General features: G+C 42.1%; 3 protein-coding genes across 4 annotated transcripts in view; 1 reads left to right on the top strand and 2 right to left on the bottom strand.

Annotated features, from left to right (window-relative positions):
• LOC129710926 (cation channel sperm-associated auxiliary subunit delta-like) overlaps positions 1-5,683 on the bottom strand; it is a 19,833-nt gene extending 14,150 nt beyond the window's left edge. Inside the window, exons 1-3 of the mRNA XM_055658232.1 lie at positions 5,627-5,683; positions 3,714-3,803; positions 2,216-2,274 (exon numbers count right to left, since the gene is read on the bottom strand). Coding sequence (XP_055514207.1) covers positions 2,216-2,274; positions 3,714-3,803; positions 5,627-5,683 — 206 coding nt within the window. The remainder of the gene's footprint in view (positions 1-2,215; positions 2,275-3,713; positions 3,804-5,626) is intronic.
• A 9,251-nt stretch (positions 5,684-14,934) lies between these two features.
• Positions 14,935-45,230, bottom strand: LOC129711027 (cation channel sperm-associated auxiliary subunit delta-like). Of its 2 annotated transcripts, none has more exons than XM_055658379.1 (11): positions 45,184-45,230; positions 40,329-40,386; positions 36,386-36,462; positions 31,556-31,628; positions 25,155-25,269; positions 23,758-23,825; positions 18,951-19,070; positions 18,253-18,324; positions 17,664-17,820; positions 17,421-17,513; positions 14,935-15,075 (listed from the first exon to the last, which is right to left on the bottom strand). In XM_055658379.1, exons 1-11 carry the CDS (start codon positions 45,204-45,206, stop codon positions 14,972-14,974), a joined length of 960 nt encoding a protein of 319 aa, XP_055514354.1. In that variant the 5' UTR covers positions 45,207-45,230; the 3' UTR covers positions 14,935-14,971. The 2 variants fall into 2 exon arrangements, with proteins under 2 accessions (XP_055514354.1, XP_055514353.1); XM_055658378.1 differs by lacking the exon at positions 45,184-45,230 and adding an exon at positions 41,939-42,257.
• A 55-nt stretch (positions 45,231-45,285) lies between these two features.
• lonp1 (lon peptidase 1, mitochondrial) lies at positions 45,286-71,811 on the top strand. The gene is made up of 18 exons (XM_055658376.1): positions 45,286-45,826; positions 50,467-50,555; positions 51,577-51,696; positions 52,332-52,569; positions 52,938-52,999; positions 54,567-54,696; positions 56,131-56,214; positions 56,874-57,094; positions 58,888-59,026; positions 60,200-60,378; positions 61,665-61,752; positions 62,020-62,142; positions 62,734-62,850; positions 63,492-63,632; positions 65,136-65,301; positions 66,815-67,023; positions 70,524-70,688; positions 71,414-71,811. Exons 1-18 carry the CDS (start codon positions 45,323-45,325, stop codon positions 71,561-71,563), a joined length of 2,925 nt encoding a protein of 974 aa, XP_055514351.1. The 5' UTR covers positions 45,286-45,322; the 3' UTR covers positions 71,564-71,811.
• The last annotated feature ends 278 nt before the right edge of the window (positions 71,812-72,089 follow it).

Below are 72,089 nucleotides of genomic sequence, written 5' to 3'. Positions count from 1 at the left end.
TTCCATATACCCACCATACTTTGTGTAAAAAAAGTTACCCCTCAAGTCCCCATTAAATCTTTTGGCCTTCTCCTTAAACCAATGTTTTCTCATTTCCCTACTCAATTCCCCTCTTCTGGGCAAAATACTCTGTGTAATTTCCAGAGATATTCCCCTCACAATCTTGTATACCTCTAAGGTGTACCAGATGTGCCAAAGACGTGCATGTTTTGTAGGTTAATAGGCCTCTGTAAATAGAAACATAGAAATTAGGTGCAGGAGTAGGCCATTCGGCCCTTCGAGCCTGCACCGCCATTCAATATGATCATGGCTGATCATCCAACTCAGTATCCTGTACCTGCCTTCTCTCCATACCCTCTGATCCCCTTAGCCACAAGGGCCACATCTAACTCCCTCTTAAATATAGCCAATGAACTGGCCTCGACTACCCTCTGCGGCAGAGAGTTCCAGAGATTCACCACTCTCTGTGTGAAATCACCCCTCATGTGCAGGGAGTGGATGAGAAAATGGGATAACATGAGACTAGTGTGATCAGGTGATCAATGCGAACTCAGTGGGTTGAAGGGTCAGTTTCCATTCTGTATCTTTAAGTAAACTAAATTGTGCGAATTTTCCCGACTCTTTCAGATGCTTAATGTCATTTTTTTGTGTAGTAAAGCTCCTCTCGAGAGAATATGTTCTTATAAAATCAAAGAGCAAATTGTTATTAACAATATGAGATTCTGTGAGATGAGGATAGTTACAGAGTGAGATAATAGATAAGGAGAGTGCCAGAGTGCACTGTTGTGGGAAGAAAATCTGATCGAATATCGTGGTCGTCATCGTGACTATCCCTCGAGGTCGAGGATGATGGTCTACGTTCTGTTCTTTTTATGGACTTTCAGGTGGCTTATGAGTCCAATCCTGGCTTTGCAGCTCACAGAACAAAGACGCCTGTGCATGTGTTTGTTTAACGTGTACTTGATGTTGCACTCCAAGAAGCACACGGTCCTTCACAAATCAATCAACTAATTCCAATGACAATGAAGCCAAGACGATTGGAGCTGATAGATCTGTTGCAGCCTTCACAGCTGTTGAGTTCAAGATAACTTTGTCCGCCTGGTCCGCCATTGAGTTCTTGTAGGTTGGATCGTTCTTAGTCTGGATCCTCATCCCCAACATTACCGCCATGGGTGGCACTACCAGAAGCTGGTGCATCCAACGTCATCGCTCTAGGAATCATGGGGTCACGCAATATCATAGATGGATTAGAACAGTAATGGTCACTCTAATACCACTTGAGAAGCAATTTGCCTGAATTTGATATTGAATCCAGAAGAATCACACTGTAAATAAATGTATGTTCTGAAGTATAATGATATACAAACACCAGCTAATTTGCACATATAGAACCTGCAAACAGTATTCAAATGATTGGCAGAATTCTTTGCCCTACTTTAAATGGATTTTTTACATAAACCTTGGTATTTTTCTTCCGAGTTTAGTTTGATATGTCATAAGACTGAGCATCATTATGCACTGAAATGTCAAGCTAATTTCTAGGTTCATATTTTTTGTAGACCTTAACCTTCATCTTTCTAATTTAGTGATGATAGGCAATCAATGTCAGATATGTTGGCACTGTACATATATTTATGATCTTTCCCAATAGAAAGAGGTTTACAATCAAGGACACCATCAAGCATTCAGCATAAGATTAAAATGTCAATATAAAAACATGTCAATTAAAATGTTTATCTGCTATTAATTTAATAATGGAGGTTTTATGCTCGCAGGTCACAGGTTGGTGACCTGTTTTTCCGGAGCTCCCGCAACAACAGCTTCGTCTGCTGGACTGGAGGGCGGCAGCTTCGACCGCCCCGGGCCGCGGAGTTTGAACCGGCCCGTTCACGGAGCTCGGATTCAGTTGTGGGACTTGCTTACCATCACCCGGCGGGCCCCCCAGTGCAGAGGGAGAGCAAGGAGGGAAGAGACAAGGACTTTGGGACTTTTTGCCTTCCATCACAGTGAGGAGGTGCCTGGTGGACTCACTGTGGTGGATGTTAAACAGTGTTGAGTGTGTGGTTTGTTATTTATTCTATGTTATGACTGCAGGCTAAATCATTTTGTTGCACTGAAAAGTGCAATGACAATAAAATTGAATCTGAATCTGAATGTTGCTAATCCACAAGCCATGTAAGAGAAAACAAAATATTCAAGTAAAAATCTAAGATACCTTTCCATGAATTCATATTTTATCACTCGAGGAACTGGAAGCAGACCCACAGATACATTCTAATTAGGAATAAAAGAAACAATAATGAAGCAATCTATAACATGATAAAGTAATCGCTTTACATATTTTTAATCTGCTGAAACATTCTGTTTTAACATTGGCAATGCCATTGGTAATATTAAAATGATAGTGAACTGCCTGGATTGTTTTAAACTTTCAGGACTAGAAGCTCTTTAGCAGCATTTTTTCATTATGAAAAAGGTACAGACCCTGTTGCATTAAAAAATTCCTAAGATTGTGTGATATAAATAAAGTGTTAGACACAGCGGGTCAGGTAGCATCTCTGTAGAAAAAGGATGGATGACATTTCGGGTTGGGACCCTTCTTCAGTGGGAAGAAGGTTCCAACTTGAAACGTCACCCATCCTGTTTTTATCAGGAACTGGATTGTTTTTATTTATGTGTGAAATGTTTAAGTTTTTATGTGCGATGCTCCGGTATTCCCTGAGAAACGTTTTCTCATTTTGCACTGTACAATTTGTTGCTTTGCATGATGACAATAAAGAATTATGATGATGATGAGTTACTTTGCATTATGTATCTATCTTTGGTATAAAGCAGCATCTGTAGATCTTTGTTTCTACATTTCTTAAATAAAGTGTTGTTTGCCTCATTTGTATAAAACCATGCTGCTTCAATTTTAGCTGGCGTCAGTGAAAAACGTCAGTTGAATTAATTGCAGTGAATGATACTTAACCACAAGTCGAGATTTAATCAGTCAGTCCTTAAGGTGCATGCAGCTACACCCATCAGTACTTTTCCAGTCACTGAACACTACTGATTACATGGACATGGCTGCACCAGTTCACACAGGGAGCAAGGAAAGTGCTTCAAAGTTTCGTAAGATGGACATGGTGTGGCTGGTGATATGATATACCAGGGGATAAAGGGGAGGTCATTTAAGATTGAGGTGAGAAAAAACTTTTTCACCCAGAGAGTGGTGAATTTATGGAATACCCTGGCCCAGAGGGCAGTGGAGGCCAAGTCATTGGATGGATTTAAGAGAGAATTAGATAGAGCTCTAGGGCTAATGGAGTCAAGGGATATGGGGAGAAGGCAGGCACGGGTTATTGATAGGGGATGATCAGCCATGATCACAATGAATGGTGGTGCTGGCTCAAAGGGCCGAATGGCCTCCTCCTGCACCTATTTTCTATGTTTCTATGAGATACATCCTGTGTGTAAATGGATCATGCAGACCCTCCAGGGATAATGGCAAGTTGCAATAGTCTCTGTGACAGGCATTGTTACCCATGGTGCAGACCAGTGTCAAAAAATTCAAGATCCCACAAGATTTACTATAGTGAGCCCTCAGTATTTAAAGCTTCTTCATACTAACTACAGCCCTGCCTTCACCCTGTTCACACTTTGCTCATACCGTTTCTTACAATACATTCAATCTCTCACACACAAGAGAAAGTAAATACATTATCACTGACCATTGCGAGTAACCTGGAAAGATCAGATGTCTTTCCAAATTCATTAACAGTTGCTTTAAATGTCACTAAAAAAGGATCCGTTGCCATAATCTGAAAGTAAAACATTTTTTATGTAAGAGGAACAAATTTCAAAAAGACCAAATTTTTACATGTTAAAGGTTTTTGAAGTTTTTACATGAAATCACTATTGCTGTTTCGCTTTGTGGAACCATTGTATAGCAGCTCAAACAGCATCGTTGGATAAGTGGGAGTTTTGGGAGGTACATTCCTCTTAATAAACAGGATAATGGTTATGCTTTTTGAGGCTCCAGGACCTCGCTGTAGAAGTTGTTCAGAGCAATCTTTTAGGCCAAAACATTTTCAGCTTCCTCATCTTCTTCCCACCAGGAATTCCGGCGAGCCACACGCGGTGAAAGGAATCCCTGCATCCCAACGGCAGGCGTGGCTCGCACGTCCCTGGTGTGGGAAGCCTGGAGAAGCCGTGGCCGTATCCTAACGGCAGGCCTGGCCCGCCGGCCGTGGAATCAGGAACTGCCCAGAGGGAAGCTGTAGAGAGGAGGGTGAAGGGAGATGGCGGCGCACACTGGACAAAGGCAAGAAGAACCAGGGTGGGGCCGAAAGGTTGGTTATGGGAATATGGGAAGAACCAACCCCCCCCCACCACCGGGAACAAGGGCTGGAGAGTGCCATGCAAAGAGAGAGACATTGGTTTACCGATGACCGGAATGGATGCAACGGCTGCAACGGGCCTTTGCGGCCAGCTGCAGTTGGGACTGTAAAAGGGTGCCAAAATGGCACCTCATGCATATTGTGGGCCATTCTCTATATTCTGTATTAACTGGGGGATTATGCTTACGTATGGTGATATTCTTGCTAAGCTGTATACAAAAATGTATTTCACTGTACCTTGGTACATGTGACAATAAAAATAACATTAAACCACACAGCCATAGAGTGGATGTAGGGATGTTCCGTATGATTGAACTAAATGTCAGATTCAGATTAGCTTAATATCATTATCATTGCGATGCAATGAAATTCCTTATTCTGATGAAGTTTGAGTAAATCGTAATGATAAATATAACTGATGACATAATTAATGATAAATACATTTGAAAAAGTACAAAACTGCAACAATAGAATAACCAAATGAGGTAGAGGTAAGAGTAGCATCTTCATAAATGGGGTGTGAAAGAGGTGATTGATTCAGGAATATGACAGCAGTGGGGGAAAAGCTGTTCTTAGGTCCAGGCTTTCAAGCTTCTGTATCTTGTCCCAGAAGTTTGAAAGCAGAAAATGAAATGGCCAGCATGGCAGGCATCCTTCACAATACTACCAGCCTTCCTGATGCAAAGCATAATGAAGATGGAATGGATGCAAGGAAGTGACGAGCCTGTGATGAACTGGGCTGTGTTCACCACTCTCTGTAGGTTCAGGCGGTCAAGAGCAGAGCAGTTGCTGTACCAGGCTGAGATGCATCCCGTCAGGATACTTTCTGTAGTCCACGTGTAGAAGCTCGAGGGAATCATTGTGGACGTGCTGAATCTTCTCAGATGACTGAGGAAGTTTTCTTGATCACTGCAATAGTGTGGAGGAGCTAGATTACTAGTGATATAGATGCCTTGGAAATTGAAACGGTTGACAGCAGCTCCATTGATGGGGGCAGGTTTTGTTCATCCTCCCTTCTCCTTCAGTCAACCACCAACACTTTTGCCTTGCTGGCATCAAGGGCTAGGTTGCTCAATTGCACCTGCCAAACGTAAGCAAATGAAGACATTCATACCAACATGCAGAAAGACATAGACATGAACTGATAAGAGGCAAGGAACGTTCATGCCACAAATGTATGAGACAATGGCCATTGCCAACAAGATAAAGTTTAACCATCCACCCTTGACATCCCATGGCATTACCGTTACTGAACTATCAATATCCTGGGGGTCACCATTGACGACAAACTCACTGCACATAAACACTCCGTCACATAATTACTGCTTCAGCTCCACTTTCATGTTGTGCCTGTTGTTTATAAACTCTTGATTCTCCTGCAGTCCAAATGAGAACTGGGCTCAGCAGATACATTTTTATTCATTAACAGGATATGTATACCATTATAGTCAATGACCATTCCAATTGTCCATGAGACAATGGCATTCAGCTGCCTCCTTGACCTTTTGCAATCCTTTTGGTGAACGTATTCCCATGGTGATGTCAGTAGGGACCAATAGAATATTAATCTAATGATAATTTTGGAAAAGTGATCTGATTAAAAGTAAGGGAGTGCTTCTTGGAGCTCTACTTACGGATGGGGCTGTGTCCAGGCAATTCCTCCAACACGCTATTTTCAGGTATTTCTGAAGATGCACTGGTAAGTTAGCCATTTGTTTTGTAAATTGCATTGCAGCTGGAGTGCATAGGCCATGATCAACAGTGGCTTTTCAGGATGGTTAATGAAGGTTGCTGTTTGCTTCAAATTGAATGAAGTTAGACGTTTTAGCAAAGATTTTGGAGCAACCATCATTCAGGCGTGTGGGAGGCTTTATTGAGCATTGTTGGAACTGTACTCATCCAGACGAGTAGAAAGCATTCTTCAATACGGCCATTTCACCATTCATCTAATCAACAGGAAAACAATTTCATAGCCCTGATTCCTCAGATAAGGGGCCCAAATTTGTTCACAGTACTCTGTTTTTATATTCCAGTCCTCTTGATATAAATGCTAGCATTGAATTTGCCTTCCTGACCACCGATTCAACTTGCAAATTAACTTTTTGGGAGTCCTGCACCAGCACTCCCAAGTCCCTTTGCACCTCCGATTTCTGGATTCTCTCCCCATTCGCCTACCGCCTTTATTCCTTTGCACCTATTAGAAAGTAATCGACGCCTTTATTCTTATTACCAAAATGCATGAGTCCGCACTTTGCTATACCGAATTTCATCTGCCACTTCTCTGCCCACTCTCCTAACCTTTCCAAATCCTTCTGCAGAGTCCTTGCTTCCTCTGCACTGCCTGCACCTCCACCTATCTTAGCACCATCTGCAAACTTGGCCACAAAGCCTTCAATCCCCTTATCCAAATCCTTAATATACAACATGAAGAGAAGCGGCTCCAGCACTGACCCTTGCGGAACTCCACTAGTCACTGGCAGCCAACCTGAAAAAACGCCATGTATTACAAATCTTTGCCTTCTGCCATCCAGCCAACTCGCTATCCATTCTAGTATCTTCCCTTCAATACAATAGGCTCTCATCTTCCCTAGCAGCCTGACGTGCAGCACCTTATTGAAAATCTAGGTAAACATCTACAGCCTACCCTCTGTCTGTCCTCCTATTAACTTCCTCAAAGAATTCCAGCAGATTTGTTAGGCAAGACCTTCCCTTTGGATGTTGGCCAGCAACGATAATATCATTAAATGGCCGGGATAGTTTTCCTCTTGTTGGAGATATTGTTACGTTGTTATATTGGAAACCTGTCATTTATTAATGTTGAATGATGCCTTAATACAGCATGAACTGCCTAATGCTCTGAATTCTAATAATGAGGAATGGAATCATCAACTATAACAAAACGCGATTGACTACACTCTTGCAACCTGTTCATAAGGGTCCCATTTCTTTCCTGCTGTTCCTTTTCACAGTTTTTCTTCTCCTTGTGGTGCCATGGCAAAACATGTGTCCATTAAATGGCAAGATTATATAGAATGCAGCAGGCAACAACAAAGTAAGAGACCTTCTTGGGAGTGTACCCTCAGACTGGTCAGACATCTACAAGTAATTAAGGTTCCATTTCTGCATCCTACTCCAACTTTGACCTCTCTGCCTTCAGCCGCAAGAGAGTCAAGAGTTAAGATTGTTTTTTACAGAACGAAAAAATAAAAATCTTACTTGCAGCAGCAGCATAACACATTTGAAAACACAATACTCCATAGATAATATAATAAACATACAAAATATTCAATAAATAGAAAAAAACAAAAACAAAACAAAGGCCAAAGTGCAACCCAGGCAGTTCGTAGTTTAGTTTGAATTCTTAGTATTCAATGGTTGTTTGGAAGAAGCTGTTCCTGAACCTGGAGGCTTGTTTTCAGACACCTATATGTTCGTCCGATGGCAAGAGTATCCCGGGAGGTGTGGGTTATTGATGATGTTGACTGCATTTTGAAACAGTGCCTCGTATAGATTCCTTCGATGGTGGGGAAGTCAGTACCCTTGATGGACTGATCAGTGTTCACCATTTTTTGTAAACTCCCATTTTCCTGGGCGTTCGAGTTGCTGAACCAGGCCGCGATGCAACCAGTCAATATGCTTTCTGCTGTACTCCTGTAGAAATTCAAGAGAGTATTCAACAACATAGTGAATCTCTTCAATCTTCCAAGGAAATAGAGGCATTGAAAGGGAAATAGGGGCTTTCTTTATGATTGCATCAACGTGCTGGGTCCAGAACAGACCTTCAGAAATATACACGCCCAAGAACTTGAATCACCTGTTGATGATGATAGGTTTGTGAATCCTCGGTCTTTCTCCTTTAAAGTCAACAATCAGTTCCTTGGTTTACTGACATTGAGAACAGGTTTTTTTTTGTTTTGACGACATTTAATCAGAGGATTGATCTCCCACCGATACTCTGACTCATCATTATCCATAATTCGTCCAACATTGGTGGTGAAATCAGCAAATTTATAGATGAAGCTGAAATTGTGTCTGGCTACACGGTCATGGGTATAGAGCGAGTAGAGCAGGGGGCAGAGCACATAGCCTTGAGGTGCCCTATGCCGATGGCTATCGAGGAAGAAGTATTATTGCCAATTTATATCGATGTGTTCCTTGGATGATAAAGTCATTTAACATTTTTTTTTTTTTTTTTAAATATTGAAAACATGAAGGAGGGTGGGGGAAAGAAAATAATTTTACTACTTTTAGAGCAGGTTTACAAAATAGACACAAAAATGTTGGAGTAACTGGAGCAGGCCAAACAGCATCTCTGGGGAACATAGGCAACGTTTCAGGTTAGGACCCTTCTTCAGACAGTCAATTAACTGGATGACGTAGCCTAATATGGCAGGAAATGCTTCATCCAACGACAGTCAGGATTGATATTACCGACGACTATATCAAATAAATATTTGGTTTACTTTGACCGGTAATCTGACAGAAATTATAATTTTCTCATCACAAATACACTTGACCAGACTAAATTGCCAAAGTAGTGCTAGAAAACAAAGAGCACATCAAAATCCTCTTTCTAGATCAGTATTTTCACTGTATTACAGAATCTTGGATTTAATGCCTTTATAACCATGTTCACAAATTACAAACCTGTTCATCAAAGAGAAACTATTTGGAATTTTACCATATAATCCATTCACTATCATTTCAAACACATTGTAATAATATAATGACAACCAGAAACCTTTTCCCAGGATCAGTGCAGGTGGATCAAGATACAATAGTGACATTTAAGAGACTTTTGGATAGGCATGCAAGGAATGGCAGGATATGGATTATGTGCAGGTAGATAAAAGATGGTCTTGGCATCATGTTTGGCACAGATATTGTTGTAATGGTTAATGTAATGAAAGAATGGGTCGCCCCATTACAGGAAAGATTTGGAAAGTGTGCAGATTTGCCCAAATTATGCTTGGATTACGGGGTATTAGCTACAGGGAGAGGTTGAGCAGACATGGATTGTTTTCTCTTTTGGCCCTTCTAATCGCCTGCTGGAGTTCTTTCCTCTTGTCTTTATGTTCCTCAAAAGCCCTGATTCCATCCTCTTAAACCTTGTAAGTGCTTCCTTTTTCTTTTTGACCAAAATTACAACCTCTTCCGAGGTTGACTTACTTTGCCATCCTTCTCCATCCTCCTTGCTGGAAAATGCCGGTTTTGAACTTTGACCAAATGGCCTTTAAATGACTCCCACATGTCAGATGCAGAATCACTCAATAATAGCTCCAAGCATACGCTCCCGAGCTGCTGCCTAATAATGTTGTAGTTTGTGTTAGTCCAATTTACTACCTTCCTGTAAGGTCCAGCCTCCTCCCTGTTCAAAACAATCTTAACATTTATGGAGTTGTGATTACGATTGCCAAAATGCTCTTCCACTGAAACACCAGTCACTTGGGCTGGGCTCATTTACCAACAGAATATCCAGTATGTTCCTTACTTGGGTGGGACTATCCATACATTGTTCAATAAATCCTCTTGGAAACATCTCACAAATTCTGCCCATCTGAACTGTTGGCACGGAACAAGTCCCAATAAATATCGGGGAAGTTAAAATCACCCTCTGAGACAACCCTGTAATAACATTTAAGAGGCATTTTGACAGACAATGAATGGGCAGGGAATAGAGGGATATGGACCAAGTCCAGGCTGAAGCGATTAGATTGCCATTCCGGTTGGCACAGACATATTGGGCCAAATAATCTGTTCCTGTGCTATATTATTCTATGTTCAAGAGCACTTGCCGTGAAGAGTCCATCATTTCCCAACTTTGGCACATAATTAATCACGTAATAGGAACTTTCGTTCATGTCTATATACTGGGCTTTATTTTTATAATGACTATAGAACCTCTGAACCTGCAATAAAAAGAGAAAATGTTCTTTAGAAGTTCAATTAAAAATGCAAGTGGTTACACCCTATCAAATACCATAAAATGAAAAAGCGGAAATCTCCAATTTTCTAAAGACAGTCGTCGAATGATTACTATCATGAAACAATAAAACAATTTGCATCTTGGCAAAAGGCTAAAATGTTCAAGATTTAAATTTTACGATGGAATGACTACCTATTGGTATATTATAATTCCCATAAATTACTAAAACATGTTTACAACAACACAGCATGCCTCAAGCACCTGTCTAGTTCCTTTGCAGTACTGCAATGGCAGGGAAGATCTTACATATTTTGTCGGGTGGAGTTCTGTAAGGACCATGTATTGTACATGATCCTTACAAAACTCCACCCGACATTCTCGGAGGCTATACATACATTTTGTAATTTAAAAACAATCTTCATGGTTTTGTTTCTATCTCCAAGTCCAATACTTCTAAAGACCTGGAGAAACTCAGCGGGTGCAGCAGCATCTATGGAGCGAAGGAAATAGGCAACGTTTTGGGCCGAAACGTTGCCTATTTCCTTCGCTCCATAGATGCTGCTGCACCCGCTGAGTTTCTCCAGCTTTTTTGTGTAACCTTCGATTCTCCAGCATCTGCAGTTCCCTCTTAAACACTTCTAAAGACCTGTTGTTCCATGCATCACCTATTTTTTTTGTGTTTGTGCTGCCACTCAATGGTATTGTCTAAAACTCATCAGCCACAGAGACAACGCGGTTGTTATGTTATTGGATTAGTTGCCTCGTCAAGGCCACCAGCATAATCAAGGACAGGTTTCACACTCCCTCTTCTCCCCTTTCCTATCAAGCAAGAGGCACACAAGTGTGAAAACGTACACTTCCAGGTACAGGGACAGTTTCTTCCCAGTTGCTATCAGGCAACTGAACCATTCTATCAACTGCTAAAGAGCGATCCTGAGCTACCATCTTCCTCATTGGAGACCCTCGGACTATCTTTAATGGGAATATACTGGACTTAATCTTGCACTAAACATTATTCCCTTTAACCTATATCTGTACACTGTGGATGGCTTGATTGTAATCATGTAAAGTCTTTCTGCTGACTGGATAGCACGCAACAAAAATGTTTCACTGTACCTTCGTACACATGACAATAAATAAACTTTAAGTAAACTAATCAAGATGCATGGACTAACCATACAGACATCATAATACAAATTCCACTACAAAAGGTCTGGAGGAATCATCATTAATATCACCAGCAACGTTTTCTGGACTACCCATATTGAAGCAATGACCAAGAAAGCACACCACGTTTCTACTTCCTTAGATGGCTACGGAAGTTTGACATGTCCCCTACAACCCTCACCAACATCAACAGATGCACCATAGAAAGCATTTTATCAGGATGCATCAGAGCTTGGTTTAGGAACAGTCCATCCAAGACCGCAAAAATGTGGACCTCACACCAACCAACCTTCCTTCTATTGAGTCCATATCTCATGCTGCCTTTGCAAGGCCAGCAACATAATCAAGGACCAGTCGCACCCTGGCCACTCCCTCTTCTCCCCTCTCCCATCGGGCAAAGGTACAGAAGTGTGTAAACACACACCTCCAGATTAGGGACAGTTTCTTCCCAGTTGTTATCAGGCATCTGAATCATCCTACCACAACTAGAGAGCAATGCTGAACTACTATCTACCTCTTTGGTAAATCCTCGAACTATCCTTGATCATGCTTTGCTGGCTTTACCTTGCACTAAACGTTATTCCCTTATCATGTATCTGTACACTGTAAATCACTTGAATGTAATCATGTATTGTCTTTCTGCTGACTGGATAACACGCAACAAAATGCTTTTCATTGTACCTGTACACATGACAGTAAACTAAACGAAACAAAAAAAATTCTGACAAAAACAGTACATATTAGAAGGAGCAATAAAATCCTAAATTACTAATGATTTTTTTTCTGAAACACGTTATACATTTCTTTAAAGTTCAGGAACTAGAATACAAACCATGCATGGTTTCAGATGTCGCTCGAAATGCGTAATTTCCTGTTCGACCCCAACATGGCAGTGAAGAAAGTCATAAATCTCAGGGAAGAAACCAGGTTTGGGCTTGACTATGATCATATCTCCAGAATTGTCAAATAACAGCAACCCAAAAGGAATTGATTTTAAATCTTTAATCTGCATGAATCAAGATATTTAGAAGTATCAATTATATATTGTAAAAATTAGGCAGATGTATTCATTTTGAAATTTTGATTTAAACAAAGAAGAAACTAAAATCCTCAATAACCAGAATACGGAAAATTGATATTTGTAACAGTGATGGCGGAAAAGATTACATAACAGAATAAATGGCAACACTGAGGGGGAATGAATCAGATGGAGATTGTCATTCATGTGTAATCCATTTCAAATAATTCTCCATGTTATACTGGAGATTGAGAAATAGGACATCACATACAGCATCAAAGAATTACCAATGGTATAATATGCTACTTGGTGATGGACATGCTAAGAAGTTGCTTTTGAAGCTCAAGGTAAATGCAGATTTGACGTAGATGAGAAAGATTGAAAACTGCAGAAAAGGAGTAGTTTAGATAGAAGGGAAAGCCATATCCGAAGAGATGTTGCCACTTTTAGAACTGCAAGAGAGTGCAAATAATATACTGTCCCAGAGCATATCCTGTGTCATTACTACTTTCATTTCATCTTCAAAGTGCCATTCAACGTAAAAAGCACTGTTTCATTAGCTAACAGAGAAAGGTAGGCGGCAGTCAAAAAAGGTAATCTTGTCCATATTTGACATGATGCCTTGAGACTTCATGTGGTCTGGACTCATTGAGGATTTTCTCTTGCGTTGAAAAATCATTCAACTGCCTCATTATGTGGGTCTGAGCTGATACTGGGACAGAACATGCACAAAGATTGCGTTGGAGAATCCTGGCATGTTGTCTGTAAGGTACAATTTTGTGAGTAAAATTATGACAGAATGTTGCTTGACTCATCTGTGCGGTCCCTTGATGTATGTGGGGAGAAACTGGCAACGTAACTGATCTGGCAGTGACTTTACTATTTGAAAATTCATGCCAAGGTGCATGTCAGGTTGTCCAATTAGTTTTATTCTTACTACGTCTTCTGAAAGCAGCACCTCATATTCCGCTTGGGCAGTCTGCACCCTAGCGGCATAAACATTGAATTCTCCAATTTCCAGTAGCCCTTGCTGTCTCCTCCCCTTCTCAGCTCTCCCTCAGCCCTCGGGCTCCTCCTCTTTTTCCTTTTTTCCTTTCTTCTCCCCCCCACCCTCCATCAGTCTGAAGAAGGGTTTCGGCCTATTTCCTATTTCCTTCACTCCATAGATGCTGCTGCACCCGCTGAGTTTCTCCAGCACTTTTGTCAATCTTCGATTTTCCAGCATCAGTAGTTCCTTCTTAAAAAAAATGTAGGGTGTTTCTCTCCAAAGTTGACTTCAACTAGATACCGGAAAATACATACAATTCTTAAGAGATTGGACATGCTAGATGCAGGAACAATGTTCCCGATGTTGGGGGAGTCCAGAACCAGGGGTTACAGTTTAAGAATAAGGTGTAGGCCATTTAGGACTGAGATGAGGAAATACTTTTTCACCCAGAGAGTTGTGAATCTGCAAAATTCTCTGCCACAGAAGGCAGCGGAGGCCAATTCACTGGATGTATTCAAGAGAGAGTTGGATATAGCTCTTAGGGGTAACAGAATCAAGGAATATGGAGAAAGCAGGATCAGGGTACAGACTTTGGATGATCAGCCATAATTGTATTGAATGGCGGTGCTGGCTCGAAGGGCTGTATGGCCCACTCCTGCATCTATTTTTTATGTTTCTATACTTCTATGTTTCTAACAATTCTTAATAATTTATAGTTAATTCTTAAAAAATGCTGGGATATTAATTCAATATGTTATTTATAACAAATGAGCAATTGTGCATTGTACTCCTAAAATTCAGTTTCATTCATTTTATTGGGCAAAATTTCAGTTTTAAAAGACAACATTATTGCTTCCAGACATTAGAATAGTGGCCGAAGATAGACCTCTAAAATTACATGCCCTATTAACATCTATATTAATGGCTAATGTGAAAGTGTAGAAATATGGCATTGAAGACCTTTGAATACTACGCTACATGTGAAATAGACCTCTTATGTGGAATGTACAAATGGGAACTGTGCGGGTTAAAATCTTACAGCAAAGTCATACTGAAGGGTCAGGCGGTAGGTAGTTAGGTGCAATCATCGACTGCCAACATCACACTCGAGTCAAACGCTGGCACCAGGAAGCTATTGGAAAAAATGTTCCCAATGTTGGGCGAGTCCAGAACCAGGGGCCACAGTCTTAGAATACATTTTAAATTTAAAGACTGAGGTGAGAAAACAATTTTCACCCAGAGAGTTGTGAATTTGTGGAATTCCCTGCCACAGAGGGCAGTGGAGGCCAAGTCACTGGATGGATTTAAAGAGAGAGTTAGATTGAGCTCTAGGGGCTAGTGGAGTCAAGGGATATGGGAAGAAGGCAGGCACGGGTTATTGATAGGGGACGATCAGCCGTGATCACAATGAATGGCGGTGCTGGCTCAAAGAGCCGAATGGGCTCCTCCTGCACCTATTTTCTATGTTTCTATCTATGTTTCTATTGACTCTATTGATTTATTATACTTCCCCTCAATAATTTTGCACCTATGTTGAGCTTTCCAAAATAGATTTCTCCACCAATGGTCATCATAGCAATCTCATCATCAGTATCTAAAATAGAAGACAGGTAATAAAGTACTGCTTTTTTTTCCACTCTGACAAAAACAAAAAAGTTGAAAAACCCATATTAAGCGCCATGAGACTTGTTAATGCATTAAAAATATCTAAGTTTCAAAACAAAATTATAAATTCAAATGGATATATTTATATTTCAATTTTTTTTTAATTCACAGTATGGGAGATAGCCACATGGGTTCTCAAAGCTAACTCATCACACACTCCCTCCCTCACTTACTTCCCTGACAGCAATATTTAAACCTCGATAACAAGCAGTCGTCAACATACAGAGCTTCCAAAGCTGAGCCAAGAGGTCTGTAAATCATGGGCCAAAACATCTGACTCCATAGCACATCGATATTTTTGTGCTGTTATTCAGCTGCTATTATTGCAAGGCACCAGGTCAATGCCTGCAGGCACGGAAATCGCTATCAAAACATGGAGGGGACAAGGGGGACACAATTTCTTGGCGGTCGCGCGCGCATGCGCACACTCACACACACGCGAGGCTTCGGAGGCCCAATCCAGCAGCTCAACTCTGCCTGTCTCGCCGGGTTAACCTACAGTCCTACAGTTTAGCGCTGCTTCTCTGCACTGGCTCTGGCCCTTGGGGCACCTCGCCCGTCTGACTCCCGACTTCTCTGGCCACCCCCGGGCGTGGGTCACTCGGGTGGGACACGCCGGAGAGCCGGAATCGATCCTGGCTGCGGATGAGGCACAGGTCTGTGCCGAGAGTGTTTTTGGCACGTCTCCCTCCTCCAATCACCACGCTCTATCCTCAGTCCCACCCCTCCCCTACTTCGGCCTCTCACCAACACCTCCCCCCTCCAATGATCGCGCTGAATCATCATGTCCCGCCCCCATTGCCTGCTGACCGACGTCTCTCTCGTCCAATCGGCGCCCTCGATCAGCAGTCCCACCGCCACTGTCTCGCGGAAAGCGGAGATTTCACCGGGTTTTAAAATCCGGATTACAAAAAAATGGGGGGGTTTTGAGAGGTGGGGGACGATCCCCACCTCTCAAAACAGAGGGGAGACGTGTCCCCCCTGTGTCCTCCTGGGATTTCCGCCACTGGGTAAAAGTTCACAAACAGGAAAATGTTGCTGGGACATTGCAACTATGAGGGAATGAAGAAACCATGATTTCTTTCTTTGGAACAGTGGGAGCTGATGGGAGAATGATGTATATAAAATGGAAGGTGCGAGATAAAATAATGAGGAAAGACTATTTTCTACCTTAGCCGTGGAGTTGAAGGCGAGGGGCATAGACTTAAAGTAACTGGCGAAGAAAGGGAGGAGACAAGAAGAACATTTTCTCCCAGTGGGTGGTACAGGTCTGGAATGCATTTGCTGGTAGAAATATTCAATCCATTTAAATAATACATAGATGTGCACTTGAAGATATGTTACCTACAGAGCTGGGACCTCGTGTGGGAAGGTGGGATTAAGATAAAGTACACTTTTCACTGTGATAAATGGTTTCCTTCTGTGTTGTCATTTTTTTAATGATTATTTAATTCAGACAATGTGCAGGTTATTGAACAACAAATCTGAGCTTCAGAATTGGCTGAACCTCCAATCAAGCTGTTCCAATTAGTTACAATGCCAGCATCGACCTGAAAATGTGGGTTACTATGTCCTGGATATATATAGCTAATTGCACCTCAAGCCCCAGGCTTTTCCCCAAAGGGGAAAGTATTGTCAGCATTGCTATGAAATGGCACTTAAATCACCAATAACTTCCTCAATAAAGCCTGGATACTCTGCTTCAGATCTTAGCGCAGTCTTGTGATAAACATGAGCAAAGAACCAAATTCCAGAGATGAGAGGATTCATTAGAGAGACCTGGTGAAACTAAGGTTAAGGAGCGTCAAGTGGATACCACTGATAGACAATTGGAGTCATACCTCACATGAAGGAATATTATTGTGGTTGGTGTAGGTTAATTATCTTATCCCAGAATATTAATGCAGGCATACCTCAGGCCATTGTTCTTGACCCGTACATTTTCAGCTGCATCATCAATGATCATTCTTTCATCGTGTCAGAATGGAGATATCCACTGATGTTTAAACAATGTACAAAATCAGTCACTGTCAACTTGCATGGTTGCATGCTTTGAGCTAGCTGTCGAGATCACGACTGCAAGTTAAGTGCTGGCAGCTGCAAGAGCTTGCAATAAATCAATAGAAAATGCTGTGCTGAAATTAACACATTTTGAGATTTCATAGGATACCCAACAGAGGTGTACCGTAAAAATCTTCATGCTTCACATAATTTTAACTTAATCAGTGAAAAATGATACATGTTAAATTAATTTGTCAATTTTAAGATACATACTGCAGATAACTTGCTGAATAATACGCTTCTGAAACAGCACGTGGGTCACTTGACCAGGCAAGTCATAATAACGAATTGGATATACATTCTGGCCTGCAAGATAGAATGGTTTATATCCTAAATTCCAATATTGATCACTCATTGATTGGCACTTTAATCATTTCATTCCTTAACATGATTAGTTTCAATGAATTATTTTAACTTAATGAAAAAACAGCTCCCTCATGCCTATCAATGGCTTACCATGGTTCGGAGAGAAAAGCAGTGTATGAACACTCCAGATGACAAGGTGTCCCTGCATTCCCACTGGTTGTATAAAATAAGGGTTACGATCACGAGGGTGCAAATTAAAAGGAGTTGCAGTGAGGTTACTGTGTATTGCAATGTACCTAAAATAAAACTAATAACAATTATAAATCTTTTACCTTGTTGCATAGAAAATTCCATCCCAAGTCTAGTCAAATGTATTTCAACAACATTGGACTCTAATCAATTCCTCAACATTTACACATATCACAGGGAAGTGCGGGGCAGAGTGTACATTGTGGCAGATAATTACGATACTAAGTTTTGTTTTTTATAGGGTGGAAAACTAAAGATTAGATCACAATAAACAAATCAATTAATTGTACTTGTCTCAGTTTTCCACCCATTTTAGAGACATAAGTCCCCTGGGTGCGAGAAATGATCATCGATGCCATAAATCAGTTTAAAACACGACCCTAAAACAGTTTAAGCATTCCTGTCAAAATCGTGCCAATTACAAGTTACTGCACTTCAAGAGGCATTATTATAATTAAATAGTAACAGTATTGAAAGGATACAAACATACCTCCCGATATTCTCTTATTAATAATGCTAATGCTGATATTGTAGGGAAGATAAATGCTCCTTCAAAACTTCCCTGAGGATATAAAGCAGTTAATTATTACATTAGCGACTGCTAAGTTTTATGGTCACCGGTAACACAACTGAAGTACAAGATAAACAGAATGAAATAATATAAATTAAATGATACAATTGAATCCAGATATTTCCTCAGGTGCACTTGTACATTAAAATCCACTAGTTCATTTCCTCAGCATTTATACTTGAAGGGATATGTGTAGAGATAACACCAGTCACTTGATGGATGAAAAATTATATTTATATTGATGTCCCACTCCCCCAAAAAATCTGAAAGTAAAATAGTGCAGATGCTGGAAAAATGATATAAAACAAAACATGTTGCAGGTCAGCAGAGAGAAAAACAAAAGAGAATTCTTCAGATGGATGTCCTTCCTGGTTATCAATGTGAAACATTGATCTTGCTTCACTCTCTACTCCCAAGTAACCAGTGGTGAATAGCTACGTCAGAGAAAGCACTATTGTAAAATGGTAAAAAAACATTACATCAAATGTTTACATTAATGAATGAGGAGGAAGATATAATACAAATCAAAAAAGTAATCTTTTAAATTCGAATTTCATTCATTCTGAACATCTTTGACATTTGAAATCGAAAACTTATTTCTCTCAGGATTAACATACCTTGAGTGGCAGCTCTGGAGCTATTTTTGAAAACTCCAAACCACCGTCGGTAGACAACCATAGTGAAACTTGAGACATGTTGGCACTCTTATGATATGCAATGACTAAGGAACTTATTCTCTGTGAAGGGACCAAAAGATTACTATAAAATTCAGGTGTTGATATTGGTTTCAGCAACATGATAAATGCATATAAATCAAGCACATGGCGCCTTTTACTGTTAATTATACATTTGGTATTAAGGGATCGGGCGAGGACCGGGGGTCGGGTCAGGGCCGGGGATCGGGCGAGAACCGGGAGTCGAGCGAGGACCGGGGATCCGGTGAGGGCCGGGGATCCGGTGAGGGCCGGGCGTCGGGCGAGGGCCGGGAGTCGGGCGAGAACCGGGGGTCGAGCGTGGGCCGGGAGTCGGGCGAGAACCGGGGATCGGGTCAGGGCCGGGGATCGGGCGAGGACCGGGGATCGGGTCAGGGCCGGGGATCGGGTCAGCAACAGAATTGGTAACATCTGTGGTAAGAGCTTTAGAGTTAACGGCAAAAGATTTCAGATGAGCATAGTGAAGGCAGTTGTTATAAGATCATGTGATAGGAGCAGAATTAGGCCATTTGGCCCATCACGTCTACTCCACCATTCAATCATGGCTGATTTATCTCTCCCTCCTAACCCCATTCACCTGCCTTCACCCTATAACATCTGACTCCCGTACTAATCAAGAATCTATCTATCTCTTCCTTAAAAATATCCACTGACTTGGCCTCCGCAGACTTCTGTGGCAAAGAATTCCACAGATTCACCACCCTCTGACTAAATACATTTTTCCTCATCTCCTTCCTAAAAGAACGTCCTTTAATTCTGAGGCTATGACCTCTAGTCTTAGACTCTCCGACTAGTGGAAATATCTTCTCCACATCCACTCTATCCAAGCCTTTCACTATGCTGTACGTTTCAATGAGGTACCCCTTCATCCTTCTAAACTCCAGCGAGTAGAGCCCTAGTACCGTCAAACGCTCATCATATATGTTAACTTACTCATTCCTGGGATCTACTCGTCCTTTTCCAGAGTCTGCACATGCTTCCTCAGATATGGTGCCCAAACGTACTCACAATATTCCAAATGCGGCCTGACCAGCGCCTTATAGAGCAGAGCCTCAGCATTACATCCCTGTTTTTGTATACAAACCCTCTCGAAATAAATGCATTTGCTTTCTTTACTACTGATTCGACTTACAGATTAACTTTTTGGGAATCCTGCACCCGCACTCCCAAGTCCCTTTGTACCTCCGATTTCCGGATTCACTCTCCATTTAGAAAATAGTCTGCTCCTTTATTCCTACTAACAAAATGACCAACTCCACACTTTGCTGCACGATATTTCATCTGCCACTTCTCTGCCCACTCTCCCAACCTGTCCAAGTCCTTCTGCAGAGTCCCAGCTTTCTCTTCACTACCTGCCCCTCCACCTATTTTCATATCATCTGCAAACTTGGCCACAAAGCCTTCAATCCCCCTCATCCAAATCATTAATATTCAACGTGAAGAGCAATGGCTCCAGCATCGAGTCCTGCGGAACTCTGCTAGTCATTGGCAGCCAACCAGAAAAAAATACCTTTCTTGCCACTCTTTGCTTTCTGCCATCCAGCCAATCTGCTATCCATGTTAGTACCTGCCTTTAATACCATGGACTCTCATCTTCTTTAGCAGCCTCTTAGGTGGTAACATCAAAGGCTTCTGAAAATCTAGGTAAACAACATCTAATGACTCTCCTTTGTCTGACTCTAATGACTCTCGCTATTTACTTCATCAAAGAATTCCAGCAAATTTGTCAGGCAACACCTGCCCTTCACAAAGCCATGCTGACTTCGGCCTATTTTGTCGTGAACTTTTGAGTACTCGGTAATCTCATCCTTTATGATGGACTCTAAAATCTTACCAACCACTGAAGTCAAGACTAACCACCCTATAGTTCCCACTATTCTGCTTTGCTGTGTTCTTGTGCAGCAGAGTAAAATTGGCAGTTTTCCAATCATCTGGAACCACTCCTGACTCTAATGATTCTTGAAATATCTCTATCAATGCCTCCACAATCGATAACGCCACTTCTTTCTGAACCCTAGGATGCAGTTCATTCGGTCCAGCTGACATACCCACCTTCAGCCCTTTCAGCTTCCCAAGCACCTTCCCCTTAGTAATAGCCGCTCCACTAACTTCCACCGCTTTACTCTCTTGAATTTCAGGCACATTGCTAGTGTCTTCCACTGTGAAGACTGATAAAAACTCCTCTGCCATTTCTTTATTCCCCATTATCACTTCTCTTGCACTATTTTCCATCGATCCAATGTCCACTCTTGCCTCTTTCTTACTCTTTATATAACTGAAGAACCTCTTACTATTCTCTTTTATATTATTAGCATGCTTGCCTTCGTATTTCTTCTTTTCTCCCCGTATTCTTTAAAAGCTTCCCAATCCTCTGGCTTCCCACTAATCTTTGCAATGTTATATGCCTTCGCTTTTCGTTTTTCCTGTCCTTGGCTTCCCTTGTCAACCATGGCCACTCTTCCCTCCCCCAAGAATCTTTCATCCTCTTTGAAATGAAAAGATCCTGCATCTTCTGAATTATTCCCAGAAATTTCTGTCATTGCTGTTCCACCGTCATCCCTGCTAGGGTCCCTTTCCTGTCAACTTTGGCCAGCTCCTCCCTCATTCCTCTACAGTCCCAATTGCTCAACTGCAACACCGACCCAAATTATTTCACCTTCTCCCTCTCAAATTGCAGATTATAACATATCACGTTGTGGTCACTACCTCCAAGTGGTTCCTTTACCTTGAGTTCCCTTATCAAATCCAGCTCATTGCACAACACTAAATCCAGAACTGCCTTTACCCTGGTAGGCTCCACTACAAGCTGCTCTAGGAATCCATCTCGGAGGCACTCTGCAAATTCCCTTTCTTGGGAACCAGTACCAACCTGATTTTCCCAGTCTACCTGCATATTGAAATCTATATCCTGGCTACTTTTGGGGGGCCTGTAAATAACTACCCTTACAATTTCTCAACTCTATCCACAATGACTCTACAATTTCTGAGCCTATGTCACCCCTCGCTACAGACTGAATTTCATTCCTCACCAACAGGGCTACTCCACCCACCTGTCTGTCTTTCCGATAGAATATATAATCTTAAATATTCAGCTCCCAGCTCCGATCCTCTTCCTGTTTGTTGATCTCCCCCCACTATTTAGTTTACAGCTCTTTCTACGGCCCTGGTTATAGTTTGCCAGGATTCTGGTCCCAGTCGGGTTCAAGTGGAGTCCGTCCCATCGGAACAGTTCCCTCCTTCCCCAATACTGGTGCCAATGTTCCACAAATTCAAACCCACTTCTTCCACACCAGTCCATGCATTCAATGCTCTATGTGTTCCCTCAGTTGTGGAGGGAAGTGGTTTGGGAAGTATGCCAATATGCCACATATTGGAAATGGAATCTCTGATGAGGTTTAATGTTCTTACAAACATAGCCATAGTGAGTAAATTTGAGTAGTCAATTACAGGCAGTTTTACCTGAAATAATAACACATGACTTGCCTAGAAACCCATAGTGGAGAGATGAATGTGTAGATAAATACATGCCATATCAATCTAATATCCTCATCGCTTCCTCAATTCTACATCAACTATCATGGAAACTGCTTTCTGCTTCAGTTGACAAACCTCACTCTGAGTCAGAGATTGTGTGCCCAATCCCCAATATAATTTAGATCATAAATAACAGATAAATGAGCAGGAGATGAAATGTTGTTGGAGATGCCATTTTTGCTGAGATGTTATACTTAAGCTTCTAATTGTAAGTAGGATGATTCATTTATTAATCTATTTTTGAGGCCATACTATGTATAAATTCACTTTCTTCCAGTGGCTATTCATCCAAAGCACAATGTAAATGAGTGCCATTCTTGTTTTGCTTTGAGATGTTTTCTCTCTGCGACAAAGTGGCGCAGCGGTAGAGTTGCTGCCCTACAACGCCAGAAACCCAGGTTCGATCCTGACTGTGGGTGCTGTCTGTCTGGAGTTTGTACGTTCTCCCTGTGACCGTGTGGGTTTTCTCTGGGTGCTCCAGTTTCCTCCCACATTCCAAAGATGTGCAGCTTTGTAGGTTAATTGGCTTCTGTAAATTGTCCTTAGTGTCGAGTGCACAGGTGATCATGGTCGGCACAGACTCGGTGGGCCGAAGGGCGTGTTTCCACGTTGTATATTTAAACTAAACGAAAGTTATATGATGACATGAAACAGTCAAAAATGTGATTAAATAGTACAGTAAGAAGATTCATGTAGGTGTGGAAGGAGTCTCCCTTTGGGAATGAGCATGCATGGATAGGAGCAGAAAAGTATGATTTTCTTATGGAACTGTGATAGAAGGACAACTGTATAGTAGTTAAATTGTCATCGCACATTTTTTGGTCAGCATTTCGTTTTTCTGGGAACCTGGGCCTTTGGTGCTGTGAGGCAGTGGCTCTACCAACTACAGAATTGTGTTGTCCTTTATACAGTTATCTGGTCCCTCAGCCTTGGAATTCCCTCCCTAAGCATCTGTGTCTCTCTACTTGAATCTCGATTGAACCATGACTTGGTCTTGAATCTCTTTGACAATGACTTGGGTCATCATATCGACATTTCCTTATCTGCTTAACATTTCCCATTGTCTTTTATAAATTTCAGTGACCTGAGGATGTTTTACATGTTGTATGTAATATATGTCCAAATTACTATGTTTAGCAAAGCATCAAATAAACCAATCAAATAGTCCAACATGTACCTTACAAAAGGGGTCTTTATTGATACAGCACTGATTGCTTGTAATCCCATTTATGCTCGTGTTTATACCTTAAAGAGATGAAGTATAAATTACTTAAAGTTTCCAGTCATAAAGTGATACAGTGTGGAGAGAGGCCCTTCGGCCCAACTTGCCCGCACCGGCCAACAATGTCCCAGCTACACTAGCCCCACCTGCCCGTGCTTGGTCCATAACCATCCAAACCTGTCGTATCCATGTACCTGTCCAACTGTTTCTTAAACAATCGAATAGTCCCAGCCTCAACTACCTTCTCTGGCAGCTTGTTACATACACCCACCATCCTCTGCGTGAAAAAGTTACCCCTTGGATTCCTATTAAATCTTTTCCCCTTCACCTTGAACCTATGTCCTCTGGTCCTCGATTCCCCTACTCTGGGTAAAAGACTCTGTGCATCTACCCGACCTATTCCTCTCATGATTTTGTATATCTCTATAAGATCTCCCCTCATCCTCCTACGCTCCATGGAATAGAGTCCCAGCCTACTCAACTTCTCCCGATAGCTCACACCCTCTAGTCCTGGCAACATCCTCGTAAATCTTTTCTGAACCCTTTGACAATATCTTTCCTATAACATGGTGCCCAGAACTGAATACAATATTCTAAATGCGGTCTCACAACTTATGTCTTATACAACTGCAACATGACCTCCCAACTTCTATACTCAATACTCTGACTGATGAAGGCCAAAGTGCCAAAAGCCTTTTTGACCACCTTATCTACCTGCAACTTGACCTTCAAGGAACCATGCACTTGTACTCCTAGATCCCTCTGCTCTACACTACCCAGAGGCCTACCATTTACTGTGTAGGTCCTGCCCCTGTTTGACGTCCCAAAATGCAGCACCTCACACTTTTCTGTATTAAATTCCATCAACCATTCCTCTGCCCACCTGGCCAATCGATCCAGATCCTGCTGCAATCGTTCATAACCATCTTCACTATCTGCAAAACAACTAACTTTTGTATCATCAGCAAACTTGCTAATCTTACCCTGTATGTTCTCATCCACATCATTGATGCAGATGACAAACAGTAACGGGCCCAGCACCGAACCCTGTGGCAAACCACTAGTCACAGGTCTCTTGTAAAGATAATGAGCAGATTTTTTACAAATATGCGATAAAATAATTTTAAAACAAGGATTCTAAAGTATAGGTGAAATTAGATATTGGAGGAAGCAAAACAAACAAGTTTTCCCTATCGAATTTCAGTTCTATTCATTTCTGTGTCACTGACCATTAATATATTGTAGAACAAAACATAAACGATTCTACCAATTGTTACCAGTCATGATCAAGCTCGCCCACAGGGTATAAAATATTAATACTTTGTCAAAGTAACACACTTAACACTGTCTACCTCTTGAAGGAATCCATGATTTATTGTGTGGATGGAAGAGATAGACATTTCCTCCGATAAGCATTGCTAAATGGTCTTCCACAAATATTGCAGCTGTTAATCGAGTGTCTGGCTGCTGTGTAATAGAAAAATAACTATTAAACAATGAGTTTTGCTACACATTCTTGGAACTAACAAAAAGTCAAAGATGTGCCACCACAATGGACATTAACCAACTGGGGTTTAAAGTTAAGAATGTCACCTTTTGGGATAAAAATTGGTTCCATAACATTGCTAGATTAGAAAATTTGAAAAATATGTACAAGCATACATGATGTGCTTTTTTTCTTTTGATTTTTTAAATGTAGAAATTTTGATAGAGCAATAACGAAAGGACTTCCAATACATATGACATATTAGTTTGTCTTCTGAATCACTGTGTGTGGCAATATCTGACAAAACTGTTCCAAGAGTTATGAAAATAGTCTTTTAAGGTTCAATTTAAACAAAGGTTTGGTGACTGACTTCTGAATGCTATAACATGCTGTATAATCACTAATATCAATCAGAATTGGGGTGGAAGATTGCAACCTTCACGTGGTCCGCCCTGTTTCGACTATTGCAATCAACTAGACGTGCACAAACAGAAGATCAAATAGAACAAGTTGTCCTACAACTTTAAGCTGTGCATGCCACACGAAAGAAGAAGAAGAATCAGAATTGAAGTTAACATTATGCATTTGATTAGATTAGTTTAATATTACTCTCACATGTACCAAGGTACAATGAAAAGGATTCTATCCAGTCAGTAAAAAGACTACACATGATGGCAATCAAGCCGTCCACAGTGTACAGATGCAGGATAAAGGGAATAAAGCTTAGTGCAAGATAAAGTCCAGTAAAGGCCAATTGAAGAAAGTCTGAGGGTCTCCAGTGAGGCAGATAATATGTCAGGGCCTCTATATAGTTGGTGATAGGATGGTTCAGTTGCCCGATAACATCTGGGAAGAAACTGTACCTGAATCTGGAGGCATGCATTTCCACACTTCTGTACCTCTTCCTGATTGAAGAGGGGGGAAGAGGGAGTGACTGTGGTGAGACTCGTCCTTAATTATGCTGGAGGCCTTGCCGAGGCAGCCTGAAGTGTAGATCAATCCAGGTGAAGGGAGGGTGGTTTGCATGATTGTCTGTGCTAACTCCACAACTCTCCAACTGTAATTTAAAGAGCTTGCCACTACCTTCTCAAAGGAACTATAGGAGGGCCTTCAGCACTAGGACAATAGTATGTTAAGGAGGTGGCTGACTATATTGTTGGATAAGACATGAAGGAATGTGTGGAGAACAACTGTGATCCTTCACAATAACATCAGCAAAAATGTCTGCAACTTGAAGAGCGGCAAATTAGAGTTGATAAATTAAAGTTTATTCTTCATATAAAGACATGAAATTCTGAAGTAACCCAGCAGGTCAAGCAGCATCTCTAAAAAAGATGGATAGGTGGCGTATGGGGTTTGGGACCTTTCTCCAGAGATAATGCCTGACCTGCTGAGATGCTGCCTGACCCGTTCGTGGTCATCAAAGTGTGGAGCTGCAGGAAATGGGCAATGTCCCCGATTAATATTTCTTCTTTGTTTTTATCACGGAGAAACATAGAAATTAGGTGCAGGAGGAGGCCATTCGGCCCTTCGAGCCTGCACCGCCATTCAATATGATCATGGCTGATTATCCAACTCAGTATCCCGTACCTGCCTTCTCTCCATACCCCCTAATCCCCTTAGCCACAAGGGCCACATCTAACTCCCTCTTAAATATAGCCAATGAACTAGCCTCAACTACCCTCTGTGGCAGACAGTTCCAGAGATTCACCACTCTCTGTGTGAAAAAAGTTCTTCTCATCTCGGTTTTAAAGGATTTCCCCCTTATCCTTAAGCTGTGACCCCTTGTCCTGGACTTCCCTAACATCGGGAACAATCTTCCTGCATCTAGCCTGTCCAACCCCTTAAGAATTTTGTAAGTTTCTATAAGATCCCCTCTCAATCTCCTAAATTCTAGAGAGTATAAACCAAGTCTATCCAGTCTTTCTTCATAAGACAGTCCTGACATCCCAGGAATCAGTCTGGTGAACACTCCCTCTATGGCAATAATGTCCTTCCTCAGATTTGGAGACAAAAACTGTACGTAATACTCCAGGTGTGGTCTCACCAAGACCCTGTACAACTGTAAAGACATAGAGAAAGACATGAAGGCCAGGGACGTTAGGACTGTTAATGGAGATGTCAGTATTAAAGTTGTGGAGGTACTGGACTTCCTAAGACATATGAATGTAGATAAGTCTCCGGGCCTTGATAAAGATGTATCCAAGGACACAGAGGGAAGCTAGAGAAGCAAATGCAGGAGTCCTGGCTGACATATGCGAATCATCGTTAGACACGGGCGAGGGACTGGTGAATGTCTAATATTGTGCACCTAATTAAGAAGGGCTCAAAGTAAAACGTGGGAATTATAGACCATTAAACTTAACATCTGTGGTAATAAAGCTACCGGAGAGAATTCTGAGTAATAAAATATTCATATATTTGGATTAGGGATATTTGTTCACATTTATTGTCATCATGGTTTTCTAGGTAGATGCTCGAGTGTCACAAATTTGATTATGTTTTTGATGAAGTAACTAAGAAGGTTGACAAGGATAGGGCCATAGCCATAGTCTATATGGTTTGCAAAAAGGGCTTTTTAAAAGTTTTGCACAGTAGGCTGCTCTGGGAAGTTAGATTGCATGGGATCGAGGGAGAGTTCACTAACTGGATACAGAATTGTTTTCACGGTTGGAAGCAGAGGGTAGTTATGGACAGTTGTATTTTGGACAGGAGGACTGTGACTAGTGGTGTGGTTTAGAGATTGGTGCTGGGCCCATTGCTGTTTGTTGTCTATATCAATAATTTAGATGAGAATATAATAAGTGGTACCTTAGATAGCGAAGATCGTTATCAGGAATAACAAAGGGATTTTGATCAGCTGGTAAATGGGCTGAGGAATGGTTAAGTGAGTTTAATTTAGTTGTGTAAGGTGTTACATTTTGTGAAGTTAAACCAGGGCAGGTAGGGCCCTGGAGAGTGTTGTAGCACAGAAGAATATAGGAGCACAAGTACATATTTTGCTGAAAATTGCATGCAAGATAGATAGGATGGTGAAGAAAGCTTTTGGCATATTGATCTTCATTAGGCAAGGTATTGAGTATTGAAATTGGGGCGACACAGTGGCGCAGCAGCTGAGTTGCTGCCTTACAATACCAGAGACCCGGGTTCGAAGCTGATTACAGGTGCTATCTGAATGGGGTTTTGTGTGTTCTCCCTGTGGCCGTGTGGGGTTTTTCCACTTTCCTACCACATTTCAAAGTTATTTGGCTTCTGTTAATTGTCCCTAGTGTGTAGGATAGAATTAATGTACGGATGATCATTGGTCGGCACAGACTCAGTGGGCCAAAGGGCCTGTTTCCACGCTATATCTCTAAACTAAACATCAGTTTTGCAGCGCTTTGTGTTAACTTTTTGTCAACCTGCTAGAGGAATGATGCCTTTACACTGGAAAAGAAGCAGAGGAGACTTACAAGGATGTTGCCAGGACCTGAGGGCTTGAGCTGCAGAGAAAGGTTGGACATGCTAGGTCTTTATTCCTTGGAGCACAGGAGGCGAGGCTGACGGATAATCTTATCTATATTACTAAATGTCTGATCTTGACCGCTTTTGGCCCACTGTGCTGCGATTTCCGAGAGAACACCACCACCAACGGCCGTCATTTTTGGCCACCTTGCTCAGAGCCCCCCTCCGCCTTCCGGGACCAGAGGATTTTTCCCATCGATGAAAAATCAGAGAGATATTAATGTTTTTACAAAATTCCCCATTCTCATTGCTTCCCCCTGCTGGCGGCAGGGGAGGACTATAAAACCCGGAAGTGTAGTGCATCACTCAGTCTCTGCCAGACCCAGGAAGCGAGAGGGTCATGGATCTCTGAGCTGCGAATAACAATGAATGCACGTCTATTCCACGGTGAGTCCCCTCGATGCGGCTCTAAAGTGGCTGCAGCCCAATTGTTTGCCTCGCCTTTTTAAAAAAGTTTGTGTTCACAAAATGAATTTTGGTTGTCAGGTGGCTGCAGCCCAATTGTTTGCCTTGGCTTGGCTTTTAAAATTGTTGCAACAGTTGGATGCCAGCCCAAGAATCCATTCGGCCCACAATATCTATACTAGCCCTCTGGAAACCAGTACCTTCGGCCCGCAACACCCATACTAGCGCAACAGACAGCCCCCCCCCCCCCCCCACACTCCGACTGGCGATCAATATTGGAATTGGTGGAGATGTGGAATATTGCGTTGGTAACCTCGAGGTCGGTCGCAGGTTGGAGACTGCCAGCTCCGCCATTAGGCCTCAGCGCAGACGGAGGCAGAGAAGGGGGATACGACAAGAAAAAGTCGCATTCCCCCGAAGGGAGAGACAAAAAAAGATGATTCACCCCCCCCATAACACAACCCAACAAACTAAAACTTAGCCAAAACAAGACAAAAAAACCCAACAAAAAAGTAAAGACAGACGGACTGCAGGCGAGCCACAGCTGTTAACAGCGCCATCACTTCCGGAACTTGAATTTGAAAGACATGTTGACAAATATGTGGATAGGAAAGGTTTAGAGGGATATGTGCCACATGTGGGCAAATGGGATTAGCTTGGATGGGGTATCTTTGTTGGCATGAATGAGGTAGGGCCTGTTTTCATGCTGTCGTGTTTTACTAAAAATAAGGTTTAACAAGTATTTGTATTCTTGTTATTCGTGTTATTACAAAAGAGTAGCATTCCTTAGATAAATAAATGTTCTTTAGTGTATTAATTCAGAAGTACATCATGAATAATATTTACTTTTTGATGCTGGGACCCAACGGGTCCCACTTAATCTAGTAGAGTATAAAATCATGAGGGGAATAGGGTGTCAGCATGGAGTATTTTTTCCCAGGGTTGGGGAATCAAGAACTAAAGAACATGAGGGCAACCTTTTCATAACGAGGATGGTGGGTAAATGGAATGAGTTGCCAAAGGAAGTAGCTGAGGCAGATACAATAACAACATTTGAATTTGAATTTGATTTGATTCCTTTATTGTCATTCAGATCTTTCGGTCTGAACGAAATTACGTTGCCTGCAGTCATACACAGTAACAATAAATAACAAAACATACAATAAACATAAATGAACATCCACCACAGTGAGTTCACCAAGCACCTCCTCACTGTAATGAAGGTAAAAGTCTTAGTCTCCTTCTCTTCCCTCCTTGTTCTCCCTCTGCGCTGAGTCAGGCTGATCCAGGCCGAAGATGCCGCTCTCCAGTCCAGCGGACCTCCGTGGTGATGTCGCCACTGCCGAAAGCCGGAACGCCGTCTCCGCTCCAAGTCAGCCCGCCACAACCTCAGCATCGAGTCCCGCTGCATCAGCTCCGAGTCACGCTGCATCAGCTCCGAGTCCCGCTGCATCAGCTCCGAGTCCTGCTGCAAGAGCTCCGAGTCCCATAGCCTCAGCTCTGAGTCCCGCTGCCCCAGCTCCGAGTCCCGCAGCCTCAGCTCCGGGCCGCTACATCAGCTCCGAGTCCTGCTGCAACAGCTCAGAGTCCCGCTGCCCCAGCTCCGAGTCCCGCTGCCCTAGTCCCGGGCCACTGCATCAGCTCCAAGTCCTGCAGTCTCAGCTCCGGGTCGCTGCCGAAAGCTGGAACGCCGCATCAGCAAGTCGAGCCACCGCTGCCTCGGCCCCGAAGACAGCCAGCCTCGCGTTGGTGAGTCCTGGCTGGCTCTGCCTCCGGAGCCTCGAGGTCGGTCGCAGGTTGGAGACTGCCAGCTCCGCCATTAGGCCTCAGCGCAGACGGAGGCAGAGAAGGGGGATACGACAAGAAAAAGTCGCATTCCCCCGAAGGGAGAGACAAAAAAAGATGATTCACCCCCCCCATAACACAACCCAACAAACTAAAACTTAGCCAAAACAAGACAAAAAAAAACAACAAAAAAGTAAAGACAGACGGACTGCAGGCGAGCCACAGCTGTTAACAGCGCCATCACTTCCGGAACTTGAATTTGAAAGACATGTTGACAAATATGTGGATAGGAAAGGTTTAGAGGGATATGTGCCACATGTGGGCAAATGGGATTAGCTTGGATGGGGTATCTTTGTTGGCATGAATGAGGTAGGGCCTGTTTTCATGCTGTCGTGTTTTACTAAAAATAAGGTTTAACAAGTATTTGTATTCTTGTTATTCGTGTTATTACAAAAGAGTAGCATTCCTTAGATAAATAAATGTTCTTTAGTGTATTAATTCAGAAGTACATCATGAATAATATTTACTTTTTTGATCATACAATACTTTTCCATTAATCAGCTTCTAACATACCAACCATGCTTTGGGAAATTCAAGTGGATAGAGAGAACTTTGGAAACCATCTCTGGTGAAGAACACCAGTACCCTAGACATTAAACAAAAAAAATGTTATGTATTTTTTTCAGTCATACATCTGTATTTGCACACTCAGGAAATGCACTGAAGATGATTTTTTAATATAAACATTCAATCTTAAATGTAAAAATGCATTGATTTGTCGAAAGTCTGGAGTTCACTTACACAGATGGAAATTCCTCATTCACATGGGAAAAATTACTAAAATTGATTTTCTGGTTGGTAACAGTTGATTATGATAATAAGCTCCCACCCCAGCACCATCACTGTCACCATGAGCCACAAGAGCCAAAAGCTCTTCCAACCCTTTACGTCTGCAGTTATGAAAACTTAATGGAAGATGGAGGATGGGTGATAGATACAAAGTGCTGGAGTAACTCAGTGGGTCAGGCAACATCTCTAGAAAAAAAATGGATGGGTGACGTTTCGGGTTGGGACCCTTCTTCAGAAATCTGAAGAAGGGTCCTAACCTAAAACGTCGCCTATCCTTTTTCTCCAGAGATGTTGCCTGGCCTGATGAGTTACCCCAGCACGTTGTGTCTATCTTTGTTATAAACCAGCATCAGCAGTTCTTTGTTTCTACTTGTAGGATGGGTACACAGACAAAAACTTGTAGTTATAAAGTGGTGGCTACATTTGGCGGGTATTTGGAACAAGCTGCCAAAGGAAATAGTTGAAGCAGGTTGAACAACAAGTTTAATAGACATTTCGACAGGTACATGGATGGGAAAGGTTTAGAGGGATTAATGTGGAAGACGCAAGAAGCATCACAAAAAATTCACCTATGTGGATCTCAAACAGAGCAGCTTAAATTAACATGTTCTCGTGCAACTTTCAAAGTCATCAGTCCATAAGGATGGCACAGTGACATAGATGGTAGAGCAGTTGCCTCACAGCCCGAGAGGGTTGGATCCTTGTGACTTTGTAGGTTTTCTCTGGGTGCTCTGATTTTTCCCCGTCCCAAAGACATGTGGATTGCAGGTTATTTTGGCGCTGTAAGTTTCTCCCAATGTTTAGGGAGCATTTGAGAAGTGAGATAATATAGAATTAGTGTGGCTGATCGATGGTTGGCGTGGACTAGGCGACCTGTTTCCATGCTGTATCTCTAAAGTAAGCTAAGCTTAAAGTGCACGGAAGTCAGACAGCAACAATGCACATTATGTCTATCATGAAGAAGAGGGAGATTGTCGCACAATTTAGTGAGACAGATATAGTTATTCTAATTCCTATGAAACATGTCAGGAGGTATGTGCTGTGTGTCTGTGAGGCCAAAAGACATGCCAAGGCCATCATCGCCAAACTCAGACCCTCTCTCACACCGCCCGCTGCTGAAAGACTCATCCATGCCTTCATCTCCTCACGACTGGACTATTGCAACTCACTTCTCCTTGGCATCAGCTCCACCTACATCAACCGACTCCAACTGGTCCAGAATGCAGCTGCCCGACTCATCACCCATACCAAATCCTGGCATCACATCACTCCAGTCCTCAAACAACTTCACTGGCTTCCCATCTCCCCCCGGATCACCTACAAAATCCTGATCCTCACCTACAAAGCCCTCCACCATCTGCCCCCCCCCCCAATATCTCACTGACCTCCTCTCCCTCTACCAACCCTCACGGTCCCTCAGATCCACATCAGCTGGTCTCCTCTCCATCCACAAGTCCAACCTCAGCAGTTTTGGGGACAGAGCCTTCTACAGGGCAGCTCCCAGGCTCTGGAACTCCCTCCCCCAACTGATCCGCAATTCCGTGTCCCTCACCATCTTCCAGTCCCGCCTCAAGACCCATCTCTTCACCTCTGCCTATCCTTAGCCCCACGTGCCGTCCCTTTTTCATCTGTGGATTAATTGCCTCATACTGTGTTTTGTATTGAATTCTGTATTTACTTTGTGTACTAGTCATGTCTCTACTATTTATTTCATTCCCCTTACATGTTTTTTCCTCTACCTGCTAAATTTTTGTAAGGTGTCCTTGAGACTTGAAAGGCGCCCATAAATAAAATTTATTATTATTATTATTATTATTATTATTATTATTATTATTATTATTATCAGGGAAAGACTTAGTAGGAAGCGACTTGGATCATATCAACAGAGAATATGAATTATTGAGCAACAGAGCAATGCAGTAGAGATTTGCAAAGGTTATAGCAATGCTCTTCAATATTAGTACCCCTTCAAACATGACAATGGCAATTGCACACGATAATTTTCCTTACAGATCAAATATATACATTTTGGATTAAAAAAAAACAATATTTAGTCAATCTTTCATCTCCCCCATTTAGGCTGAAACTTCTATACATAGGATGGTTATAATTGCTACAAGTTAAAAATGTAATGTTTCCATTGATGGTTTGTATTATTTATATTAGGAAGAAATCAAGAATATTCACAATAAGTAATATTTCTGCTCCTTTTCTTATCAGACCCATAAGTTCTTACATTGTGTACAGCAAAATTATTCTAGCCTCATGGCTGTTGACATTGCTCCAATATGGTGACCCACCAGGTACTAACAATAGACAATAGACAATAGGTGCAGGAGTAGGCCATTCAGCCCTTCAAGCCAGCACCGCCTTTCAATGTGATCATGGCTGATCATCCACAATCAGTATCCTGTTCCTGCCTTCTCCCCATATCCCATGACTCCGCTATCTTCAAGAGCACCATCTAGCTCTCTCTTGAAAGTTTCCAGAGAACCGGCCTCCACCGCCCTCTGAGGCAGAGAATCTCACAGACTCACAACTCTCTGTGTGAAAACGTGTTTCCTCATCTCCTTTCTAAATGGCTCACCCCTTATTCTTAAACTGTGGCTCCTGGTTCTGGACTCACCCAACATCGGGAACATGTTTCCTGCCTCTAGCGTGTCCAAACCCTTAATAATCTTATATGTTTCAATAAGATGCCCTCTCATCCTTCTAAATTCCAGAGTATACAAGCCCAACCGCTCCATTCTCTCAGCATATGATAGTCCCGCCATCCCGGGAATTAACTTTGTGAACCTACGCTGTATTCCCTCAATAGCAATTCTGTCCTTCGTCAAATTTGGAGACCAAAACTGCACACAATACTCCAGGTGTGGTCTCACTAGGGCCCTGTACAACTGCAGAACGATGTTAATGGCAAGCATATTTGTTCAAATGCCACTAGATCATAGTGGATCACATGTAGCTACATAAGAATGCTTTCCAAATAATGAGTATATCATTAACCTTCAGCAATAAATGTGAAATAGGACTGTTCCAAAATTTGTGCTTTAGTGCAGTCAATTAACATCCAATGCCTAGTATATTCTTCTCACAAAATTCTTCTCGTATGATGATACCCCATATGTGGTTCGATGAAATGTTGAAGGATATGAACAAGGTAACATAATTAGATGCAGTATCCATTCAACAATACCCCAACTTTGAGGCTTTATTTTTATGCAGACTTAAAAGTTGCATGAGCACATCCAATGTGCAATTAGCAGTGATTCCTTGTGTTAAAAGAGCATAATAAGATTACTATATTATGGATAAAGAGTTCAATTCCATCATTGTTAGGAGCCTTTATCATGAATAACCCATTACATATCGTGGGCTATTTGTCATTGTAGAGACACTCACGGAGGTGCCAAGAGAACGGCAGGTATAAAAATATCCGGTGGTCACTATCTCCCAAATGCACTCCTTCAGGGTTAGAGCTGTCCATGAAGACATCTGGCAGGAACACCTCTACCACTGAGAGATAGAATTCAAGGACAGCTTTACTCCTGAGGGATAGAACTTGGGAGTTGTCCAAATGGAGTTGTACGAGCTCTCAGGAAATATGACATTGACCCAAAGTAAGCCCTTGACATAAACATATTTATAAGACTCTGAAGGATGTCATCAGCCCACTGGTATGCCTGTTACCAGTGGTGTAATCCCAATTGCCCAATACTCCATCTCCTTCGTGTCCCATGTCCCGGCAATTTATTTACTGTCACATATGACCATCAAATCCACTTTAATTATTTTGCTGCTGGCCTACACTAAGGAATAATTTATAGTAGCTGGTTAATTTAGCAGCATATCTTTGAGAATTGGGAGAAAACCGGGGCATGCAAAGAAAACCCACACAGTCGCAAAGGGAACAAGCAAATGCCATACCCGGAGCACAAGAAGCCAGAATAGGACTGAGGACAGTGGAGCTAAGAGGCAGCAACATTAATTGAAGCGCTGCCATATTATGAATACTTTGGCAAGGTATGAAGAGCTTAGGGAATTGTGAGGTGAGCCTTTAGAGATGCACGGATATTAGGAGCAGGAAATTGTCATAGAGCACTGAGCACTTCCTGGGAATGACCCTGAATATCAAGTGAATTTTACAGGTGTGAAAAAGATCCAATATTAGGCAAACCATATCTAGTACTACCCAAAGCTTATGTTTTGGTCTATAGACTCTAGGATATAAATACAGATGCTGACTGCCTCAAGAGGAATACAATAAGATCAGAAACAAAACAATTGTTGTTAAAAGGGGTGAGAGAGACAGGAGTGTTAAAAAATGAATCCAATGTCCTGAAGGTAAAGAGAGTTAGAAATAAGAGGGCAAGCATTTATAAAAAGGGAGTAAGAAAGATGAACTCATTTAAGAATATCTATGTAAACGATTCAATTTATCTCGTCTTGTTAAGATAGCAAACTAATAAGTTTATGAAAATGAATATTTGCTTTAACTGAATGCCGTAACATAAAATCAAATTCTGACTTTGATACTTCAAAATTTGTTCTTACCTTATATATAATGCAACATTTCGGTCACAAGGATGAGCAACTAACTGTTGAAATTTATGTGGAACTCGTAACAAATCCTGTTCATAAGTAAAATACACTCAATGTATAACAACACCGATATTAGGCAAACTACCAAAACATCATCAGTAATAATATGTCATAAATGTAATTTGGATATTTTAGATCATAAAAATGTTTAATTTTAGGTATATCTTTATGGCTTAGTAATCCATACATGCTCAGTCTATAGCACAGAGACAAAGAATGTTAGGCTGCAGATCCAGCTAAATATGCAAGCAGTGTACTAGGTAAGTGTAAGGAAAATATATATTTGAATGCAAAATTAGAAATGAGTCTTCAATTTAATGCTCGGAAGCAAAGCAGCGAACAGTGACCGAAATTAATCCAGCATTTACTACTCTGCGTCATCAGGATGCATTCTTTAAAACCGAGAAAGCCTACAGACCTCTTAAACATAGCTCAAAAGCAGAGTTGCAATGATATTTCATAACATTAACCACATAGAAATTGTTAACAAAGTAAGATGCGAACATCTCGTCTCCAATAAAATTTAAGTCCATTCTAGATGAATAGTTTAAAGTCACCTTAACAATAGCTTTAAAGGATATTATAAAAATATATATTTAGAACATAGGATGTGGGTCAGCATTTATGCACTAAACGTGAAAGGATGGTGTTTTATTTACTTAAATGTAAAAAAATTATTTACATTTTCAAAAGGATTGAAATTTATTGAATCTGAATGCCCAACCTTGATAGGTATTATCTGGTTGCTCCAAATGAGATGCTGGTCATTAATGGTGGGAGAGCTGGCAACGGTAACGGAGATATTCATTACCTGGTACTTATGAGGCACAATTGTTTCTTGCCATTTATCATGTCGCGTCTGTCTTTTGTCCAAGTATCAATGCACAGATCCACAGATTATAGGCTTTATGCATTGATGGAGCTTCATTATCTTAAACATTGCACAATCAGCAGTAAAATCAAGTTGAGTTTATTGTCATATGCACTAGTACAGTTAGGTGCCGTCTGGCGATGCAGAGATCTATAAGAAGTCCAGATATGACCTTGGTAAGGCCATCATCTGCTCTAAGCTGGAGGATGAGACGCATGTTCGGCAACTGTGGCAGTTGAATGCCATCACCTCGTACAAGGCGAAATCAAGAGGCAGCTCTAACGACAGCAAAACAACACTCCCTGACGAGTTCAACGCGTTCTACGCATGCTTTGATAGGGAGAACACTGATGTGCCTTCCCAAGCCCCCATTCGCCATGATGGTATTTCAGTCACAGTCACAGAGGCCGACTCAGAAGATCCTTCAGAGGGGTGAACCCTCGGAAAGCGCCTGGACCTGATGGTATACCCGGTCGTGTTCTCAAAACCTGTGCAGACCAACTGGCTGGAGTTTTTGTGGACTTTTTTAACCTCTCACTTCTGAGGTCTGAGGTTCCCACCTGCTTTAAAAGGGCATCAATAATACTGGTGCCCAAGAAGAGCAAGGTGACGTGCCTCAATGACTATCGACCAGTGGCACTAACGTCTGTGGTAATGAGAGATTTGAGAGATTGATCATGGCGCATATCAACTCCTACCTCAACAAGAACCTCGACCCACTGCAGTTCGCATACCGTTACAACAGGTCAACGATGGATGTAATCTCACTGGCTCTCAATTCAGCTATGGACCACTTGGACAACAAACACTCATACGTCAGGCTGTTGTTCATAGACTACAGATCGGCATTTAATACCATCATCCCCTCCAAACAGGTTACCAAGATCATGGATCTTGGTATCTGCTCATCCCTCTGTAATTGGATTCTCGACTTCCTCAATCACAGACCACAGTCTGTTCGTATTGGTGGAAATATGTCAGCCTCTATAATAATCAGCATGGGAGCCCTCAAGGCTGCGTGCTCAGCGATGCTGTACTCACTCTATACTCATGACTGCGTAGCCGGACATAGTGCGAACTCCATCATCAAGTTCGCCGATGACACCACTATTGTGGGACGAATCACAGATGGTGATGAGTCAGAGTATAGAAGTGAGAGGAGTCGGTATGTCAAGGAGGATTCTCTCAAACGTCTACAGGTGCACAGTAAAGAGCATACTGACTGGTTGCCTCGTGGTTTGGTTCAGCAACTTGAACGGACAAGAGCGGAAAAGACAGCAGAAAGTTGTGACCACTGCCAAGTCCATCACCGGCTCTTGACCTCCCCACCATTGAAGGGATCTATCGCAGTCACTGCCTCAATAGGGTTGCCAACATCATCCAAGACCCACACCATCCTGGTTACACACTCATTTCACCGTTGCCATCGGGAAGAAGGTACAGGAGCCTGAAATCTGTAACATCCAGGTTCAGGAACAGCTTCTTCCCCACAGCCATCAGGCTATTAGACACAACATAAAATAGGCTCAGAACAGTAACAGTCTATTATTATTATTGCACTATATCTGTTTATTTATTGTGTTTATATGGTCTATGGTCTATTGACACATAGTTATGTTTACATATTCTGTTGCGCTGCAGCAAGTAAGAATTTCATTGTACTATCTGGGACACATGACAATAAAACTCTCTTGACTCTTACAGGTGCAACGAAAAATCTTGCTTGTAGCAGCATCATCGATCATATTGTGGTGGAATATAATTCTCGTGCTGCTGATGTTATTTAAAAAAACACTCCACAACCAAGGAATTGCGTGCACAGGTATCTAAAAGCTATAGGTATTGGAAATCTAAAATTAAAACAGAAATTGCAAGAAATTCACAGCAGACGTCTTCACAGTTGACAGATTATTCTCATGAATCCACTTTGTTGGTTTCCTCACTTCCTGCAACAGACACAGATGTAAGTTGTGTCCTTCAGGATTAAGCCAGCTTTGTTAAGAGCTGGTGCTATCGAGACACTCTTGGTAATGCAAGTAAAATATATCCTTTGGAGGTAAGTTTAGTCCTTCTTGTTCTCCATACTCATTTCTGGTGATGCTCAACATTGAAGAGTATGGACACAAAAAGCTGGAGTAACTCAGCGGGTCAGGCAGCATCTCTGGAGAAACGGAATAGGTGATGTTTTGTGACAAGACCCTTCTTCAGTCTGAAGAAACATCACCTCTTCCTAGTCTCCAGAGATGCTGTCTGACCCGCTGAGTTACTCCGGCTTTTTGTGTGTATCTTCGGTTTAAACCAGCATCTGCAGTTCCTTCCTACACATTGACGAGTGTTGATTCATTAGCTGAGGAGGGACTGTCAGCGGTAATCAGTTGGATTACAGTTAAGAGTCAGCCACAATATGATGGGTCAGATTAAATGAGGGAGGACTTCCTTCCTTCAAGGTCGCAAGCAAACCAAATATGTTTATACAACAGTCTGTAGTTGCAAATTCAATATTATTTTGGTGTTGTTACAGGTTTATTAAATATCCCAAGTCCTCATCATATGATTCAAAGTCATGTTTTGGGATCATTAGTTCCGGTCTTGGATTACTAATCCATTCATAGCAAATATTTTAAATAAATAGTGATGTTTAGAATAAGACTATTCTCTTCTTCCTTTCAATGTCTGTGGCCTATAAATTGTGATGGTATATACATTCTGTATGTCATTGTATGGCTGCATAACTAAATGATAGGACTGTTGCTGCAAGTATTTGTGGTGCCTTTATAGGAATCCCAAAGTGATATCAGCACCAAAGCATCTTCATCTATTCTATTATTGTGCCATTCCTCCCCCCAATTGACCTTTCATTCCCTTATTCTTGGTACCTTTCATGAGGTGTTATCGTTAATTAAGCCATTTAGATCTCCCTACCCGCTGCCCTACCACAGGCACTCAATCTTGTTCTCTCTTCCCCTTCCTCTTTCACTGCATCTTAAAACTTGCTTAGTAACAAATCTTAGTAAATTTACTTACATAATCATCTGGGAATGGCCGTTTTTCAATGTTTAGAGAATAAATGAGATTCAAGTCACTATTAAGAAAGCACATAAATCAATAACAATTGAACAACTATGGATTTGACAATCCAAAGCAAGATAGTTTATCACCTTTGGAGATTTAATTAATTAATTAATTTGATGTCCTATACAACCAGTGAAATAGCACTTCCTATTTGGCATTTCTGTCAATGATACACAAAACAAAATTATATATATTTTGTGAATATTCCAGCAGTTGAAAATTTGCTGTTAATTGGTAACCATGTGTCTTGCTTTAGTGGATAATTGAATTGAAATAATTGTCAGCTCATTTTAAAATGGGTTAATTTTGAATCATTGAATAAATGTGGGGAAATGGAAAAGGACAGCAGGAGATTGAGAAGGGAAACACAATGAAGATGAGGGGTTAGCAACTGGACCATTAGGGTTTGAGTGTGGAAGCAGTGAAAAGGATGACTGGGTAAGGAGAGAGGGGGAGATAGAGAGAGAAAGGAGAGAGAAAAAGGGTTGGGTGCGTAAACAATGGGAAAGAACTTGAAGGATTCAAGATCGAAGGAGAGTGGCAAATAAGTGTTGGGTGTGATGCAGAAGTGGAGGTTGAGTTGATTTCCTGAGTTGTAACAACACCATGCCCACTAATACCAAAGGAACTTTCAGTGAGTCAAACAGATGGTATACTAATCTATTGTCATCCAAAGTGCATTTCACATTTCTGTCAGGTAGACCTGACATTGTAGATAGATGCAGAATGCTGGAGTAACTTCAGCAGGAGAGAAGGAATGGGTGACGTTTCGGGTCAAGACCATTCTTCAAACACTCGTTATATATCCACCCCCTTCATCCCCTGGGAATGGGAATTGGAACAAAGCACAATTAGCATCCATGTTCGGGGTGGGGGAGTGAATGAACAGGTGTATGTAGGGCTATCAACGGTTATATCGCATAGTACGTCCTCCATCCTAAAGGATAGTTACTTGTCTCATATAACATTGATATAACACGCCCAATTTCCCAAAAGATCAGAGCAGAGGGATAGAATGGCAGGAAGCAGCGGGGATACCAACAGTATCTTAAAAGGAATGATGAGTGAGAGAAAGACCTAATTGGCACTGATGTCCAGTGGTACATAGAGCAACCTTATTGAAAACAAAATAAATAAGCTCAAAGGTTTTGGTCTTAATCTATAATTAAATAAAGTCAGATATCGATATGAAATCAGTGGCCAGAAGGGCACCGATCCAGATACCCCAGTGTAAATCAGCTTTCGATCTGAAATCGATCAATCTTTAATCTGACTTTTTTGGACTTTATCTTGCACCCTTATATCCTTTATCTGTACACTGTGGATGGCTTAATTGGAATCATGTATAGTCTTTCCACTGACTGGTTAGCACGCAACAAAAAGGCTTTTCACTGTACCGCGGTACATGTGACAAAAAAATAAAATGAAACTGTGTTTTCATTTGAAGCAAGTATGTAAGGGGTTCATTGTAAATCCAGGCTGGTTATAAACCAAGTGAAATACACTATATAACTAAATCTCGTAAACATTACATAGGGGGAAGAAATAGGACTTTTCCCTACCTACACGCGCTGTTCAGGGAGGGAATGCTTAAATGCAGCATCTGAGCTAAAATTAGAAGCGTTATTAAGGCCATACTCGTGTCACAAAATAGTTTTCGAACGGTAAACTATTGATCGGACACCCTGCGCCTCCCGTTACTTGTCAGAACTCTGCATTAACCGCACACGCTGGCCCGTTTAGAAGAGTAACCGCCACGGGGATTGAGAAACCGTCAGCGATTACTTCACTCATCTAAATTAGAGAGTGTTTGTTGGTCGCCCGCTGCCCCCAACCGCCATAACCGCTCTGGCCTGGCGCGCAACCGGGGCGCCCGCGCCCGCGTGAGGGAGGAGGGGTATGGAGGGGGGAGGGGGAGGGAGGGGGAGAGGGGTATGGAGAGGTGGAGGGGAGAGGGGTATGGAGGTGTGGAGGTGTGGAGGGGAGAGGGTATGGATGGAGAGGTGGAGGGGTATGGAGGGTGGAGGGGATAGGGGTATGGAGGGGGGAGGGGTATGGAGGGGGAGGTGGAGGGAATGGAGGGGGGGGGGGGTGTGGAGGGGAGAGGGGTATGGAGAGGTGTAGGGGTATGGAGGTGGAGGGGAGAGGGGTATGGAGGGGGGAGGGGGAGGGGTGGAGGGGGGAGGGGAGGGAGGGGAGGGGGGAGAGGGTGAGGGGAGAGGGGAGGGGAGGGGGGAGAGGTATGGGATGGGGGAGAGGGGAGATAGGGCAGGGAGGGGAGGGGGGAGGTAGGAGGGGAGAGGTATGGAGGGGAGGTGTGGAGGGGAGAGAGGGGGTATGGAGGGAAGAGGGAGATATGCAGGGTAGTGATGCAGGTAGGGTACCCTCTATATATGCAGAGTAGAGGGAGACTAGGGGGTGAGATGGGAGGGGAGGGGAGGGAGGATAGGGTTAGGGAGTGAGGTTAGACAGAAGATATGAGTTAAGGGGTGATGTCGGGGAGGGTAGGGGTATGGAGTGATCTTATAGGGAGGTAGGATTAGGGAATGAGGTTAGAAGGAAGATAAGGGATGAGGTTAAAGGGAAAGTGTGGATAGTGAGTGAGGTTAGAGGGAGAGTAGGGAGTGAGATTAGAGGGAGAATAGTGTTAAGGGTGAGGTAAGAGGGTAGGGTGAAGGAGTGAGATTAGAGGGAGGATATGGTTAAGCGGTGAGGTCAAATGAAGGGTAAGTTTGGAGTGAGATGATAGGGAGGGTGAGGTCGTAGGGATAATGTCAGATGGAGGGTAGGGACTGGGGTGGTAGGGTTGGAGGGAGGGTAGGAGTGATGGGGCTGAGGTGATGGTAGAGGAAATGTAGATAGTGGAGGGGGAAGAGGAGGGGGCACAGCTGGGGTGGAGTGAGATTTGGGGTAGAGGGAGGATAGAGGAGCTGAGTAGTTTTACAAGTGCAGTCTAGGTCGACTGAGAAGAAGGCATGGAAGATGGAGATGACGAAGTCTAGAAGGCGGCTAGAGGTGAATGGAGGGAGAAATTGGGGCACGGTGTGGGCAGAGGAGAAGACCAATGGAGTGAGAGTTGACAGTGGAGGTGGAGTGAGAAGGAGGAAGTGTGGATAAAGGATGGTTGAATTTGTGGGAGATGAGGGAATGGGGCAGAGGGAATGGAGGAAGTGGGAAGAAGGAAGGTAGGATGGAATTGAATAAGTGGAGCAAGTAAGTAGTAACACGATGGTGGGGGAGAAGAGGGGAGTTTGAGGAAGGGAATATATGTAGGAAGTGGGATGAGAGCATGAGATGGGGAAGGAGATGGACCAATAGGGGAAGGGGTTCTGTTGAAGGAGTTGGTCATCTCAGAACTCACAAATACAGAAGCAAATCATCCTAAATCTCAAGGCTCTGCATAAAAGAGGTGCAAGGATTTATTGGTTTATTATTGTCATGTGTACTGAGATACTTGGAAAAACTATTTTGCGTGTTATTCAAGCAAATCATTCCACATCAGAAAAAATCAGGAAGTACAAAAAAAAACAAAGACCTGAATATAGAGTTACAACTACAGAGAAAGTGCAGATTTAAAAAAAAAAAAGATTCAAGGGCAGAACAAGGTGGTTTGGGAGATCAGGAATCCATCCTTGGTATCTGGGAGGTCCATTCAAGAGTCTGATGACATAGTGTTTTTGAACCTGGTGGTACCTGACTTCAAGTCGATGGGAGAAGGGAGAGAATAACAGGATGTGAGCAGTGATTATATTGGCTGCTTTGCAATGGTGTTCACAACCCACTGCAATTTCTTACGGTCTTGAGCAGAGCACTGCTATACAAAGGTGTGATAAAATCCTGGCTAGGGCTTAACAGTCGGCCGTGAACACTGTCAGCTCACCCTGGTCTTAAAAATTAATCAATACTTCCTTCACAATTAATGTACTCAGTGGATACCTCTGAGAACCAATGGACAAAATCTACCTACTGAGGCCAATTAAGTTCCACCTACAACATATTTTCCAACACAGCATGTCTTTTTTGAAATATAACATAGTTTCTCCTTGTACCCTCCAGTTACCATGGACCATAACTCTGGAATTATTTCATGAAAACTTCCCTCTTCTGCTCACACATGGTATGACTTGAATGCATAACACGCAAAACAAAGTTTTTCACAGTGTCTTTGTGTTTGTGACAATTATAAACCTGGAGAAGTCTGAGGAAGGGTCACGACCCAAAACGTCATCCATTCCTTCCAGAGATGCTGCCTGTCCCGCTGAGTTATTCCAGCTTTTTAAACCTGGAAAATAATAAACCTGGAACCTTTCATTCTCCCAAGATACTACCTGATCTGCAGAACATGTCTAGGAAGGAACAGTAGACTCTGGGTTACACCATAGACATAAAATGCAGTTGTAACTCAGCGGAACAGGCAGTATCTCTGGAGAAGGAATGGGTGACGTTTCGGGTCGAGACACTTCTTCTGAATATAGTGTTACGATACGACAGAACTTTATTTATCCCCGGAGGGAAATTGGTTACAACTACAGAGAAAGTGCAGATTTTTTTTAAAGGTTCAAGAGCAATGTAGATTGGAAGATCAGGAATTCATCCTTAGCATATGAGAGGTCCATTCAAGAGTCTGAAGAAGGGTCTTGACCCGAAACGTCACCCATTCCTTCTCCAGAGATGCTGCCTTTCCCTGTTGTTACTCCAGCATTGTGTGCCCATCTGCTGTCGAATATGTCTGTATTTTCCAGTATTTATAGTCCTATTTATAAAATGGTGTGCCAATGTGCCAGAAACCCTCACCCATCCTTCTCACCAGATCAGTATCCATTCATTCATTCAGTATTCATTCAAGAAGACTACACTGGTCAACCCTGATTGGTTAGTGGCGCTTGCCGGAAGTGCCGCTGGTTATGTTGCCGCAACGCATTGTGGGGGTTGAATGGGCTTCCAAGATGGCAGCGTACATGCGGCTCGGCTCCTTCAGTCGCTTGTGCGGTCGAGCCGTTAGGTCTCGGTATCGCCCTTTCGTGGCAGTCCCCAACCATGCTCCAGTTGGGAACAAGCCCGGGGAGGCGGCGGCGGCTGCTGCTACTTGTTTAACCAGGCGGTTGCATTCAGCTGCGGCCGAGCGGTTACTGGGCTGCACTGGGTGCTGGACGGTAACCAGGGCGACCAGCGCGGCCCGCGGCAAGGGCAACCCCAACCCCCCTGCTGCCTCTCGGTTCCAACAGACAAGAACCTTCCAGGACTTCAGTGAGAGGAACGGCGGTGATTCGGTTAACTCTGGGGACGATGGTGTGGAAGGCGGAGCTGGAGATGGTGGGGAAGGGGCCACGGGCATGGCCCCTACCATGACAGCGCTCTCTCCTATGATCGTGCCCGATGTTTTCCCCAACGTCCCCTTGATCGCAGTCAGCAGGAATCCCGTGTTTCCCAGATTCATTAAAATTATTGAGGTAAGAAACCGGTGGCAGGCTAATCAGAATAAAGTAGCACGCGTTTACGAAATACAAGCAGGTAGACACAAAATGTTGGTGTATCTCAAGGGTCAAGAGTGTTTTATTGTCACATGTCCCATAGAACAATGACATTCTTACTTGCTGCAACACAACAGAATATGCAAATATAGTATGATATGACAAACGAGAGAGAGAAAAGAAAAACTCAGTGTTTATATACTCACAACATATCCATATACACATAGACACATATTCAAAAAACACTCAGTGGGACAGGCAGTATATCTAGAGAGAAGGAATGGGTGACGTTTCGTGTCAAGACCCATCATACTCCAGAAATACAAGCATTCTGTTTAGAACGTTTATAGCAGAATCCAGACCTATTGAGGTGGATGGGCGGTATCTGACATTACACCTGAGACGTTCCTTGGTTCGATCTAACTGGAATCACGTAGACGTATGCAAACTCATTTCAGTTGCACTTTATGTGCAATGTGACTAGTATTGTATTGTATGGGTTATTTTGAAACATCTTATGTTCCGTGGTGTTATTGGAGATAGGTGTGAGGATTTTTATTGTGTGAATACAAGACTTAAACTTAAGACCATGTGTAATTTCATATCAATATTATAAGTTCTTGGTGTACGGTCGGTCAATTGTAATCGGTTTTGTAGCTAACAGGCAAATGTAATTGCTGCCAGAAGCCTGTAGATTTATTTGGTAAGGTGAGCATTTTGTTGTTTACCTGTCATTCCCCATGAGCCGTTAGTGCAACTCTCTTATACCTCAGGTGATGGTATCTAGCTGTTCAATTAAATAGTAATTTCCAGGATTTGGACTTGGTACAAATGAAGTAATCACAGTACACCATTTGTTTCAATATAGTTCATCTCAGTTTAGTTTATAGTCATGTGTACCGAGGTACAGTGAAAATCTTTTGTTGCGTGCTATCGAGTTAGAAAGACTATAAATGATTACATTCAAGCCACGATGCTATGCCTTAGAGCAGAACTTGGAAGTGATGGTAAAACTTGACATGAGCGTGTTGTTCTTAGATAGACTCAACTCAGCGGGGCAGGCAATATCTCTGGAGATAAGGAATGGGTGACGTTTCAGGTCGAGACCCTTCTTCAACCACTCCTTATATATCGATCCCCTGGGAGTTGGAATTAGAACCAAGCACAATTGGCATGCATATTGCTTTGGGGGGAAATGAACAGACACACAACTTTGGGAGATTCTGATTATGGGTCTAGACCCTTTTTCAGACTCTTCAGTTCTTATGCTTCTGAGAGAGGATTTTGGTTTAGAAGAAACTGTTGACGGAGACTTGGGAGAGTGTTGTAAAGCAAGTTGTGGATGGTAAACATCACAGACAGTCGTAGATGGAATTGGCTTCTTGGGCAATACCTTAAACTTAATCCGCTCTGGTTTGGTGGGTGCTGTGTTGACTATGAAAGTAAGCATGCAGGTACAGCAGGCAGTGAAGAAAGCGAATGGCATGTTGGCCTTTACAACAAGAGGAGTCAAGTATAGGAGCAAAGAGGTCCTTCTGCAGTTGTACGGGGCCCTAGTGAGACCACACCTGGAGCATTGTGTGCCATTTTGGTCCCCTAATTTGAGGAAGGACATTCTTACTATTGAGGGAGTGCAGTGTAGGTTTACAAGGTTAATTCCCGGGATGGCGGGACGGGCATATGCTGAGAGAATGGAGCGGCTGGGCTTGCACACTCTGGAGTTTAGAAAGATGAGGGAGGATCTTATTGAAACGTATAAGATTGTTAAGGGTTTGGACACATGTTCCCGATGTTGGGGGAGTCCAGAATCAGGGGCCACAGTTTAAGAATAAGGGATAAGCCATTTAGAACGGAGATGAGGAAACACTTTTTCTCATAGAAAGTTGTGAGTCTGTGGAATTCTCTGCCTTAGAAGTGGTGGAGGCCGGTTCTCTGGATACTTTCAAGAGAGAGCTAGATAGGGTTCTTAAAGATAGTGGAGTCAGGAGATATGGGGAGAAGGCAGGAACATGGTACTGATTAGGGATGATCAGCCATGATCACATTGAATGGCGGTGCTGGCTCGACTCCTGCTGCACCTATTGTCTAATGTGACTCTTCCACAAATGAGGCAGAACATAGTAAAGTGGTCCACTCCCCCTGCTACTTATTCATGATTTCCCTGTGTTCCTGATCCCTGAGGTTCTCTATGTCGTTGTGCTTGTGCATTGAAGGAATTTCAGCATTGACATTTGCTTTCACTGAAAGATAGCATCTGAGACATTGGAAGTGGCCCTCGCTTTTCAGGGTTTTGGCAAGAACATTGATTATTGGATGACTGTTTAGTTGGTCATCTGGTTCGGTTGGTAGAGATGGATTGGTGAATTAGGTGCTAATCAAATAGGCTGTCTTGTCCAGGGGTATATTCAGTTGAAATGTCACCTATTCCTTCTCTCCAGAGATGCTGCCTGTCCCGCTGAGTTACTCCAGAATTTTGTCTATCTTTGGTTTAAACCAGCACCTGCAGTTCCTTCCTACACATATATTTTGTTTCTCAACTGTTGTTGAAGCTCGTTGTTCAAGTGTGTGGCGAATATTTCACTACACTCGGGTGTATTTTAGATGGTAGCAAGGCCCTGGGGATTCATTGTTGATTAGTCATTCACTGTGAAGATATTCATGTGACTAGAGTATTTCTGGCTGTGTCACTGATGTTGACAGTCTGATGCAATACAAGGTTGGAACTTGCAGGAAATTGCATCAACTGTGCCATTAACAAGAATCTTTGGGAATTGATTGAATGTTCAGAATTAATTTGAGTGAAAGACCTTTTGTAGAAATACTGTACTAGCCGATTAAAATATTCTGAGGACTTTCGCATACGAAAACTTATTCTCCCTGCAGCCCACTTGCTGTTGACTGGATGATTCATTCAAGGATCTTCATAATCCGTTTACTTTGCTATTTGCCGTAAAGCTAGAAGAGGTTAGCCTGTATACTTAAATGAACAGTTCTTGTTTGCTTTCAAGCTGATTACTGTCCTTCTGGTAAAACCATGAGGCAAATAAATGGAAGCTGATGTGTATAAAATGCTGCTTGTATAATAGGAAATGCACAGAATTCAGGAATGCAAGAACATGCAGATAACTTGATTTGACTTGATTAAATGAGCAGTGATGATGCTGTACTCAGATATCATAGATCAAGCCAGCTATGCAGGTAAATATTACCCAGTGTAATAACATACTGATTTGATCTTTGATCTATGTGGTGTCCCTGACCTGAGTGTGCTTGATCACTTCTGGAGGAGGATCAGACAGCATAATGTATTGCCACCTGGCAATGCATTGGGCTCGAGGGGAGAGAGAGACACACACACACACACACACACACACACACACACACACACACACACACACACACACACACACACACACACACACACACACACACACACACACACACACACACACACACACACACACACCCCACCCCACCCCACTCACTCTCTGGAAGGAAATGGGAGATTTGGACTGGTTGGAATTTCTTCTGAAATTGATTTTGTGGAATTAGAATTAGATTCCTTTATTGTCATTCAGACTTTTCGGTCTGAACGAAATTATGTTGCCTGCAGTCATACACAGAACCAATAAAAACAAAACGTACAATAAACACAAATTAAACATCCACCACAGTGAGTTCACCAAGCACATCCTCACTGTGATGGAGGCAAAGTCTTAGTCTCCGTCTCTTCCCTCCTTGCTCTCCCTCTGCGCTGAGGCAATCGATCCAGGCCGGAGATGCCGCCCCCCAGTCCAGCGGACCTCCGTGGTGATGTCGCCGCCGCCGAAAGCCGGAACGTCGTCTCCGCTCCGAGGCAGCCGCCCCAGCTCCAGGTCCCGCAGTCTCCGCTCCGGACCGCCGCTTCAGCTCCGGGACCCGCAGTCTCCACTCTAGGCCGCCGCCCCAGCTCCAAGTCCCGCAGTCTTCGCTCCGGTCAGCCGCCCCAGCTCCAGGCCGCCGCCCCAGCTCCGGGTCCCGCAGTCTCAGCCCCGAGCCCCGCTGCATCAGCCCCAGGCCGCCGCCAAAAGCCAGAACGCCGCATCAGCAAGTCGGGCCACCGCTGCCTCAGCCCCGAAGACGGCCAGCCTCTCGTTGGTAAGTCCTGGCTGGCTCTGCCTCCGGAGCCTCGGGGTCGGTCGCAGGCTGGAGGCCGCCAGCTTCGCCATTAGGCCTCAGCGCAGACGGAGGCAGAGAAGGGGGATACGACACGAAAAAGTTGCATTCCCCTGAAGGAAGAGACAGAACATGTTTCACCCCCCACCCCCCCTCCCCGAACACAACCCAACAAACTAAAACTTAACCAAAACAACAGAAAAAAGTAAAGACAGATGGACTGCAGGGGAGCCACAGCTGTTAACAGCGCCGCCACTTCTGGAGCAAGGAGTGTGACAAATGCCTATAGTTGAAACTGATCCACATACCTATTTTTTTTTTTAATGTCTTGGTAAGTATTATTCAAGTTTATATCAGTAAGATTAAAAAAAAAATTCCTTTTGGGTTTAATTTTAAGGTCTTGGATATTAGTATTTAAAGAAAAATTCCTATCGGAATAATATGAGTATTCGCTCCTTTTTTAGGTCAAAAACAAAAGATTAATGGAACTCCTTCGAAGGAAAGTGCGTTTGGCTCAGCCATATGCGGGTGTATTTCTTAAAAAAGATGACAAGTAAGCGATGTAACAGTTCTAGTAGACTGACACTGAAACTGTGGGGAGGGGGGGAAAAGCGAGCGAATAAAATTAATGGGGAAGTTCTTTCACATATCTACACACTTCGTGGGGTTAATGACTTTTGTGTGCTATATGATTGTAAAACTCTTCAAAGGAACCTAAAATATAGAAAATAAGTCATGGCCATTCGTGCAGCACCATAAATATCTGAGCCCAGAAGGTCAGTACGAGTGAGCAGTGATGTCCAAAATGTTTTACGGTCAGCCTTGTGAATAGATATAGAAGTGTTTCCAGCAGACGTATTATCTTTCTTCCGCAAAGTAGATTATTTTTTTCCCTCCTCTTATTCTCTGCCTAAACTTTGCGCCAGGAGCTGGGAAACGTAATTTGCTGCCAGAAATATTGTAGCCATTGCCGTGTTTTTCACTGCACTTGACTCCCCAGAGGCTCGGACAGTTTAACAGCTAGATAGACTGTAAGGACTCCTATTTGCCCGCTGACTTGTGTTCAGATGACTATATAAATGACTTAAATGCCTTGGACTAGATAGGCAGAAATCAAAAATAAAAAAATGCTGGAATTGCTCAATGGGTTAGTTAACATTTACGGAGAGAGAATTGGTTAAAGTGATCTGTCATCAGAAGTGAAAATAATCAGTTTGACCATACATTCCTGCTCTCCAAGTAATTCCTCCTAGAAAGGCTTCACTATAGATGGACAGTGAATGAAGTGAGAATGTGATGGAAACATGTTTAATCCCCACCATCCTACACGTGTAGCCACCGTCACAACTTCAGGAGATGAAAGAAATTTGGCAAAGAAAATAGTTGCTTACCTTATTCCTACTTCACTCAGTTTCCATCTCTTGATTTAAGATTAATGCAATTTTAAACATAGAGAAGATATTACTTTTACTCTTATTCTTAAATGTTTATTGCAGGCCTTTAAAGATGGTACAAAATATAGTAATCTGTTAGAGTGGTGTATTTTTATTTATTTCTACAAACTTTATTTGCAGCAATGAATCTGATGTAGTTGAAAGCTTGGATGAGATTTACCAGAGAGGAACATTTGTTCAGATCCATGAGATGCAGGATTTAGGGGACAGATTGCGCATGATTGTAATGGGACACAGAAGGTAAGTTGGACATTGCGTTGAATTACTTGATTTCTTTCTGCAAAATAAATTTAAGGTTTGTATTTTGCATAGTCTTTGTAGTAGCCAAGGTCAAGCATGTGAGTCATATTAGAATTTGTAATGTTCTTCGATTCATTAAACCAACTTGTATAGATTTTGTGATCAGTAATAATTTAGTTTCTTGCCTCTGTAATATGTAGCTGTAACACATTACAAAATAAATTTAAAGTTTCAGCCGGAAGATTAAAAGCTGAAATAAAAGCAGTACATCCAAGTCAGGCAATATCTAAAAACATTCCCTATTTTGAAACATTTACAGTTCCTATTATCATTTGTTACCCTTTAGTCCCATCTCTACATTTATGCAGCACCCAATAATTCTCCTTTTACTGTTTCATTTGAGCTCATAATCCCAGACAGGTATTCACAAGGAACTTAAATATAGAGTCATAGGAAGATTTTGACATGGAGGAAACTAATCCCACTGAATTATGTTTGCTGCATTTTGTTGATTGGTTCTAGACTTTTATGTTTTTTTTTTGTTTACTCTGTTATTGTGTTTTTTTATTTTACTCCGTAGACTGTTTTTGTTACCGTGGATTGAATCTAAAACGTTTGTTAACTTTATTCCCCAGAATCCAGTTAACCAGGCAGCTGGAAGTAGAAGCCGATGAATCAGTACCTGGGGACTTTGAGCAGAATCCGCACAAAGTTCAGAGCAAACAAAAACTTGAGAAGAAAGATGAAGCCAATTGCCAAAGTTCAGAGTTGGCAATAAATTTGGAGCCCCATCTGCCACCAACGGGTGAACTTTTAATGGTAGAGGTGGAAAATATTGCTCATGAACACTTTCAGGTCACAGAAGAGGTCAAAGTAAGTTTAAAGGGAAAAGTTGAAGTGTCATATTCTCAAAATAGTTTTGTTGCATTTTCTTCAGATATGTTCACTTAACGTAAATGTAGAAAATGCTGGAAATACTCAGATGGTGAAGCTACAGCCATGGGAAAAGAAACAAAGTCAACGTTTCAGTTCAAATTGTTTTTACATAATTGGGAAGGACACAAAAGCAGCTTGTTAAGCTGCAGAGTGGGTCTGGGAGGAGAATGATGGGGTAAAATGGGACGAGCTATGTTGTTTAAAATATTGTTTTTTTTAAATGTACAATTTAAAAATTTTTGGTAAATGGTTTGAAAAACATTTCGTAACGATGAGCAAAAATTAACTGGCTTTTTATCAAACAGGCGCTTACAGCAGAAATTGTGAAAACTATTCGTGATATCATTGCCCTGAATCCACTTTACAGGTAATTGCTTGAACATTCCCTGTGTTCTTGCTGAACACCATAATTTCAAATAATGGCTCTACCATTTACTGTGCAAGTTCTACCCTGGTTTGACGTAACAAAGTTGAAGATATCAATAGAAAAGTCTGTGTGTTCCATGCTCTATACAGGATGTAATCGTTCTAAGGAGGTTTAGAGAAATAATATGACGGTACGAGCAGCAGTGAACTTGATTTGCCTGTCAATTGCAAAGGGTGTTATAATAGGATAAGCTTTAATTGGATTACTTATAGACAACTTAAAGTTTAATTCCGGAAAAGGGGAGCTTGTTGTATCTCGGTCCCATTATGTGGTGGCGTTTTCAACGTGGATACTGAAATCTAGTATTTATTTAATTCCTAGCTGTAAATATATTTTGTAGGAAAATATGTTTCATTGGATATTCAGCAGCAGAAATTAATCAGTGACTTTAACATTAGGTACTTAACTATCTTGTCATTGTTATTAGTGGGAATAGTTGTGGTTATAGACCAAGTATAAGGAGACAATTTTGTTCCTCCCCACGTTCACTGGGTTTTGGAGGATATAGATGGATGGAATTAGTGGATAAGTAGTTGGTTGATGGAGTTTCAGTGAGAAAATTGGTGGTCATCCACTGGAAGGATGGATGGAAAAATATTTTCAATGGTATGACACTGCAATATGTTGTAGTAAATATTGATATGGCGTTATAATACTTGAAAAATAAAAAGTAAGTGTGCAGACACTAAGAAATTAGGAGGTTAATGGAATGTTGCCTATTATTGGAATAGGAGTTGGTAAGTAGGGCAGTTAAGAGACCATGCTTAAGGTACTGCATAGAGTTTGGATGCAGATTACATTGGAGGCAATACGGTGAAAGATTCAGCAATAGAGTTCTGGAATGAAGGAGTTGATGTATGAAGAAAGATTGAGGCAGTTGGGTCTATGCTCATTGGAGTATGGAGAATGACTGGTGATCTTATTGAAACATAGATGATTATGTCTGGGATTGGCAGGATGGGTGCTGAGAGAATGCTGTTTTTCCAGTGAGGCTTTCCAGAACAAAGAACGTAGTTTCAAAATATGAAGTCACACACTTAGGATGGAGATATGGAGGGATTTTTTTCCCCACTGAGGATCACCAGTCATTTCAAAAACCCTACTTTGAAACTGTAATTGCAGAGTTGTTCCATATATGCAAAGTGGTGGTTGGCAGATTTTTAAACAACAGGGGAATTGAGGATTATGGGGGTAAAACCAGGAAGGTGATGCTGAGGGCAAGATTGGATCAGTCATGATCATTTTGAATGGTGGGTAGATACAAAAAGCTGGAGTAACTCAGCGGGACAGCTGAAGAGAAGAGATGCTTCCTGTCCCGCTGAGTTACTCCAGCGTCTTGCTTCTAGTTCCTTCCTACCCATCTTGAATGGTGGAGCAGGTTCAAAGGCCTGATCGGTTTACTCTTGCCTCTCTTTATGTTCTGACAGAAATATTTGTCTGAGTTTGTTTAAAATAGTTTTAATGTTGTTGTTTGACACTATAAATGCAATTTATTTTCTGTTTGTAGAGAGTCGGTGCTTCAGATGATGCAGGCAGGACAAAGGGTAGTGGACAACCCGATTTATTTGAGTGACATGGGAGCTGCCCTCACAGGTGCAGAATCACATGAGCTACAGGAGGTTCTGGAGGAGACCAACGTAAGTTGTCAATTCAGGTTGACCTGATATATAAAACAAACCCACTTTGCCTTCTCTCATATTATTTTTATCACTACCAATAATGCATTGGACAAATTCACCGAGTGCATTGTAAATTCCAGTGGCTTTCTCACTGTCTCTTGGAATGGTGTTCTTTGCAAAACATAAACCACAGCCTCTCATTTCAGGTTTAGGCTCAAGACTGGAGTTCTTGGCAATATGTTTAATTAATTCCATGGCTGTCCATTTGCCCACTTCCCCTGCAATATTGCCATTTTGTTCCTTAATGCTTATTGTTCAGGGAGCCTGACAATTAAACTGGGTACTTCATTCTCCCGCACAGTAGAACTATTTCAGTTATTTCTACCCTGTAAGCTTTAAGGCCTTGTGATTTGTTGATCATTATGAACCTTTCTGGCTGATCTACCTAAAAAGAAATGATTGACCATGGTTGTTAATAAACTAACATACGTCCTGTCCTGTTTTTGGTTTAATTTTAGTTTAGTTCAGAGATACAGCACGGAAACAGGCCCCTCGGCCCACTGATCCGGCACCAACCAGCCATCTCCGCACATTAACACTATCCTACACACACTAGGGACAATTTATATTTATATCAAGCCAATTAACTTAGAAATCTGTACGTCTTTGGAGTGTGGGAGGAATTTGAAGATCTCGGACAAAACCTACGCAGGTCACGGGGCGAACGTACAAACTCCGTACAGACAGCACCTGTAGTTTGGATCGAACCCGGGTATCTGGCGCTGTAAGGCAGCTACTCTACTGCTGCGACACCATGCCGCCTGTTTATCCCTTCAGAGCTATTGGCTTCTATCGATTTTTTTTAATCCCATGCTTAATATACCTTGAATTTAAATTTCATATTTTCAAATTCACATTAATGTGTATCCTTAAGGTGTCCATCTTTACATTCTTTCTAGATCTAGGCTCTCCTGAACCCCCATGTTCTTCCTAAACCTGAACTTTACCTCTGGGCTTCTCTCCATATTCAAAGTCCTTTCTACTACTTGACCTTTTCAAAAACATTTCGACATTTCCTGAATCTCAATGACACATTTGGCTTTTGTTTTTATTTATTTTGCTTCAATGCTGTTCCTACTCCCTTGTTCCTATGCTGCCACTAATTCAATGCCTCCAAGTCCCAATAGAGCATATTGTATAACTTAGTGTCATTTCAGATAATGTTGTTGTGAAGGATTTTATTTCTGAAGCCCACTATATAAAAATATAAATGTCTAAAGAAGGATCCCGACCTGAAACGTCACCTATCCATGCTCTCCTGAGATGCTGCCTGACCCGACGAGTTACTCTAGCATTCTATGTGTTCTTTTGTAAACCAGCATCTGCAATTCCTTGTTTCTATATGTAAAAAATAATGTGTTTGGGTGTTATCTCTCTTGTGTCTCTGTTTAGATTCCAAAACGACTCTACAAGGCATTGTCTCTGTTGAAGAAAGAGTATGAATTGAGCAAATTGCAGCAACGTCTTGGAAGAGAGGTAATTAGACATATTATTTGTTCTTCTGATTCTCTGCTCTCTAATCTAATCTATTGTGGATTCTTGCCATGTTTCAGTCAACTTGCGTTATCTAGTCCTTGACAAAGCGGACCTTATTTCTATACGAATCACTAACTATTAGGCCCTGAAATATCACAAGCCTCGTTTGTGTAGTCCTTTCCTAATAATTATCAAACTGGATTATTTTTCTGTTCCTTGCTCGGAAACCTTAAATTTGTTTTCTTTGGATAAAATCATGGAATTCGGTTGAGGCTGGAGATAATAAAATGTGACTTTCCTGGAACCCCTCTGTTTTTGAAAACTTCTGCCATCGCCAGCCGGGGGCTTTGACTTTGACTCTGACATGGGGGGGGGGGGGGAATGCAGTGGAGAGATAAGTTTATTTGGCCTTCCATCACAGCAATGTGATGGATGTTTATGTAAATTATGTTGTGTCTTGGGTCTATGTGTTTGTAATGTATGGCTGCAGAAACGGCATTTTGTTTGGACCTCAAGGGGTCCAAATGACAATTAAATGTATCTTGTATCTTGTAACATTGTTATGTTAAAATATATAAATTACCTGGTGGGTGTAATGACTGTATTTGGCTGCAAAGCTGAGCGTTTGTATAAAATTTAGTGGATTTGTTTACTCTTAGGTAGAAGAGAAAATCAAGCAGACTCATCGTAAGTATTTGCTACAAGAGCAGCTGAAGATTATTAAAAAAGAGCTGGGGCTGGAGAAAGACGATAAAGATGCCATTGAGGAGAAGTTTCGAGAAAGGCTAAAGGAACTGATTATTCCAAAGCACGTGATGGATGTAATTGACGAGGAGCTGAACAAACTTGGCTTGCTCGATAATCATTCCTCGGAGTTCAAGTGAGATTCCTGCAGAATTTTGCAAATTCATCTTTTCCAGGATCAGATATCAAATGGGCCCTTTAAATAGGAAAACTGCATTTCTTGAGCTTTGTATTGTTTGAAAAGAAATTTGAAGTTTGAAAATGTTGAATTTGAAAATGAAAGTGTTGATGTCCAGAGTGATCCTGGAGTGCAAGACCAAAATTTACCTAAAGGTTCAACACATTATGTAAAAGAATATGTGTGTTATGATTGTGTTTATAATTTGTTTGGTTGTTTTGTTGTTTGTCTTTTGCACAAAAGTCCGCGAGCATTGCCACTTTCATTTCACTGCACATCTTGTATGTGTATGTGACAAATAAACTTGACTTGACTTGACTTGAACACAAATAGATAGGGTGATAAAGAAGCTGCACGGCATACTGGCCTTTATGGTCATGGAGTCTGAATCTGAATCTGAATCTGAGTATAAAAGTTGCAAATGTAGAAAAAGTGTCAAGTCATGTTGCTGCTGTATTAAACTTTGCTTTATAGGAAGGATGTGGAGACTGAGAGGGAGTGCAAAAGAGGTTCACCAGGATGTTAACTGGATTAAAGAGTTAAGGACAGATTGAATTGTTTTCTCTAGAGTGTAGGAGGATTGAGGGGGTGACCTGATAAAAGTGTATAAAATGATGGCCAGTCTTTTTCTCAGGGTTGAACTGCCAAATACTAACGGGTAGAGGTTTATGGTGAGAGTTTACAGCGTGGAAACAGGCCCTTCAGCCCACCAAGTCCACACTGACCAGTGATCTCCACACACTAACACTATCCTATACACAGTAGAGACAATTTTACATTTATACCAAGCTAATTAACCTGGACGTTTTTGGAGTGTAGGAGGAAACCAAAGTTCTCGGAGAAAACCCACGCAGGTCACGGGGAGAATGTACAAACTCTGTACAGACAAGCACCCGTAGTCAGGATTGAACCTGGGTCCCTGGCGCTGCGAGGCAGTAGTTCTATCACTACGCCACCCATGGTAGGAGAGGGAGAAAGTTTAAAGGAGATTTCTGAAGTTGTGTGAACTAGTTGGTAAATTGTTTACCATTTCATTTAAATCGCATTGCAATGTCAGGTTGATCTCATCACATTCAGATTGCTAGGAATTCCTTGACCACCGTCACTCAAATTCTGAGAGATCCAGTATGCTGTTTAATTGATGGCCCTATTTCCCAATTCCTGGACACTGAAGTGAAAGATAGTAATGGAAATGTACTTTGTAGGGAAATCAAAAATATACACATGGGCGGCTGAATGTGATTCGATAATGACCAGATCATTCTTTCAAGATTATATTGTGGCATTTAGTTTGCTTGCAGCTATACTGGTTTTGCATTGTAACTGTATTGTATGGCAGTTGAAATTTACTATTAATCATGACATTAGATCAGTTACAAATGCAAATTAATATTGCTTGTCAATTTGAATCTTCATTGCGCTGTAATATAAATATGCTTGCTGGAAGCTTGCAGAAGTGTTGTTTTCATCTTATGTAACCCATTTAATACTTTTGATGCACTGTAGAATGCTGGAAAATTTTCAAGATATTAGTTTGCAAACTTTAAATTTGCAATTACAGCTTAAAGCCCTGCTGTACATTATGCTGTATGAGGCTTCAATAATTACAAATCAATGCAATATTCAATTCAACAAGCTATCTACTTTAAAAAAATAAAATTCGAAAATATCTTGTCGTATAATCAGAATCAAACAATTAAAAAATTATTTGTGCCCTTGCTGACATTCTGTTTTCACTTCATCTGCTTCAGTGTGACTCGAAATTACTTGGACTGGTTGACAACAATGCCTTGGGGAATATGCAGTGAAGAAAATGTGGGTCTGAAACGTGCACGGGAGGTGCTGGAAGAAGACCATTATGGCATGGAAGAGGTCAAAAAACGCATCCTGGTATGAGAACTCTACAGGTTTGCTGATCGACCATATTTAGGGGTCGACCATCTATATGTAAATTACTTACAGATTTGTAGCCTTCCCAGCCATTGTGACGCTCCACTAAGGTCAGCCATCGTCCTCCGCCTGTTCCACCATTGAGGTCTTGGTTGGATTGCTCTTTGTCAGAGTCCTCCCCCTCAACCTTACCGCCATGGGTGGCCCCACCAGGAGCATAGCTCCAGACAGCATCGCTTCCAGGATCTCAGGTCCACACAAGTTTCTCCACCACGACAAGGTGACAATCCAAAGAGTCCATCATTTATTGTCAATGATTAATGGCGCATAATTAATGGCTCATAACAAGAGGAGTTGAGCATAGGAGCAAATAGGTCGTTCTGCAGTTGTACAGGGCCCTAGTGAGACCACACCTGGAGTATTGTGTGCAATTGTGGTCTCCAAATTTGAGGAACGACGTTCTTGCTATTGAGGGAGTGCAGCGTAGGTTCACAAGGTTAATTCCCGGGATGGTGGGACTGTCATATGCTGAGAGAATGGAGCGACTGGGCTTGTATACTCTGGAATTTAGGATGAGAAGGGATCTTATTGAAACATAAGCTCATTAAGGGTTTGGACATGCTAGAGGCAGGAAACATGTTCCCTATGTTGGGGGGAGTCCAGAACCAGGGGCAACAGTTTAAGAATAAGGCATAAGCATTTAGAATGGGGATGTGGAAACACTTTTTCCCCCCACAGAGACTGGTGAGTCTGTGGAATTCTCTGCCTCTTGGGCGGTGGAGGCCGGTTCTCTGGAAACTTTCAAGAGAGCTAGATAGGTCTCTTAAAGATAGCGGAGTCAGGGGATATGGGGGGAAGGCAGGAACGGGGTACTGATTGGGGATGATCAGCCATGATCACATTGAATGGCGGTGCTGGCTTGAATGGCCTACTCCTGCACCTATTGCCTACTGATGCCTTTTTAAAGTAGCCTTGCCTCTTCTGGTTTTAGTCTGGGTAATACTTTAATCCTGATGCTGGACTTGTAGTGGAAGCCACGTGATCTTGTTGCAGAAGTTGCTAAATATGGATCTCTTTAACAATGCTTTTTAAAAAAAAAAACTTTCATTGGGATCCCATTTGGCTGTGATCTTTTGCTTGATTTTGTAACTTTCATATTTTCTGTGATTCCAGGAGTTTATTGCAGTTAGCCAACTGCGTGGTACTACACAAGGGAAGATTTTGTGCTTCTATGGTCCTCCTGGTGTTGGTAAAACCAGCATTGCTCGATCTATAGCTAAAGCATTGAACAGAGAATATTTCCGATTCAGTGTTGGAGGAATGACCGACGTGGCAGAAATCAAGGGTCACAGGTACTTTCGGCACCAGACTGCATATCAGCCATGCAATTACTGCTCTGAAAATACTTCTAATTGATGACAGCTGTTTTTGTGATTTGTGTTCAATCTTGAGTAGACTTAATTTGGATTTGAATGCCATTCTAGTGGACTTCTTAAAGCACTAGCAAGTCTTTTAACCACAACAAAACATAGTGTTTTACATCACTGAGTTACTTGTGGATTCAAAAATGGATTCTATCCATCAAATCTAGTTCACTAGTGCTATATGAACGAAATATAACCTGTAATTGTTTAAGAGGACCACATGGTGTCAGAAACTGCAAACTCATTCAAAATAAGAACTGAATATATCACATTATGGGATATGGAAACTGATGGTGGAGTAGAGTTAGCATTTTAAGATTGTTACTGTTTATGGTAAGGGTTGATGCAGCAAAATAGTTTTTCTTAAGATTATTACTGATGGTAGAATTTATTAATGCATTAAATAAACAAGCTTAGAAGCACAGAAAATAGGTGCAGGAGTAGGCCATTCGGCCCTTCGAGCCTGCACCGCCATTCAATATGATCATGGCTGATCATCCAATGACTGCATGACTTAATGGTGGATTTTACTCAAACCCTTCAGATCCGTAACATTCTGGAAAATCACTTTTGTACCCTTTCCAGTTGAAGGACATCCTTCCTAGAGCAGGGTGATTGGAACTGTATATAGTCCGCCTTATGTGGGCTTACCAATGTCTTGTAGTGATAACTTAAGATCCCAAGCTCTGTATACAATACCCTCCAATGAAGGCAAGCGTGCCAAAAGCCGCCTTCAGCATCCTACACGTATTTAGTTTACCACGCGGAAACAGGCCCTTCAGCCCACTGAGTCCACGCCGTCCAGCGATCCCTGCACACGCACACTATCCTGCACACTAGGGACAATTTGCAATTTTTACTGAAGCTGATTAATCTACAAGCCTGCACGTCTTTGGAGTGTGTGAGAAAACTGAGAATCCCAGAGAAAACCCACGCAGATCACGGGGAGAATGTACCATCTCCGTACAGACAGCACCCGTAGTCAGGATCAAACCCGGGGCTCTAGTGCTCTAAGGCAGCAAATCTACCACTGTGCCACCCAATTGGAGGAGGCCATTTTGACCCATTAAATCTATTTCAGAGCAATCGTATTCTATCTGTAGCATAATTCATTTTTACCCGTATTTAATTCTTTAATTGGAATCAGTATGTGGTTCACAGTTATATTGGAAAATATTAATGGTTTTCATAACCTTTTTGTGTTTCTCATACAGGAGGACATACGTTGGAGCTATGCCTGGAAAAATCATTCAGTGTCTAAAGAAAACAAAGACTGAAAATCCATTGGTTCTTATTGATGAGGTAATATTCCCTAAAATGGTTGTAATGAATTCTGAGACTCAACATTTGAAAGTTTTAAACCAGCGGCAATCAAAAATTAATTGCAACTTCCGGGTATAAATTCCTTTTCATCTGTATTCAGAATTTCCAATTATTCAATTGTTTTTTGTTAATTTTCAGTTGCAAAAGCACTATTTTCATTACGGGACAGTACTATAAGCTAGTTAAGTAGTGTGAAGAGAAGTTACATTTCTGATCACACCAATCATTTATCCACATTTTCTACAGATTGATAAAATTGGTCGTGGTTATCAAGGGGATCCATCGTCAGCTCTCCTGGAACTTCTTGATCCAGAGCAGAATTTTAACTTTTTGGACCATTACCTTGACGTGCCAGTCGATTTGTCAAAGGTAGGTTTTAGGTTTCCTTGCTGTTTCAGCCTTGCAATTCCAGAGGCAAAATACCGTACTAGCTGGAAAAATGGAAATTAATGCAAAGTGCCTGGTCTGGCCTAATGAAGCCTCCCACTCTGTGCTGCTGCAGGCTGCATCCAGTCCACGTGCTAGGCACCAAGACATATTTGTCTGGGATTCACAGGGATCGGGCAGTTGTCGCCCAGGGTTAAAGTGACACACGTTTGTCTCCGACTAGCTCACTCCTGTAATGCAGTGTTCAGCGAGAATTGAGTCTCTTGGGATTGGAGGAAGAAAATATATTTATGTATTCTTCGAATAGACAATAGGTGCAGGAGTAGGCCATTTGGCCCTTTGAACCAGCACCGCCATTCAATGTGATCATGGCTGATCATCCCCAATCCTGCCTTCTCCCCATATCCCCTGACTCCGCTAATTTTAAGAGCCCGATCTAGCTCTCTCATGAAAGCATCCAGAGAACCTGCCTCCACCGCCCTCTGAGGCAGAGAATTCCACAGACTCACAACTCTCTGAGAGAAAAACTGTTTCCTCGTCTCGTTCTAACGGTGTGTCTCTTAAATTTGATAGGTGCTATTCATTTGTACTGCTAACGTGACTGAAACAATTCCTGAACCACTCCGGGATCGAATGGAGATGATTAATATTTCTGGCTATGTAGCACAAGAGAAGCTTGCAATCGCTGAGGTAAATCTGTTCAATTTTTAGATAGCAAGAGGGAAAAAAAACGTTACATGTTTCTATAAAAATGAGGTGTATGTCATAATTCAAGAATTTGCATTGAACTGTGGACACAGGAAGTCCAAATGTTAATGGTACCCACGTTATATGGAATATAAGTGAAGATGTTTATACATTCTCCCTGTGACCTGCATGGATTTTCTCAGGGATCCCCGATTTTCTTCACACACTCCAAAGGTGAACAGGTTTGTAGGTTAAATTGGCTTGGTATATTTGTAAATTCTCCTTAGTGTGTGTAGGATAGTGTAAGTGTGCAGGGATCGCTGGTCGCGCGGACTCTGGGCCAAAGGGCCCGTTTCCACTCAGTATCTCTAAACTAAACTAAACAAAGATTTCATCTATGTTCACATTTTAACTATTGTATTACATTCTTTTGGCTTCTGTGGTACAGATTCATAAGTTAGAATCCCACTTCCATATTTCAGCTATAAATGCTTCCTTGCTGTGCACAGATTAATTTCTGTGTTATGTCTACAGGAAATAAAACTGACTGTGCTGTTGTCTTTTGCTGTTTGAAACATCCTGATCACATACGGTACTACACAGATGCATGGCTTTAAGATGGTAAACCTGGATTCTTATTGCAGCGCTATCTCGTTCCTCAAGCGATGACTAGCTGTGGGCTGGATAATGAGAAGGCACATATCACCCCTGAAGCACTAACGATTCTGATCAAACAGTACTGCAGGGAGAGTGGGGTTCGCAATCTGCAAAAACAAGTGGAAAAGGTAAGTGCATTATGATGAGTGATATAAGCATTCCAACATGGAGGAGAGCCAAAAGATGACATTGTACTTGTACGTACATGCAAAGTAACCCCAACCGTGATTAAAATTGTCTGTATGTCATAAAAATATCAATGAAATATAATGACTCGGAGTGGAGACGGCATTCCGACTTTCGGCAACGGCCCGAATCGGAGCTGAGGCTGCGGCGACATCACTTTGGAGGTCCGCTGGACTGGAGGGCGGCATCTTCGGCCTGGGTCGCCTCAGCGCAGGGAGAACAAGGAGGGAAGAGACGGAGACTAAGACTTTTGCCTCCACAACAGTGAGGAGGTGCTTGGTGAACTCACTGTGGTGGATGTTAATTTGTGTTTATTGTATGTTTTGTTATTTATTATTATTGTGTATGACCGCAGGGAGAGGGGGATGGGGGAGAGAGGGAGAGAGGGGGGGGGGGGGGGGTATAGGGGTGGAAGAGTGGTGGGGGAGGGACAGAGGGGTAAGGGTGTGGGGAGTTGAGAGGGGGAGGGGTGGGGGTTGAGAGGGGTGGGGAGGTGGAGAGAGGGGTGGGGTAAGTGGGCGAGAAGTGGAAGAATGGGGAGGTAGGGGGAGAGGTGGAAGAGGGACCGAGCGGTAGGGGGAAGGGGGCGGAGGGAGAGATGGGAGGGGGAGGAGAGGGGTGAGGAGATGGAGAGGTGTGGGGGAGAGAGGTGTGGGGGAGATGGGGTCCCACCATGAGGTACCACCTCCAGTTTAAATTCCATTTGGAATATTTTGGAGGACCAAGAACCAAGAATTATTAAATAAACAAAAATCTGAATTGTAAACATTTTGCTATCTTATTTTCGACCATGCTAGATAGGACATAGGATTAGACATTATTTTGAGACATATTATATTTCCTCTATTTGTTATCCTGTATTAACTAAGATATAAAAGAGGAGGTTTGTGTTTTCATGACCACTACGGTGATCCAGCTGTACCAGAAAGTTAAAATGAAGGTCGACACAAAATGCTGGAGTAACTCAGCGGGACCCCTTCAAGGGTCTCGATCCTAAACGTCACCCAATTCATCTCTCCAGAGATGCTGCCTGTCCCGATGAGTTACTCCAGCATTTTGTGTCTACCTTCGATTTAAAACAGTATCTGCAGTTCTTTCCTGCACAGGAGGTTAAAATGCATCTCTCCATAAATGCAAATACAAGTCGATAAACGGGTTTCTCCAGCAGTATTTTCAACCATGGTCTTTCCCATTCCTATTTCTATGACCAACTTCAACATCTGAATTTTATATCCTGCCCTCCACGTGGACAACTAATGGAAATAAAACCGTGACCATATTGCTGTCCTTTGCTCTGTTCAATTAGTGTGATTTTACATGAGATTTCTCCGAGTTCGTTTTTTAAAGTTTTCGTGCATTGCTTGCAATCACTTGCATTTCATTTTCCATTTTAATAATTTTGGTGGATCTCTGCAGGTACAAATGACAGTATTACTGTTCTGCAGGTACTCCGCAAGGCTGCGTATAAGATCGTACACAAAGAGATGGACAAGGTAGTGGCAACACCAGAGAACCTTCAGGATTTTGTTGGGAAACCCATCTTCACAGTGGAGCGGATGTATGATGTCACCCCCTCAGGAGTTGTAATGGGTTTAGCTTGGACAGCTATGGGTAAGTGGATGAGCTTTACAATTTGGAAATCATTCGTAACGAGGGCATAAACATTCCTGCTAATTCTCAAATCGTCAATGTTGTTTGTCTTTACCCTTGCTTCATCCCTTTTTCTGAGATACCACTGTACACACTTATTACCTCCAGACCTCACTAAGCTTGTGTTTCTCCTATCCTGTCTATTTTGCACAATACTCAAATTGGAGCCAGTCCAAAACTGAATTGTCTTTTAACCAAATTCACTAAATCCTTTAGAAATCTCTATGCTGAGATAGAAGAGATGAGTAGGAATGTCTTCAGTAAAAGGGGATGGTGGATATCTGGATTTCCTAGCCACAGAAGGCTGTAGAGGCCAAGTTAATGCATATTTTTATGGCCTAGATGGCTAGTAGATTAGTACGGGTGTCGGGTGATGGAGAGAAGGCAGGAAAATAGGGCTAGGAGGGAGAGATAGATCAGCCATGATTGAATGACGGAGCAGACTTGATGGGCTGTCTAAAATGAAAATGGTTGCAAGGCTACCAACAATCTTTTGAAGATTTATTTTATTGGCCTGAAGAAGGGTCTCGACCTGAAATGTCACCTCCAGGGATGCAAACTCCAGCATTTTGTGTCTTTCATCTTGGTAATTTTCAACCATGGTCTGACCATTCCTATTTCTCTAACCAGAGACTCTGTAAATGTGGATCACTGCATATGTGGGGAACCATCTCTCAACAAAGGCATACGTGGATGATAAAATTCACCACTGCTTTCTATGTCCCAGTACATCTATTGTTTGCTTGACAAGGGAAAAAGTCTTTGAAGATCCGGACCTCAAAGTTTAGTTCAGTTTAGAAATACAGTATGGAAACAGGCCCTTCAGCCTACTGAGTCTACGCCGATCAGCGATTCCCTCACACTAACACTATCCTACACACACTAGGGACAATTTCCAATTTTACCAAGCCAATTAACATACAAACCTGTACGTCTTTGGAGTGTGAGAGGAAACCGGAGCTCCCGGGGAAAACCCCACGTAGGTCTCCATTGGTTCCAAGATATCTGTCCCATGTCCTCCCCAAGTGGGCAAAGGTCATTCCAGATGGTACTGAACTGTTTCTGGGAACACTGGAAGCTCTGTGTAAGGGATAGAAAGATCACAATTCCTGCAGTCAGAAGCTCAGAACCCATATAGCCTGCGAGGAAGCAAGTTGTTCTTGATCCTAGCAGGAGGAGGTGGATTAGGGAATTGATGCCTCCGTTTCACAGGCACAAGTATTGAATTAATACATGAAGATGTTGAAACCGTAGGAATCACACCTGTAAAGTTTATTCATTTCTAATACAATAACAGAAAATGCAAGAACTACTCAGCAGGTTCGGTAGTGTAGATGGAGAGAGGAACAGGTAACAACCTTTCATTGGAACTGATGCCGTCTGGCCTATCTTTACATAATTAGTCAAGAGGATCTAGGGAGAAAATATAAAAATAAACTTCTTAACTTAATTGTACTTCATAATCTTCAATCAGGTGGTTCTACTCTCTTTGTGGAAACGTCTCTTCGTCGACCAAGAGACAAAGAAAGTAAAGATGGTTCACTTGAAGTGACTGGTCAGCTGGGGGACGTGATGAAGGAAAGTGCCAAAATTGCCTATACCTTTGCCAGGTCCTTCCTCATGCAGAAAGATCCTACCAATGATTTCCTGACTTACTCCCATATTCATCTCCACGTGCCTGAAGTAAGTGTTTGACAATCTTTAATGAACCAGTTGTCATTGTTTAGTTTGCACGAGCATTTCATTGCATAAAAGTGGTCCCAATTGCATTAAATGGATCATTCCTGTATGGTTTTAATTATGTAATATTTCCAACGAATAGCTACCACAGCGTCATTACAACAACTAAATATACACAACTGCTAACAAGCCATTTTCTATTGAGTCAGAAATTCCGACCAGCAGCGGCACAACTGGCTCTGCTGAAGTGTGGGGGTTTGTGCGCGACTTGGCAGGGGGCAAACCCATTTATAGTCTTATAGCCTGTGGGAAGAAGCTGAGGAGCATCCTGCTGGTTTTGCAGCTAATGCTCCTGTACCTCTTCCCAGATGGCAGGATGGAGAAAATGTCATGCGATCTGGTAAGGGTCTTTGATGATGGAGATGGCTCTGCTGATACATCTCTTCCTGTATATGTCAGCAGGAAGGGGAGTGGAGCACCAATAACTGCACTGGCTACTATCCTGTCTAGTTTGCCGTTCTCGCCTTGCAATCCCGAACCAGGAATGAGCCGTAGGTCAATGTACTCTTCACAGTCCCCCTAAAAAAGTCCGTAGGTGTGTAGTGGGGGAACCTTTACGTAGTTTTGCTTTTCCAATTAGTCGCTGCTGGGCCATTTGGCAGAGCTGTAGTGGTGACAATATGTCAGGTCATCAGACAGATGTAGTCCTAGGAAACTTCATGCTGCTGACCCTTTCCACATCAGCTCCGTCGATGTGCAGAGGTGTATGGTGTGTGTTTCCCCGCCCTCCTGAAGTCAACCACCATCTCCTTAGTTTTTCCCACGTTAAGAATGAGGTTGTGGGATTTGCACCAACCTGTGAGCAGCTCCACCTCCATCCTGTACGCCGATTCATCATTGTCACTGATGAGACCCACCACTGTTGTGTCATCAGCGAACTTGTTGATGAAGTTGTTATTGAGTCTGGCAGTACAGTCGTGTGTCAGCAGACTAAACAGAAGGGGGCTTAGGACACAGCCTTGGGGTGAGCCAGTGCTCACGGCTATGGTTTTTGATGTCCTACTGCCCACCCTGACTGTCTGCTGCAGTTGCGACAGAAAGTTCAGGACCCAGTTGCATGTGCCAGCATCAACCCCCAATAGCTCCAACTTCTCCACCAGCTGCTGCGGAATGATTGTATTGAAAGCAGAGCTGAAGTCTATGAACAGGATCCTGGCATAGGTATTTTTCCGATCGAGATGTGACAATACGAGGTTCAGTGTTGTTGAGACTGCGTCCTCTGTGGATCGGTTGGCTCTGTAGGCGAACTGCAGTGGGTCTAGGTCGGCAGGTAGACTATTTTTGATGTGCTGCATAACTAGTCGCTCAAAACACTTCATTACAATGGGTGTTAGGGCCACTGGTCGAAAGTCATTATGGCAGGCTGGGTTTGGTTTTAATTAATTTAATTAATGATCAATTGCATTAAATGGATCATTCCTGAATGGTTTTAATTATGTAATATTTCCAACGAATAGCTACCACAGCGTCATTACAACAACTAAATATACACAACTGCTAACAAGCCATTTTCTATTGAGTAGAAAATGCTGGAGTAACTCTTGGAGAACATGGACTGGCGAAGAAGGGTCCCGACCCGAAACATCACCTATCTATATTCTCCAGAGATGCTGTATGACCTGCTTAGTTACTCCAGCACCCTGTTATATTTTGTAAACCAGCATCTGCAGTTCTTGTGTGCATTTTGTTGATGATATTTACTGTACACCAAATGACTGCACTGGCTAAATACACCATATTGCATCTCTATATTAAATCAATAGGTCACTACTTTCACACAAAACAGCAGTGTTTTGGGTGGAACCAACGTAGTTTTGCTTTTCCAATTATTGCAAAGCCATGGCAGCTGATCGGTGACAATATTCATATCGCTGTAGTGACCATGAAAACTAAAGCTATTAGAAAATGTAAACTTTTGCATTATTTACGACTGAGCTGGTTTAACAAGACAGCCAGTGATTGCCAAGTGTGGTTGGAGGCATCGTCACTCAAGTTTACTTGCATTTAGCAAGTTACAATTACTCGTAATTATTTTATATCTTTAAAAAAAAAATCATCCTATTTGTCACATGTTATCTTTGAAATATGAAGTTGTGTTCCACTGTTGGGATGAAGTATTACAGATGTTAGGAAGTGATTATATACAAGTGGCATGGAGAAAATATTGAAAACATTTATCTTCATACTTTTCCAGCATTTACAGTTAGCTGAGTATACTATTAATTTATGCAATAAAAGCTATCAGTGATCCATATTAATTAATTTTAACATGCATAAATTGAACAAACAGTTGTCTTTATATTTGGATAAACAAATTAAGCGGCTTAATATGAACAGAAAGAAGGCAGTGGAGGCCAATTCACTGGATGTGTTCAAGAGAGAGATCGATTTAGCTCTTGGGGCTAAGGGAATCAAGGGATATGTGGAAAAAGCCAAAATGGGATACTGATTTTGGATGTACACAAAAATGCTGGAGAAACTCAGCGGGTGCAGCAGCATCTACGGAGCGAAGGAAATAGGCGACGTTTCGGGCCGAAACCCTTCCTTCGCTCCATAGATGCTGCTGCACCCGCTGAGTTTCTCCAGCATTTTTGTGTACCTTCGATCTTCCAGCATCTGCAGTTCCTTCTTGAGCATACTGATTTTGGATGATCAGCCATGATCGTATTGAATGGCAGTGCTGGCTCGAAGGGCCGAATGGCCTACTCCTGCGCCTATTTTCTATGTTTCTACATAGTCCTACATGCAGCCTACAGTAAAACCCCTGTAATCCAGCTCGCCTGGGACTTTGGTGCTGGACTAGATGATTTATTTTACCCCCAGACTATCGGCTGCTGTTATATTAATACTCCACCGCACTCTATTTACTTTGTTTCAAATGTTACACGATAATATTGCTGTAAACGCATTGGGTTTTAAGGTAACAGAACCCAGTGAGGTTATTGTGTGAATCAGGACAAGGGGTCACAGCTTAAGGATAAGGGGGAAATCCTTTAAAACCGAGATGAGAACTTTTTTCACACAGAGAGTGGTGAATCTCTGGAACTCTCTGCCGCAGAGGGTAGTCGAGGCCAGTTCATTGGCTATATTTAAGAGGGAGTTAGATGTGGCCCTTGTGGCCAAGGGGATCAGAGGGTATGGAGAGAAAGCAGGTACGGGATACTGAGTTGGATGATCAGCCATGATCATATTGAATGGCGGTGCAGGCTCGAAGGGCCGAATCTCCTACTCCTGCACCTAATTTCTATGTTTCTATGAATGATCAGGGAATATGATGAGCCAAATGCTGAACCATCGGGATTGCTGGCTAGCAGATTTTCAGAGTTGTACAGTACGTGTACATGGTATTGTATATGATGAATGAGTTTAGTTCATTAATTCATTTAGTATCTGTGACACTAATTAAACCTTGATTCTGATTACTGAATTGTTTGTTTCTCCAGGGTGCCACCCCCAAGGATGGTCCAAGTGCAGGCTGTACAATTGTAACCGCGTTGCTTTCTCTGGCAATGGATCAACCTGCAAGACAAAATTTAGCCATGACTGGAGAAGTGTCATTAACTGGAAAAATCTTGCCTGTTGGTGGTATCAAGGAGAAGACCATCGCTGTAAGTTGCAATGAAACTTTGAGTTTACTTTATTGTCATTTGCACCGAGGTACAGTGAAAAGATATTGCTGCATACTAACCAGTCAGTGGAAATACATGATTACAATCGAGTCATCCACAGTGTACAGTTACATGATAAAGGGAATTGCATGTAGTGCAAGGTAAAGCCCGATTAAAGATTGCCCAAGGGTCTTCAATGCGTAGATAGTAGCTCAGGACCGCTCTCTAGTTGATAGAATGGTTCAGTTCTGCAAACCAAACTGCAATCAATAAAACTGAGCTATTCCTTCATACAATTGGAACCAACACCCTAGGATTGAAGTCAGAATTGTCCAGTTAATGCACGTTAACTGCCTTATAAATTAATAATTTCTGTTAATTAGCTGAAGCTCTTTGTAATCAATTTAAATTCTACTTTAGTATTTGTCTGATTGTGAATCTCAAACATCCACACCAATAACTGCATTTAAGACATTTAGTCAGGTACATGGACAAATGTTTAGGGGGACATGGGACAAAAACTGACAAATGGGACAAGCATAGATCAGCATCTTGCTTGGCATGAACAAGTTGGGCCAAAGTACTGTACGACTATGTTCTATGATGATTTTCTTGATATAGATCAGTGTTTGCAAATGGATCTTAACATTTTAACGGTAATAAATGTTCATACAAGTAATCCAGAGATGTGACGGACACTAAAATGTGTTTTCTTTTTCTTTTAGGCAAAGCGAGCTGGTGTAAATTGCATCATTTTGCCATTGGAAAACAGAAAAGACTTTTGCGATCTACCGAAGTTCATTACAGAGGGACTGGAGGTGCACTATGCTGAACATTATCAGGATCTGTACCATACCGTCTTTCCAAATCAATAAGATTACTGACCATTGAACAGTTGATTGAACTGACTGCAAGACATTTCTGTGAATTGCCCCTCTTTGTAGGAATACAGTCAGATGTTGTGTGCTGGTCCCATTACACTGATGGAGAACTTAAGACGGCAAAACAAATTGGGCATGAAGATATATGTAGTTATTTTACTTAAAGTATTGTAACCAATCTTGGCATTGTAATGTCATTAATTTTATTAAGAGATTTGATTTAATAAACGTTTCCAGAATTATTCATTAATTTTGAAATAATGATTGTGGGGCAATTGGCATCAGCGGGTTGCAATAGCCACATTTATGAGGTATGGTTCACATTATCTCTTATGTGTGCTAAGTTTGTATCTTGGTATCACTGGATGGTTGAGAACATTTCAACAAGGTTCCCCATCTGCAAAGAGCTGTGATAGTGCTGCCTCATGTAAAGCACTATCATGTATGTGATATCCTAATCAAAATGTTTTTAATATTCACTGGTCCTTTCAGTCAATGTGTCTGGCATGTGATCCATTCC

This window comes from Leucoraja erinacea, chromosome 29 (genome assembly GCF_028641065.1).
Source record: "Leucoraja erinacea ecotype New England chromosome 29, Leri_hhj_1, whole genome shotgun sequence".
NCBI classification, from domain to species: Eukaryota; Metazoa; Chordata; class Chondrichthyes; order Rajiformes; family Rajidae; genus Leucoraja; species Leucoraja erinaceus.
This window is presented reverse-complemented; position numbering and strand designations above follow the sequence as displayed.

Bases quoted from the DNA above. Each gene is read 5' to 3' on its own strand.
- LOC129711027 (XM_055658378.1), bottom strand. From the start codon at position 42,012: ATGGCCTTAATAACGCTTCTAATTTTAGCTCAGATGCTGCATTTAAGC. The intron at 40,387-41,938 runs GTAGGGAAAAGT...CTTTCTTAATAG, and splicing joins TCCCTGAACAGCGCGTGTAG to TGACTTGAATCTCATTTATT. The intron at 36,463-40,328 runs GTAAGTAAATTT...ACTTATGAACAG, and splicing joins GGCCATTCCCAGATGATTAT to GATTTGTTACGAGTTCCACA.
- lonp1 (XM_055658376.1), top strand. From the start codon at position 45,323: ATGGCAGCGTACATGCGGCTCGGCTCCTTCAGTCGCTTGTGCGGTCGA. The intron at 50,556-51,576 runs GTAAGCGATGTA...CTTTATTTGCAG, and splicing joins TTTCTTAAAAAAGATGACAA to CAATGAATCTGATGTAGTTG. The intron at 67,024-70,523 runs GTAAGTGTTTGA...TTGTTTCTCCAG, and splicing joins TTCATCTCCACGTGCCTGAA to GGTGCCACCCCCAAGGATGG.